This window comes from Magallana gigas, chromosome 10 (assembly GCF_963853765.1).
Source record: "Magallana gigas chromosome 10, xbMagGiga1.1, whole genome shotgun sequence".
Taxonomy (NCBI): Eukaryota; Metazoa; Mollusca; class Bivalvia; order Ostreida; family Ostreidae; genus Magallana; species Magallana gigas.
This window is the reverse complement of record NC_088862.1, coordinates 27,214,047-27,281,373: the sequence shown is the minus strand read 5'-3', so window position 1 is coordinate 27,281,373 and position 67,327 is coordinate 27,214,047. Positions and strand designations below refer to the sequence as shown.

Below are 67,327 nucleotides of genomic sequence, written 5' to 3'. Positions count from 1 at the left end.
GTGACGTGTCGTCGTCAGAACGAATATGTAACTGTTTATTTTCTTGATCAATGGTCACTAAGGGTGAAACGATATATTTTTTTTTTTACATAATTCTGATTTGTAAATAAGAGTTCAACTTGGTTTTACTCTTTCAATAGTTGAGAGGACATATTTGTCCAAGACATATCATCAGAAAGAGGATGTCCGGATTATAACTGTTTATTTTGGTGACTAATGGTCATTAAGGGTCGTGGGAGATTTTTTTCTGAAAACCAAATGATTACAAACTTTAGAAATCATAAGCTATGAAAGTCAACATCTTCTCGAGACAAATACTAGTTTAGGGAGAATGTTTTAACGGCCTACCAATAATGGAACTAACCAATGATTTAAACCTAAAATACGATTTCTGAAGAATTATGTCGTCAATCAACCAACAAATGCATATTTGATCATTGGAATTTTAATACATGTATCTCAATCCCCCCCCCCCCAGTCTAGAACCAGTGCATTTATCACACAGTATTATAAATAGTGTAAATTTTCAAACCTCACCCCTTTCAAGTCTTAGAAGCAACCCTTAAACGCCCTTAAACCCTTAAACGAATTAATTATGAGTGTACTGTACGCATTAGAGGCCAAAAACAAACTTAGGCAATTAGCGAAAGAGTTTGGTAGGAAGAAGAGAGTTGTTGTGAAATACAACATGGACTATAAATATGTCCATAACAGAAAAAGGGCGAAGTTCCAAGAGTTTAGAAATATCGTCGAGCTGATGGACACAGCAGACAGCTTTTTTTTGGCAAAGGTATTTATATATCTTTTCATTTTTTAAGTATATTTAAATTTTTTTTTCTTCAATTTCTCTACATTGAATTTTAAAATATTTCCAGTCTCTTCCTTCCAAAGTATTTAAGAAAATAGCAGGAGGGATGCAATAAGAGCAAATGACCGCTCTGACCCCAGACCCGCCTCAGGACGACATGCCTGCTGTACAAGTCGGAAAATGTAATTCAAATTAATATTTATCCCGACAGCGTGAGAAACAGCAGTGCGAGGAAAACTTACCCCGGGAGCGTGAGGAATGGCTACCCTGGAAGCGTGAGGAATGCCTACCCTGGAATCGTGAGGAATGGCTACCCTGGAAGCGTGAGGAATACTTACCCCGGAAGCGTGAGGAATACCTAACCCCGGGAGCGTCAGGAATGCCTACCCTGGGAGCATGAGGAATACCAATCGCAGGAGCGCAAGGACATCTACCCCGGGAGCGTGAGGAATGCCTACCCTGGGAGCGTAAGAAATGCTTACCCTGGGAGCATGAGGAATACCAATTCCAGGAGCGCGAGGATATCTACCCCGGGAGCATGAAGTATACCTACGCTGGGAGAGTGAGAAATACCTACCCCGGGAGCGTGAGGAATACCTACCCCGGGAGCGTGAGGAATACCAATCCCAGGAGTGTGAGGAACATCTACCCCAGGAGCGCGAAGGACAGGATCGTGAACGGGGACGTGTGGAGCACGGTGTGCCAGAATTTGAGCATGAAAGGACATTTTTAATGTAGATATTTTATTGATTTCTTAAAGACAGTTGGGGAGTTTAATTTATCAACTCCTGACATAGAGACACCTCAACCCCCTGCTACAACGGATGCTATTATGCCCACCGATCCATGCGCACTCCAAACCCCTTCTACGACTGATGCTCTTATACCCACCCCTTCAACACATATGCTTTTATATTTGCTTTATTATTTTTATTTTATCTTTAGTAGATATTGAAATGATACCATTGGTTATGTTATAAAATACTTCAAAAATATATCTTAATTGATTTTTCGATAGTGTTCTTAAATATACGTGACTTGTTGTTTCGGACTCGACGCTAAAATCAAGCAAAAATATTTCAAATACTCGTCATTCATTTTGGTTGAAAAACCTTAGTGATCTGTCTAGGTAAAATGTCAGTACGCAACCAATCCGCTTTATTTGAATGTGGGTTTAAATCTATTAGTAAATATCCGTAAGGTTTTGATGTTGCCTTTTCAAGAGCTTCCATGAAATATTTACTTTTCCTCGGAAATCGCTGCTTTCCAAACGTTTGAATTTGAAGGCGGTCTCTGTAACACGGGGTCAGGATAAAATCAAAGTACTGAAGTACTGAAAGCCGGGCTCTTTTGGTGTGTCTTTATGCATATTGTGTAGTTAGACTGAAAATCTCTCTCTCTCTCTCTCTCTCTCTCTCTCTCTCTCTCATGCTTTTAATGTCGGCAAAGCATCAGAGAGCAAATTTTGTAAGCGGCTATAAACAAAAAATATGTCTGTCTAGTAGAAGTTAAAAAGTTCAACAGTTGCTGCCTTGAATTTTGCAACAAGCATTATATATTCAATCCCCATTTCTTCATCGCGCAGCAAAGTAGTTCATGGAAATTCATGCGCATTGTATGTGTCCAAAAAGCATAGTAATGTTTTAAAAACACATTGTTAATAAGAAAACTCAAACAGATAGACAATTCATTCGAAATTTAAAAAAAAGAAACAAAATGCCAACACTTTTTACAAAACGTGGCTCTTTGTGTAACTATTTGGTATAGCGGAAGCTTTACCATGACGCTGTTTGGTTTTTTGTTTACTTGTGCTATTTATAGTAACATTGGCGATTTGCCTGCCTATAGCCAGGACTCTGCTTTCAGCAGAGCCCGGCTAAAAATGGCAATTTAGAGACGCAGTGCGCAAAGCCTTACCTTTATAAAACAAGTTTTGTTCCTCACTAACCTACATGTAAGTGGCGAGTTGGAGGAAGAGATCACATTCTGAGTGGTTTCAAATAAAAACATTATAAAAGAAAATAAAGGAGCAGATTGATGATCTGATTTTAAACAGATTGATACCCTCGGTGATAAGATTTGACTTTAAGAGCTAGAAAGTATGTGGAAGTCAGAGGGAAAAGTCTACTACTATACTATAATACAGCTCAAAAGGAGGGCCTCTTATGACTGGTTATAACAAAGATAAAATGTGAAGAAATGCTGACAAAATATTGTATTATTCCATTTATCATTATTGTCAATTCAGCCATTTTATAGATGACAATTATAATTTCGGTTGAGATCAAGTCATACAGTTATTATGCTAAAAAGAGGAACTAGCAATGGTGTATTAAATGGATTTTAATTGCATCAATGTTTTGCCCTAGTTCAAAATTTGAAGATTGTCATAATAGATGTTTTACTCGGTCTTCATAAACAAAGTTCGTAGCCTTCACATTATAAAGCACAATCACATTAAAAGCACCATCATATAAAAGAGCACCATCACTTAATCAAAGTACTTAAAGTACTGGAAAGCGCTAAGCCGGGAAGAAAGTGTTAAATCATAGACAGTCTCTTCTGCGGTATATTTTAGGGTATATCATTAAATTTAATGAAGTCTTTAGCTCACATCTTATCTTACGTAAAAAGTAGCGTGTTCCAACATAATTTTATTTAAAGGGTGTTGTCATGGACGCCGATTCAAATGCCACAACAGTATTTCATCTTAGGTCACGTCAAAACAGGGCTGAGGAAAAATGATTACCGATTTTTCCTTCGAATTTGGGCCATTTCCACCTGCGACAAGGGATAATCTTTTATGTAATGAAAAAGCATGTGTAAGGTGTCTGACGATCCAAGTTTTGTAATAATGTAAGATCATTTGAATTTTTTATGCATGTTTTTTTTTAAGGGGAAGAAGGTTGAACAGTTCTTGACTTATGGTCTTGTGCTTTTTAAGCTCACGTGTCACTTCGACGTAACAAACTCTCACGCCTTAATGGGTGCACATGTGTTTTTGCTAAATTATTCCACAATTCACAAATAAATGCATTTTTCCCCCAAAAATTATAATTGGAAAAAAATCATCATCATGAATGTGATATCTTTAGGAGCACCCATATCCGATATATAATAATAATATTCATTAATTGAATTTATTCCCAATTTAATACTGATAGAACAAATGTATCTGCATGCAGGATAACTTGAAGAAATGTTTTCCGTACTGCATAGTTATGAGTTCTCCCGAGTACGACTTCTCCAGGGTACGACTTCTCTAGCATCCGCCAGTAGGTGGCGGTATTTCGGAAATGCAAAATCGAAAGTGGAAGTAGGATCAGAAATCTGGCGACAAAAAAGCGCTGCAGCTATGCTTAGCGCTTTAAAAAAGGAGTTGATGGAAATTCATGAGCATTGTATGTGTCCAAAATGCATAGTAATGTTTTAAAAACACATTGTTAATAAGAAAACTCAAACAGATAGACAATTCATTCGAAATTTAAAAAAAAGAAACAAAATGCCAACACTTTTTACAAAACGTGGCTCTTTGTGTAACTATTTGGTATAGCGGAAGCTTTACCTTGACGCTGTTTGGTTTATATAAAAGAGCACCATAACATAAAAAACACCTTCAAATAAAAAAGCACCTTCACATTAAAAAAAGCATTTACATATAAAAAAAAAAGCACATTCACACAAAAAAGCACCAACATATAAAAAATCACCTTCTTCATATAAAATCACCTTCATGTAAAAAAGCAGCTTCACATTAACAGGCACCTTCATATAATTACAGTACTGAAGTACTGTCGGGAGTTGATTTTATTGATTATAATCAATTTTAAAATCAACGATATGTTATTTTGCCTGGCAAGTAGTTTCTAATCTGTATTTGAATTTTGCACATTTTTATAATATGAATTCTCGAACTTTTCCGGCAAGAATTTCGAGAAAACCCCTTATGAATCATGTTGTGTAATATTTAAAAATAAAATTAATTCCATCAAACTGTGTATCAGTAATCGAAATGTTTCTAAAAATTGTACCCGTCTGGATCCAAGCAATATTGAACTCTAGTCTCGTTCAACCAGACGCTCGGCTGTCTCCGTTAATGTCCGACAACCAAGAGAGACTCTCTGCTTGTCGGAGATTTACGGAGACAGCCGAGCGTCTGGTTGAACGAGACTATATTTAACTCTGGCATAAGAATACATGCAACTACAAAAAACAATTAAATTGTTCGTACTATATAAAATCTGACGATTTTCAAGGTATTTATAAATACGTTTCTTTTGAAAAACAATGGTACAGCATACAGTACACCAAATTTCTTGTCAGCGATGATGATTTGTGTTTAGGTCCAAACACTGTTTCACTTTCGGTCTGCCAGAGTAACTGCATTGGAGAGTTGATTAAAATCAACTCCCAAAAATCACATTCACATAAAAAAGCACTGCCATATAAAAGAGCACCATCTTAATATAAAATCACCTTCATATAAAAAGCAGCTTCACAGTAAAAAGCACCATCATATAAAAAGCAACTTCACACCAAAAAGCAAAATCATATAAAAAGCATCTTCACATAAAAAAGCACCATCTTCTTATAATAAAACACAACTTCCATATAATATGCATCATCTTAACACAAAAAAACACCATCTTCATGTAATAAAGCAACGTTTTCATATAAAAGAGCACAATCTTCATGTAAGAAAGCACCGTTTCCATATGAAATAACCACTGCATGATATAATAAAGCACCATTCTCTTATGAAATAGCCAGCTATGGCGTTCCATACCCTAACCTTGCTAAGTTGAGTGGATCGTTAACCCTTTCGAGGATGATAAATGACTGTTTACGAAACTGTGGTACATTATTTGAACGGTTTTGAGCGGGGTTAATTTTGGTCATCAGCCTATTTTACTAAATTATGTCTGTTTTAAATGACACGTAATCCGATTTCAAAGATGTTTACTACATACTCAGATATTTGAATTTGATACTGTAATGTTTAGTAAAAATACATGAAACGCAAAAAAAAAAAATACTTTATCGATAATGTATGACAATACGTTATAGAAGTAGAGTACTTCTGTACTTCTTGGAGGAGATATTTTACTTAAAAGTAAATTAGCATTTCAAGCATGTCTATCTTGTAGAAAAAACATAAATCTAAAGAAGAAAAATTCGACCCTTTAATGGATATAATTATGTTGTTAACGTCAGTAAACATACGAAGAACAAGAACCATACGTCCTACAGTCACGAATACTGTGGTTTCATCAATATTCGTTGAATACCAAATTTCGTGGATTTCGGTGTTTAGTTGATCCACGAAATTAAATGTTCATTGATGTGCAATTTTTATTAACATTTTGTATTGATAGGGTCATTGGCCACGAATTTACATATCTTTGAAACTGTGATTTTCACTTTATCCACAAAAATTGATGCCCTTGAATATTAATGAACCACAGTACACCCCATTTATTTCCTTCTGATTCAATGCAATTCACTCAATTCACTCAAGCCCAGTCCACTGGTATTTGAGGTTCAAAATAAGTATATACAAATGTAGACAAAAAACAGACAAAAGTCACATGTACAGTCACATGTAATAAAGGTAAAAAAAAAGTTGAGTTTACAATACAGTAGTTTTTAAAGTTTGTTTTTAGAAGAACAGCTTTGAGAATTTTCGTGCATGCATGGTTTTTGCTACCCATTTTATTCGACACTTAAACACGATTTTAAAGATATATTGAAAGAAACGTTTATACTTCTTTTTCCTTTTTTAAATGACTGATTTTTTAAATTAGATAATTGGAGACCAGCTTGATTCAACAGTCTCATCTAAGGTATCTTAACAATTATAAAGTTGATTAATCAGATTAAGAATTATTTCAAACAACATAACATTTATTAAATTTTAACTTCACCTCTACCCTTTCTATGTTATTTTTGTGTATCGATTTATGGATCAAAAAATATAGTTCATATAAAAATCTATCAACGTCTTGAATTATGGACCCATTGAAGCTTAGGACAGTCTTTGTGAAACTCTAACAAAAGATATCAATTTATCAAAGGTTAATTCAATGTCTAGTTGAAATACATGAAACAGAAAATATTTTTTAAGAGTGAATTTTGACAGCACATCAGAAGACATCTGTACTTTTGAAATAAATATCTTACGTAAAAACAAATTTGCATTTCAATCAGCATTATCTTGAAAAAAAAACCCATTTATTTCAAAAAAGCCTTAATAAAGTGGGTAAGATTAAGTAGTTTTGAATTTGAATACGTCAGAAAATACGCGATACTTGTATAGTAAACAATTAGGTATTTAAAGTGTTTGGTGTACCTGCACTGTTATTTATTGTACGATGTTTAGAATTCACCCCTCGTAAATCTTAAAATTTACAAAGCTAGATTTAAAAAACCCAATTCTCTAATATATTAGTTTAATAGCTAAACGTACAAATTGTAATTCAATGAAAGAATTTATTACATAGTTATTCTGTCACTTTCAGATGCCAAGCTTATTCTAATAAGTCTGTCAAACAGGAGAAAATGCAATTCAAAAGATCCATAATAATTATGGGGAAAATTTTACGGAGGGGATTACGGGAAAATCGTTTAACTCTATAGAAAATCTAAAAACTTGGTCATTATTCCACGTTTTCATGCCAGATTTGTTTAGGAAGAAAAAGTTCATTCAAAATATCAATAATAATTGCATGTATAATAGAAAAAGCATTGATTGAATGACATCGATATTTAAAGGTACTATATGCCGCTTAACTTAAAGTGGAATAAGACATTATCACAAAACGGCTGACATCTGATCGAAACATCATTTTGTTTGAATAAAAAGAACTTATCAACGACAACATGTAATTTGTTTGTCGCTTTTTTAGAAACTAGTATACATTTTTTATATCCCCGATTTGCAAATTGTTCGCTCATTTGACATATGTACAGTTTATTTTTCATTATATCTTTCATAATTAAATAATTTACTGTTCATTTGAGTGACTTTTCCGATGTGTTATTCCACATTAACTAACTGAAAATACCGGACTGTCGAGCATGTATGAATTCATTAAGCGGGTGCAAAAATGGCACCTTGGCACTGGCATAATTATCCGGCACATGTTATGTATTTGAAATTGGTGCTTTATTATATGAAGTTGGTGCTTTTTATGTGAAGATCGTGCTTTTATATGGGAGGATGATGCTTTATTATATGAAACTGGTGCTTTTTATATAAAGATGGTACTTTTTTAATGTGATGGGACTTTTTTATGTGAAGGTGCTTTTTTCTATATAAACTTACATCTACAAAATGACAACAATATAATGATGGAATATTACAAGAATTCAAGCCTATAGTCTGTCCCAAGATATTTTTGCCGCATATTTCTTAAAATTATTCGATATTTATATATACCTCTTGGTTCAGATGATGTTCTTTCAATAGTATGAGAAAATCCTAAGATTTCCCCTTTGAAACGCCCCCTCTAGCTTGTCGGGTATCAATACACGGCAAAAAATAAAAAGTCTACGGGGGTTTTCCATTGCCAAGAAGATGAAGACGCCCGGATGATAACGTTGAAAAATTGCGCGAGGTGTCCCGAGTACGTCCGAATGGAGAAAAGATGTCAGCATTCCCCATTATAAATCTCCGTAGGAAATCTGTTTTTGTTTCGTTTCGTGTGAAGTTTTACGAGGGAAAAATGATAACGTGTGAATGAAGTTATCTTTGGAATTTTCCCTTTCATCGATTTTAATTGCACTCTTGTCACAGGTTTTGTGTATTTTTATTAAAAATTGTTCAAATATGCAGCATAAATATCTTCGGACAGACTATAGTGACGTTATCCTGAACTCTGAAAAGCAGAAAATGTCATAGCAATCTGATTAAAATTAGATCTTTGATCTGCTCTAAGTTTTGTCATTGTCACCGCCCAGCCGATCCTCGTCATTGATGACCGTTCCTCACTAACCTACATGTAAGTGGCGAGTTGGAGGAACAGATCACATTCTGAGTGGTGTCAAATCAAAACATTATAAAAGAAAATAAAGGAGCAGATCAATGATCAGATTTTAAACAGATTGATGCCCTAGCTCAGATATAAGATTTGACTTGAAGAGCTAGAAAGTATGTGGAAGTCAGAGGGAAAAGTCTACTACTAAATGTATACTATAATACAGCTCAAAAGGAGGGCCTCTTATGAGTGGTTATAAGAAAGAAAAAATGTGAAGAAATGTTGACAAAATACTGTATTATTTCATTTATCGTATTTGTCAATTCAGCCATTTTATAGATGTCAATTATATTTTCGGTTGAAATCAAGTCGTACAGTTACTATGTTTAAAAAAGAGGAACTGGCGATGGTGTATTAAATGGATTTTAATTGCATCAATTTTTGCTCTAGTTTCAAAATTTCAAGATAATAAATGTTTAACTTTGTCTTCAAAAACAAAGTTCCGAGTGACCGCCTTTACATTAAAAAGCACCATCACATTAAAAAGCACCATCATATAAAAGAGATCATCACATAAAAAGCAGCTACATATAAAAATGCACCATCACATAAAAATCACATTCAAATAAAAAAGCACCTTCTCAATAAAAGCAATTTCATACTAAAAAGCACCTTGGCATAAAAGCATCATTTTCATATAAAATCATCTCATATAAAAAAGCAGCTTCACATTTAAAAGCACCTTAATAAAAAAAAGCAGCTTCACATTAAAAGCGCCTTCATATGAAAAACAGCTTCACATTAAAAAGTACCATTACATAAAAAGCATATAATAAAGCACAATTTTCACATAATGAAGCATCATTTTAACATAAAAAAAACACCATCTTCATGTGTTAAAGCAACGTTTTCGTTTAAAAAAGCACCATCATCACGTGTTAAAGCAACGTTTTCATATAAAAAAAAAACCCCACCATCTTCACGTGTTAAAGCAACGTTTTCATATAAAAAAAAATCTTCATGTGTTAAAGCAACGTTTTTGTATTAAAAAGCACCATCTTCACGTGTTAAAGCAACGTTTTCGTATTAAAAAGTACCATCTTCACGTGTTAAAGCAACGTTTTCATATTTAAAAAAACGCCATCTTCATGTGTTAAAGCAACATTTTCATTAAAAAATAACACCATCTTCACGTGTTAAAGCAACGTTTTCATAAAAAGCACATCTTCATGTGTTAAAAGCAACGTTTTCATATTTAAAAAAAGCACCATCTTCACGTGTTAAAGCAACGTTTTCGTATAAAAAAGCACCATCTTCATGTGTTAAGGCAACGTTTACGTATTAAAAAGCAACATCTTCACGTGTTAAAGCAACGTTTTCATATAAAAAAGAACATTCTTCATGTAATAAAGCAACGTTTTCATATAAAAAAAGCACCATCTTCACATGAAATAACCACTGCATAATATGATAAAGCACCATCTTCTTATGAAATAGCCAGCTATGGCGTTCCATACCCTTACCTTGCAAAGTTGAAGAGGAACAGAGTGGACCGTGAACCCTTTCGAAGATGATAAATTACTTTTTTAGAAACCGTGGTACATTATTTGAACGGTTTTGAGCGGGGTTTTTGTCACCAGCCTATTTTACTAAATGATGGCTTTTTTTAAATGACACGTAATCCGGCCAGCCAATTTCAAATATGTTTATTTATACTCTGAAAATTTCCAAGGTATTTGAATTTGATACTGTAATATTTAGGAGAAATACACGAAACGCAAAAAAAAACTTTATAGATAATGTATAACAATACATCATAGAAGACGAGTACTTCTGTACTTCTTGGAAGAGATATTTTACTTAAAAGTAAATTAGCATTTCAAGCATGTCTATCTTGTAGAAAAAACATTAATCTAAAGATTAAAAATTCGGCCCTTCAGTGGATATAATTATGTTGTTAACGTCAATAAACATACGAAGAACAAGAGCCATACGTCCTACAGATACTAGTACACCCTACTTATTTCCTTCTGATTCAATGTAATTCACTCAATTCACTCAAGCCCAGTTCACTGGTATTTGAGGTTTCAAAATAAGTATATACAAATGTAGACAAAAAACAGACAAAAGTCACATGTACAGTAGAAGTAATAAAGGTTAAAAAAAAAGTTGAATTTACAATACAGTAGTTTTTAAAGTTTGTTTTTAGAAGAACATACTTTGAAAACTTTCGTGCATGCATGGTTTTTGCTACCCATTTTATTCGACAATTAAACACGATTTTAAAGATATATTGAAAGAAACGCTTATGCCTCATTTTCCTTTTTTAAATGACTGATTTTTTAAATTAGATAATTGGAGACCAGCTTGATTCAACAGTCTCATCTAAGGTATCTTAACAATCATAAAGTTGTTTAATCAGATTCAGAATTATTTCAAACAACCTAACATTTGTTAAATTTTAACTTCAACTCTACCCTTTCTATGTTATGATTGTGTATGGTTTTATGGATAAAAAAGTATAGTTCATATAAAAATCTATCAACATCTTGAATTGTGGACCCATTGAAGCTTAGGACAGTCTTTGTGAAACTCTAACAAAAGATATCAATTTAACAAAGATTAATTCAAACAAACTTCGCCATGTCTAGTTGAAATACATGAAACAGAAAATATTTAATGAGTGATTTTTGTCAGCACATCAGAAGACATCTGTACTTTTGAAATAAATATCTTACGTAAAAACAAATTTGCATTTCAGTCAGCATTATCCTGAAGAAAAAAAAACCATTAATGAAAAAAAAAACCTTAATATTAAGTGGGAAAGATTAAGTAGTTTTGAATTAGTATACGTCAGAAAATACACGATACTTGTAGAGTAAACAGTGAGGTATTTAAAGTGTTTGGTGTACCTGCACTGTGTTTTATTGTACGATGTTTAGAATTCACCCCTCGTAAATTTTAAAATTTACAAAGCTAGTTTTTAAAAAAACCGAATTCTCTAATGAATTAGTTTAATAGCTAAACGGAATTCAATGGGAGAATTTATTACATAGTCATTCTGTCACTTTCAGATGCCAAGCTTATTCTAATAAGTCTGTCAATCAGGAGAAAATGCAATTCAAAAGATCCATAATAATTATGTGGAAAAATTTGACGGAGGGGTTTAAGAGAAAAACGTTTAACTCTATAGAAAATTTGATACCTCTGTCATTATTCCACTTTTACATGTCAACCCTGTTTAGAAGGAACAAGTTCAATTCAAAATATATCAATAATACTTGCATGTATCATAGAAAAACATCGATAGAATGACACCGATATTTGAAGGTATTCGATGTTCTTCATGGTATGGAGATAAAACAGATCAAATCAAAACCACGATTATTCATCACTCTTAAAAAAATACATACATGTAACAAAGTTAAAAGGATCACTTGGATATTAAGGCGTATGGTAAACTATAATGCATGTTCAAATCCTCAGTTGTGAAGACTTTGTATAAAGTAATGTTTCCACCATCCAGTTGTGTAAGTTCAATCAAAATGTTACTTTACATATATGTGGCATGAAAGGGGGATGCAAAGATATTTTTTTTTTTTAAATGAACTCTTCGAACTGATTGGATACTGTATAAGTATAAACAAACCTTTATTCGCGACGACTTTATTTCGCGAAATACTGTAGAATCATTAAATTTCGTGGGGGCCAATTTTCGTGGATTTATTAAATTTTACAGGTTCGTGGAGACGTAATTTCGTGTATTCTCTAAAACCTACAAAGGAAATATGATTTATTACCCTAATTTATTAATTCGTGAAGGATGTTAATTCGTGGATGAGAGGTACCCACGAATTCCACGAAAATTGAGCCACCACGAAATCTAATGATTCCACAGTACCGGAAATAAACTGGTTCATGCTATCACGTACGCTTTATCCACACTAAAATTAGTGTATAACAAAGCCTCATTCGCTGCGATGAATTTTCGCCACGTAGAACTAGGCTTGCGATTATGGCGAATATTTATCGGGCGCAAAAAAAAAGGTTTACATACAATAGCTTACAGATGACGGAGATTTCGATTTTACAAAAATTTGGGTTAGAGAGGTAATGAAATGCCCATAATTTTGAAAGCAATATGCTTACATTTTAATTCATTTGAACTGATTCACTTTATAAAAAATCATGAACATACATAAGCCTTTTCAAAAAAAAATTCAAATTCGGCCATCGTGCATTTACCAAATAACAAAAAAATACTTTATTAGATTTACTTTGGAATCTTTTTTACTTCATTTCATTTAATTTAGCTTAATACACAGTCAGATTTGAGTATACATGTACGCACTAGAAAAAAAATGTCATTTATATCATCAATGACGCTCTATTCTCTCTCTCGCAACGATATATTTTTTGCTTGTCTCTGCATGATCTCAATTGAAACTATAGAGTGTTTTTTTATGATAAGGAGGTCCTATTCAACCAAAAGCCACCCATTTGAATCACAGTTTAATAAACATCTAAATACCAAATCCATTTCATTTTAATATTTCAATACAAACAATGAAAGCGGCCACGTGATTTAACTATTCAGAGCTAGGTGTTTGTTAAACCAAATAATTTCAGGTTGTTAATTTATTGACAGAATTTAAAAACCCTTAAGATGGATAAACTGACATTCACGTTAGTGATTTATTTCATACTTTGCTTATGTGTACCACAAAGTTTAGGTAAGTATGTTGTATGTTAATATATTTTAAAAATTGACTTAGTATTTATTAATATGAATTCAAATTTATTTAACTGATTACACTTTGTATCTAGTAAAGATAAAATCCCGAATCTGTAAAAGAATCGATAATTGATAAAATGAAAAAAAATTAAGGCACAACTAAAACAGTTTCTGAATTTCACAATAATTTTTTTTGCACTTTTGTTTGTTTGTTTGGTTTTTTTTTTTTTATCAAATTAGATCATTATTTTTTAGTTACAGATGCAATAAGATTTCCACTAATTTACCTCATATCATATCCTTCAACTATTCATTAACTTAATCAAGAAGAAAATGTTAGAGAAGACCGTTATGATATTTGATGAGATATTTGATCATCTGAACAACCTCCATTTACATCCCCATAAAATTTTGAAAATAATTTAGATGACATCTAAGATAACATGGTTTTATCAGTATTCGTAGGGTTCGGTTTTTATGGATTTTATAAAAATAAAAAATCACGAAAATTGTAGTCCAAGGAATTGTGAAGGAACGCCTATAGCATGAAATATGCTCTACTTATTCACTAAAAAGGGAAACTTCATGTTGACTGATTTTGTTAGCAAAAGTATTGAACCTTGACTACAGGTGCTTAAGGACAAGACTCAGTCCCCCCCTTCCACCCCCATCCCCTGCAGGTTGGGGTTGTTTAAAATAAATCTTTTATTTTCAATAAAGTTCTCAAATATTTTATACGGGACATGTTATGTACATGGCTTTAAAGGAATTTCTATCAAAAAAGCGCCAACTACCCCGGTGGTCTAAATCTGATTTGGATTGGGGGGGGGGGGGGGTCCTGACCTGAAGCACCTTTGACCTAACTTAATGAAATATTACTAGATTTGATAGGTTTTTTTTTTTTAATTTTGATATGGCATGAGACATACAATGTAGGCTCATGAAAGATTTTAACAATGCCTTTTCTAATGCTTGGGGGTTGAGTTTGAGGTCACCAGGAAAATCCAATTAATAAAAATTGAAACAAAAAAAAAAATTCTTTATGGAGGCTGGGTGGTAAGAAAAAATCTACATAAATGTACCTTAAATTTTTGATAAGATTTTTTAATACTATAAACTATCATCTAGAAAAGGAAACTTCTAAAATAATGTGTCTTTAGAATTTGATAATTGTTCTTTATCTTTATACAATGCCTTTTTTTATAGTGGAGAAATAAAGAAATGACCAGAATTTATAAAAATCGTCAAATCCAGTAAGCTGAATTGTTATAGGTTCAGTTCATCCAATTATCGATATTTAAAATTGGATTGATTAAAAATCAATCAATTAATTAATCAATAAATATTTCAAACATTTCAAACAAGTATTTCAGCTTCAACATTTGGGCTGATGTTTTAGAATCATGGTTGTATGTACTGTCATCATATATTGGTAACTTGCAAAATTCATATAAGGTTACTTCATCTCCTGTATGGTACAATTCTAAGATAACGGTTGGTAAGAAAAGTTTGTTTATAAAATACTGGTATGAAAAGGGTGTAAAAACTGTTAATGATTTCTTAGATGATAATGGAACTCTTCTACCAAAAGAGATGTTTGAAAACAAATTTAACATTAGTCATGTATGTACAATGCAATACAATAGCATTATAAGTGCCATTGCAAAGTTTTTAAGACTTTTTAGTTTCACCAAAGAAATGTATTGTTATACTATTGGTCCAGTTATACCATTGTATTATGAGCCATTGTTCTTTTATAAAAAATGTACCAATATCATCTATAAAAATATTAACACTAAAGACAAAACTCCAGCTTCTGTTGTCAGAAGGAACTCTGAAATGTCACTTAATGGTTATTTAGAAAAAACCACCAAAGATGTATTCAAACTATGTTTTAATGTGACCAAAGATTCTGCTGCTCAGTGGTTCCAGTATAGGATTTTACTCAGAATTCTCCCAGTTAAAAATTATCTGAAGAAGATAAAAGCTACTGATAACGATGATTGCACATTCTGTGGGAATTCTACTGAAACTATTGAGCATATTTTTGTTAGTTGTTCCCATTTATTAGCTATGTGGAATCAGTTTACTATTTACATTTCTAATACTACTTCATATGTTACTTAAAAGTGAAATATGAAATTGAAAAATTTATATCTTGTAAAAATTCTGAAATGAAAATATTTGACAAAAGATGGACTTTGTGGAGAAATATATTTCAAGAGTAGACTGGTATACTTTCTTTTCTGTACGTTGTATCAACAATATTCCTCAAGCTATTTATTGTATATTCTTGTTGAGATTGTATGAGTGTGTGTATGAATGTCTATGTGAATTTTTTTTTATAAATTGCAAATAAAAAAAAAGTATTTCAGTCCATAAATCAGAAATAAAATCAATCAATAAAAAATACAACCAATTTAACACCCAATACTCGTAATATGATCTGTCAAGATCTTAATCAATCAACTAATTATTTGTTCCATCGATCGATCGATTAATCGACCAATCAACCAATCGATCAACCAATCGATCGATCGATCGATCGATCAATCAATCAATTAATCAATCAATCAATCAATCAATCAATCAATCAATCAATCAATCAATCACATTTTTCTACTTTATTATAGGACAGAATTGTCCCGGTAATAGGAAAATAGGAGAATCAAATCCAGCGTCGAAAAAAGACAAAATTGATGCATTTGGTACAGGTAGGACTTATTAATCCATTTCTAAAGGGTAAACTTGGGTATTTTGTAGAAAATGAACTTCTTATAAAGATAATTTTTGATCAGTCATTGTCCATTCACATGGTCTGGTCAGTTGGTTATACTATCCTATCGCAGATTTCAGTAACCCCCTTCTTTTTGTATTGTTATTGTTTGCATGTTTAAGTAGGGCAATTCGAGTAAAGTGTGTACAACATTTTGGAAATATTAAGCTCCGACCTTCGGTATTGAATTAATTCTTAATTCAGCAAGGATTACATGTACATATTGTTTTATTAGTTTATTAAGGCGGCTGGATGGTAAACAGACAAACATTTAGATCTACCTCTGATTTTAGATTTTTATTTTTTTAAGAGACTAACTTTAATCTGATAAGGAAAAAATACATATATATTTTTTAAAACTATGAAAGTTTATTATATGTATATACAGAACTCTTCTTCTCAAGGAGATAAAAATGCCTTAAAATAGTCGCAACCATCCAGCCCTCTTAATGTAGGAGGTGTTTGATTATTAATTACATTAGCTTACGGGCAATGTTGAGAATATATTAATATGTTCACGTTTGTGGGCAGAGGTTTGAATATTAAATGAGGTATTAATTTTTTCATAAAATTTTTAATTAATTTCAGCTTGTCAAGTATAATACTGGTTTTTAAACGCTTGGATACCGTAGTAAAGTTTCTTTTGATTTCAATACATGCATGTATTACAGTGCTCGCAATGAAAAGAAAACATATTTAAGGAGATAACACTTTATATCAGGATAGAGGCATACACATGTAATTGTTTGTCAAAATAGAACGTTTAAACATTGAATGATGTGGGCATTGCGGCTTTCTATAAAAATCAATCCTTCCTATTCGAGAAATTTGAATTTAATGGAGGATGCCTAATGATTCTAAACGACATTAAATATGTTATTCATGGCTTGTATAATTGAACATACTCGTCGCCCCAAAGCTATATATTCCAGTTCGTTTCTACATGCATATAACAATCTCAGAAGTGACCTTCATCAAAGTGTTCATTTTCCAAATGATTTTTATTTAACTTAAGACAACCGATTTTAAACGTTCATGTGTAATTTTACACCAAGATAATATGCAAATTTTATACATTCTGCATTCAGATTAAGGCAAAGTAAATGATCGCACATGAAAAAAAATTATTAATCAGTGTTAACAGTGACGGGCAGAATGTTCGAGTTATGTAATTGTATACTACTCAATTGTTTAAGATACACAGGTCATTATAATAAATGATTTACTTACATACTTATACTTATCTGCGTGAAGAGGATGACTGGGAAAGTGGGGGTGGGGGTGATGGAGTTTTCTACTATAAACAACCTTCTAATATTGTTTTATATCAAAACTGTTTACATGTATATAGCTAAAGAAAAGTGGAGTAAAATGTCGATTTACAAAATGATTATAAGGGAAAGGGGAAAGGTTGTGAATGAGGAATGAAGCCCCCTCCTTCTATTCGCCTGTTTAATATAAAATTAATAATATCACTTATTTCATTATATGAATGCTATTATATACATTTGTAAAAAGAAAAAACAATGCAAACTTCAATGGGTAATATTTCAAATAAATCTACATGAATTTTAAATTCTTTAGAATTTTCCAGCGTGATTGTTTTTCAGTGTGTTTACAAATTGATTGAATGATCAAGCTTTCTTCTAAATATCAAGCTTTAAAAAAAAAAGAAAAAAAAGAAGTATAAATTGATAAGAAGTTTTGTTCTATATGTCACACTGCTTTTTTAAAGAAAAAGTCATGAACCTTATTCACGCATTAGGCACCCTTGAGCACTTGCCAAAATGCCAAATTTTTTTTGGCAAGCGCCTGCTCTTTTGAAGTAGCCTTTGGTTAGCTACAATTATCAGGATTATACATGTATGTCATTGTGGACAAGATGAGCGACATGGCCGGTGAGCATCTCATTTTATTTTACAGGACTGGGGATTCTCCTAGACGCTACAGATGATGAATACAAGATCAACTGCTGTGGAGTGGTTGAGTCCTGGGAGTTCTACGTCAAAACCAATCCGGGTACTGTCCAGCTCCAAATATGGCGGCCAGACGGTGCAGTGGGACAATTCAAACTGGTCGGCCAAAACAGCTACACTGTTGATGGTATGTGTGTTTATGAATCCATTTAATCAATTAATATATTTCTATCAGTTATTCCAAACGCATTTCACATTTAGAATAGTCTTAAGAACTAAAATATACCTGTCTGCAGGTTTAAATTGACATGAGCGTTAAGCATCGTTTTTTTAACAGAAGGGGCTGCTTTATACCCTTTTTCTAAACATGTATAAGAATGTATGAGAAAGGTCTGGTTTTTTGTTTGTTTTGCACACCTGGGCTGATCACGTCTGTTAATCCGTATTTTTTTTTTTTTTTATTTTTTTTTTTACATTTTTGACTTTCTCTCAAGAACCACTTGGCCAAAGCAATTTCAATGAAACTTATCTCAAAGCATCATTGAGTGGAGGGAATTTAAATTTGTTCAACTGAAGGGCTATGTCCTCTTTCAAAGGGAGATAATTAAGATAAATTGAACATGTGTTAGTATTTTTCAAATTTTTTTTTCTCAAAAACCATTTGACAAGAAAATTAAATTTGTTTGAAAGGATTAGCGTATGCGTATAACATCCTTCAAACCGTGCCATTTTTCAGAACTCCAAAGTCTTTTCTTTTAAAGAATGGACCTGTTCCTCATATTTTGGTCAGAGCCTAAATAAGGAAACAACGCGATTTGAATAAAAAAGGGCAGATCTAAAGATGATCCAATATTCATTAAATATAATTATCATTTTGATCATTTTGTATCCCAGCAATGAAACATTTTAGAAAATTTATGCAAGTATGTTTAAGCTACGCACTATATTTTAACTGAAAGGTACATTTGTTAGAGCAAAAGACATTAAGTAGTTTTATATAACTAGGCTTTATAAGTTGTGGGTTCGAAAACCAAAACGTAAGGCAATACATATTAATTTTATTCTTACCATTTGTTAAAAAAATAAATCAAAACCGAATATAGTTTAAAATTGTGCTTTTGCAAATTTTTATTATACCATTATTTAATAGTAGATTTATCTAATTGTTTTTTAATTTTAATTATTTTTAATGGCCATTTGCGGGTGATCTTTACCTCCCATATTCTATGGAAATCTTTTTTTTATACAGGATCTTTTCTAAAACATTGGCCAGATATTTTGTACATGTATATGATTTCTTAAATTTTGGCCCCTTGTTAATAAAAAGTGAAGTGCCCATCCAAAAACTAAAACAAGTGTTCTTGTTTATATTGTGATAATTTGTATGATAATGGTACAGGTATATATAACAATTTTTTGGAGCCTTAAATATGTAAACTAATTATATGAGAAAGTTGCGAATTCGAAAATAATGATAATGGGGCTACGTAATGCTTGAAATCTTGAAAAAAGGGTTAGTGGGGCTTTACCTAAACACTTTTATGAAACGTAAAGTTTCTGTAGATTTTTGAAATTCCTATTAAGCTTCCACAATCAGGTGAGGTGATGGCAGCTTTCTAGATTTAATGCCTACAATTATTTAAATTCAAGAAGCTCGAAAAAAGGGATCAGGCCCGCTGCCCCTTCCCCCTATAGTCTGATGCTACCTGCCTGTTTAGAGTCGATGTCCTGTTTCTTATTCAGCCGGGAACGAAAACGATGAACTTCTGTACAGTGTTCCAGCCAGCCAAAGAATATCCATCCGCGCCGGGGACTACATTGGATTGTACGTACATTATAGACTTTATAGTATTTATATAATAGACTAAGTCTATTTATATGATTCTCTTTCTCTCTCTCACGGTTTGTCTGTCTCTCTGTCTCTCTCTCTCACGGTCTGTCTGTCTGTCTGTCTCTCTCTCTCAAGTTTGATTTTCGGGCCTTATAGAATATGATAACGTGACCAACACATCAAAAAAAAAAGAAAGAAGGAATTTCATTTTGTAAATGATTTTTAACAGCTACACGGCTGGAGACCCAATGATCTCACACAAGGCCGAGGGCGGCGCCTCTGATGGATATACCTACAGTACCAGTATAGGGGCCCTGACTGTGGGTAGTACCTTTGACTGGGGCTCCCAGACATCAGACACCAGGAAGGAATATGCCATACACGCTCGTGTCGACCCGGGTGAGTATCTGTTGTCATTTACAGAATGGTAGTGGCCATTCTTAATAGACTTTATCAATCTCCTTAAAGAGAAGAGCTCTGTACAAAAAAATAGGGAATGTTAACTTTTTACTGTAATCAGTGAATTTTGTATCAGACATCCAGGTAAAGTAGTTATTTGCACAAACAAAATTACATGTATTGCGCTTGTTTGTTTGAGTGACTCAGGTTACTATTGCAATAGGTCTTTATCCGTCGTCGCGCGTTAACAATTTTACAGTTTAAACTTCTTGAAAACAACAAGGCCAATGATTACCAATTTGGGTGTGAAGCATTTCTATGGTAACAGAAATATAAATTCATGGCCCTACCAGCACCGGGGCCTTACAGGCAAGGCCAAATATACAAAAGGTCCTAGCCACACATGTGGGGAAAAACTGACTGTATGGTTGAATGTAATATCCATGAATCCCTCTACATAAATTGTGAGTTTCAAGGCTCTCAGGACAAAGGTTCAGACTCTAGGACAGGGCCAATTTAGCAATATAATGTAAATGTATTAACTCCTAAAATATCTTCTCTACTCCCGTACATTTATTTGAAAAACTTAATGCATGATTCTTATGTCTACCTGAAATTTATCGTCCCTGTTACAAGGGTTCAGGCCCTAGAGCGGGGCTTTTATATATGGCAATATAGTAAAAACATATCAAAATCTTAAAAAATCTCCCTCTCTACTCTTATTAATATTTGAGAAAAAATTAAATGCATGGTGAGGATGTCCATGAAGCCCTCTAACTAAGTTGTAAAATCTATGGTCTCTGGATAAGGGGTTCAAGCCCTATTTGGGTCAAAATGGCTACATAGTAAAAATGTGGTTGTCTCATGGGAGAGAAACTCATGCATAGTTACTATGTTCATAATGTCCTGATGTTAAATTGTGCAATTCACTGCCCAGGGCATGGGACAGAAATGGAGACTTTTTATCGTGTATCGGCGAGGGGGTGATAAATACATGTATGACTTTGTTTGAACATCTATTTTTACTCAGGGAAATTGCTGTTTGTCATCCATAACAATTTTAACTTCATTTTGAAATAACACGGCAAATTGTCACTCAACAGTATTGAATTATTTGTTTTCAAACATCAAATAATAAAAATGGGGTAACAGGCAGGTGTCTCAGATTATGGTTTATACTTCAATATGAAGCTTAAAATGCAAATATAAGACTCTGAAATGTCAAACTAGGGGCTATAGTACTCAGCTAGGTGACCGTCAAGGCCTGCGGGCCTCTTGTTTACTGTGCACTGACAACCAAATGCAAACTTTTGAATTTTCTTCTTAGAGACAGAAAGGGGAACTAGGTAATTTAAAAAGCAAAATTTACATAAAATATCAAATTTCCTAGAGCGGGACTTATTATACAGTGTGGTGAATTTTCATCATTATTTTGATTGCTGGGACCGATAAATATATAATAAAAAATTAAAGTTAATTTGTTTATTGTTTTGTTTATTATGTTTATTTTCTTAGGTAATACACCGACTTTACCTAATTTGGACCAGACCGTAACTTTTCCGGATAGCACGGCCGCAAATACTCTGATGTATACCGTGACCTCTTCCGATAACGATCCACTGGACACCCTTACCGTTTCTATGACAACGACTACCTCATCGTTTTCCTTTGATGCGGTTTCCGGTAAAGTTTTGCTACTTACTTTTCCAACTGAACCAAGCTTATCAACAAATATAGCAACTAAAAGTTATATTCTAATAAAATAGTTTTATTCCTTCTTCCCACTACAAAAAAAAAAAGAAAACTCATAAAGATCTGGAGAAGAGGGACGATGTTTTGCAATAATTAGCTGTCTTTATAGTTTGTAGGAGTTATCAAAAGCTGCGAAACAAGCGGTCACACAATTATATTTGAGAGTATAGAGTTGAAAAAGTACAATGTACTAGTAGTCTGGCAAAACTGTTTCCAATTGTAGAAGGGCGAAAATGACACGGGGCGAAAATTTCCAGTTTACAGTATCCCAATAAGTGTACATTATCATATCAAGAGGAAAAAAATCAAACGATAATATTTTTGTATTCTTTCTAACAATTGCACAACTTGATATTTTCTAAATGGAAAGAATGATAACCTTGACCTGATCTTACTGCGAAAAAAGGTCAAATTTGATACCACTACTTTGTAATGTGGTCTCTTGACTGTGTAAATATTTCATGCAGTTCTGAATGTTAGGAACATGAGAAGACTCCTTAAAAAGGTAACTTGAAACCATTCTAAAGTGGAATTATTGATTGTTTGAGATATTTATTGTAGGAGAGGTTCGAAATACAGGAGCACTTCCGTACGGAAACAATGATCTGTCTTTCACTGTCACCGATGATTGTGGTAAAACAGACACCGGTACCCTCAGGATAACCGTAACCAATTCAGTATGTAACGCGCTTTCTGATTGGATGCTTCAGTTCAGTTTGTAATGCGAAATCTGACTGGGTGCTTGGATTCTCAAAATAAATGAAAGAAAATAGCTATTAAAATAAATTTCTTACCGAATGCTTAAATTCTTAAAATGAATAAATGAAAGTATCAGCTGCTGAATCTTGATAAAATTACATGTATTTTGCTGTATTAAAAATGCAGTATATACAGGCATCAATATGACTTGACCAAAAAACTACAGTGTTAAAGGTGGTATAAGACACCTCTATGTTGTGACGTATAGTTTATAAAATGAACAATGAAATGAGGTGTAATCATATAAGTAGTTTCTTTCTCAGTATTGTCACCTAACAGCGTAGCGCAGTAAGTTAGAGGGTTAACTACGGATGTGTAAGTCAGGAGTTGCAATCCCGCTAGGGGGTTTACATTTCTCACTTTTCCCAAAATTTTCAATTTTAATTAATAGCTATTTTTTTGGTTAAATAGTGTAAAATTTGAAAATTCTAAATCGATGGAAGTATTCTAATTTTAATGTACTTTAATCCACATTAATATCGACAGATGACCCATACAACCTTAATGCGTTTTGAATAATCCATATATCTAATATACATGTACTTATAGAGAATAGATTATTTTAATTTTTTAATTTTTTTCACATTGATACGCTTTTTTCAATTTTATGCAATTGGTAAACATTTGCTGCAAAGACAACAATCATATTAAATACATCATTTGTGCGAAAATCGAATATTGTTGTCCCATTTGAATAGCCATACCATTAGCTAATCTTATTCAAAGACATCCATTTGACATTTTTTCATCAAAAAAGGGAAAAAAGAAAAATAAAATAAAATCTGAAATTTTAGGTCCCTGTCATGAATAATCTACCAGCAACAGCGGATATTACGGAGGATCACATGACAGAACAGCTTCTCTACACTCTGGATGTTACGGATGCCTCCCTCGCAGACACTGTCAGCTGTACAATCGCTAATACGACCCCCTCCACAACGAATTTCTTCTCCCGAATAAACGCCGGAAGTACAAGTAATTACGTCGTTATTTTATATTAGTATACTTTCATGTTAAATACTGAAATCTGATTGGTTTAGACGAAGTTGATAATCCGTTCTATTACCCTCAGCGTTAGCAACACACTTAGCAACGGGTAACACAACGAATTGTTACATGCGCGTTAATTATGCGCATACGGTTCGCCGTGAAATTCACCTCACTTCTATATAAAATCAATCAAAAAAACTCTAAAATGAAGACATTCAGTATAATAAATTAAATAGTGCCTGTTTGGGAGGATAACAGTTGAAATTGACACCCCGAGGAAACCATTGTCAACCGACGCTTTCAACTGTTACCCCTACCAAACAGGCACTATTTATATAATGCTACTGCTGAAAACCGACTAAGTTTTTTTGTATGCAGGAAAAATTCATGAAGAGTTTTTATACATGTAGATATTCGTCCCGACGTTCTTAATGTCCTTTTAAAATATTCGGTGTCTCTGTTGTAATTTATAAAGACTTCTAACATAAGGTTCAATGCTTAAACGCTAAAATTATAATGCCTGCGAACCTATAAAACATTGATTGGTCGCAATGAAGTCGTTGCGAATAAAGGATTGTTAACAGTAAAAAAAAAATCAACCAACTGTTGCTGAGGAACTGGATGGTCAACAAAATAGCATTTAGATGGACCTAAAATGTTTGGATATGATTTAAGGAAACATTTTGATATAATCTATAGCCTAATAAAAGTGTTGATATTTTCCTATATTCTCTAACGAACTCTTCATCTTTAGGAGATCAAAATTGTCGCTGTTAAAAGTGTGGATATTTTCCTATTTTTGTGATCAGCTTCGGCCGATCACTATTGTGTTCATATGAGGCATCCGGCAAATGCTTCCACGTGCGCACACATTCCGCTTGCATAAGTAGTTCTTATAAATACTTGAAGTTTGGTATAGTATTTATATAACATTTTACTTAGTTTTATTTCAATTCATTTACCTTAAGAGATGCAAACATACATAAAACACAGTTCGACCTGTTAATTTCAGAATGCACATTTTGTCCCACGCGTAAGAATTTCGATCGAAAGGTTCATTCAGCAATGCAGTTGACCTCGATGAACTGACCTCAATCATAAGAAGATGCTCCATGAACTGACCTCGATGATACGATCTATTGATGTTGCATAATAGTAGCTAGGAAGACGGCTTGATTTATAAACAAGATTACGTTATAATGCAACCTCAATAGCAAGTTATGATGGCATTCAATGTTTTTCAGTCGCATTAAATTATTTTAATACAACTCTTTCTTTGTATACGTGTTAATGCTCTTTTAGAGCCCTACTCAGTATTCTGAAGAAGTAGATACATTAAAATTTAATAATTACGTTAAAAATATAAACTAGACAAGGAGTTTACGAACGGCTTTCCCCAAGTTTATTTCAAAATTAAATTTGTTGACGGTTTATAATGATGAAATTATGGTGTACAGATTCAAAATATTCTATATTTTTTTTAAAATACAGTACTTTTTAAAATATTTTACATCAAACTGATCATTTTGATTGCTTCTTGCTATCAATATATATGTATTATCATTGCCGATCATTCCTTTAAAAGGAATACTTGTTCTATATAGAACTATTTTTCTACAGGAGATCAATATGGTCTATGAAAGACAAAGGCCATCCAGTCATCTTTACGGCAATTAGTCAAGTGTAGTTAAAGATAATTTGAGACGACGAAATATGTTTCGATCATTAATATCTAGCCAAAGGGCCATACAACCTTGACAAACTTACTTTGAAACAAGTCTCATATTCACAAAAAGATCTTATTGTGGGAAAATGAGACCCAGATCAAAAGATCTTTTTAAGTTTTCGCTGTCAGTGTTGGATTTATGGCTGCTCTATTTTGGCTCCATTAAGACTATTTTTTTAAGATTATTTTTTTTAGTACTGTATTTCTTCTAATCACAATGAAAGACGCCTTCAAAGGGTGTAGTCAGTTTTGCGTTTCCTTTTGATTTGTACAATCTTTTGCTTCTTTATATTCATCGACATTTTTTTTTCAGAATTCTAGACAGAAGTAAACTGAAATAGAAAAGATACATGTAGACTTAATAGGCACCGAATCTATACGAAAATAGTCTGGGGTGCGGGGTTTGCTTACTTATATTTAAATATTTATTTGTACAATGGCTTAAAATTATATAAATATAAGTAATAAGGAAGTATGAGGTTATAATTTGGTCGGGCGTGATTCGAGCTTTATTGGATTTGATTATGCCCCCACCAAAATTATCAGCTCATAATACTCAAAGAATGATTCGTTATTAACTGATTCAAATTACCAACCAACATCTTTCATTAAAAGATCTATAAACTTTAGATGTATACCATTATATTATTATTACACGTATTAATTTACAATGGAATTATATAGCACATGTATAGTGTCGGTTTACTTTTTGGGGAGAGAAGCGCGGCGGGATCAGTTAATGAAATGCTGTAATCTCGAGGAAAAAGATATATATATTTTTTTGTTCAAGTAAGCAGTTACTTTTATTGCATAATTTTGACGGACGTCATAAGTTTGAATATCAAAGACAAGGAAATTAAAACAACGTGAATCTTTGTGAAAACATTACGCCATTTCATCCTGCCATATTAAGTCATTGTCATTACTAATATATTAAAGCATTAACGGATTCAGTTGCTGTGAAAAATGTATCAGCTGTCTGTTTATTTGTCTTTTAAAATTTTCACGATTTTTTATCAAGTGCAATAGTTTCAAGCTATAAGAGAGTTTATGATATTACTGGAATGTAAGTCTTTTAAAAATTGGGAGTTCATTTGAGTGTTGATAATTTTCTTTTTAATATGGGCACCAAGTGTCACCAGTCAGACAGTAATATGGGCACCAAGTGTCACCAGGCAGACAGTTGATATCTTAATTTGGTTTTAAACTAAATATCCTCTATACTCAGTTTACATTTACCGTGTTTGTTGCCAGTCTTTTAAGTCTTGGGTTTGAGAAGAGAGAGAGAGAGAGAGAGAGAGAGAGAGAGAGAGAGAGAGAGAGAGATGGTCTTTAAACTTCATTTAGATCTTAATTTTTTTAAAAATAATATCTTTATCATAACATGTCTATGGGTGGCGAAAATGGTTAAAAGGCATTAGTGCTAAACGCACAACTTATTTTTAAAAACATCCTCAAATACGAAACAGAATTTAAATCAACAATTTCTTTGGCAGAATCAAAAGCGATGCTTTAACGTCTTTTTTCGCCGCCGCTCATAATATTATCTAGTAAAGAAAATTCTGGTATTTAAGGTTTTAAATTGGAATGTTTGTTTTTTAATATCGTTATAGATAATTCTTTTTCCTAAGAATATTCAAATAGTCTGAAAATGAAACGACCATCGAACCCTCTTTAAGATAAAAACTACTTAGTTATTGTATAAAGTCAATTTTAATTTGAATATTCTAGCTCCCAAAAATCTCATGGAGGAAAAAAAAAGGCGGGACTGGCATTGCTAATTGAAAAGAACTTTGTTTGTAAATTACCATATATGTCAAATTGAATACAACTGAATGAAACAAATAGCTACAAGATGTATACGAGTATAAATTAAGTTGATACATTTCTTAGTCCGAGCTGTTTTGACGTCATCGCAGGGGTCTATGTGCCAGAATTAACTTTTTTTTTTTTTTTTTTTACAAGTGTTGACTTTTTAAATCTAAACCAATAGAAATAACTTATAACAAAGAGATATTAATGTGCATGTTTAATTTGTTTTTGTTTTTTTTCTATGGCATTTCACAGGTGTATATGGAATTTACATCAAGGCCCAGCCTAGCTTATCTTACGACACCGCGCGGCAGTATACACTGACCATTTCATGCACTGATACGAAGGACACAGCGCAGGGGTCATTCATTGTCTACGTCACGAGGAACAACCCGCCCACGTTCGACAATCTCCAAGGTAACGGGCTCCACCCACCGAGCTTGACGCCAATAGCTGCAAACGATTAAACGTTGAGCATCAAGTGTACCTATTCTATAGTATCAACCACCGATGCATGCATGATTGATAACATTTTGGAATTTTGATAAGACCTAAAAATCACGCTCATTCCCTTGAAAGATTATTAAAAAATCCCATAGCAAGACAAAACAAGAGGCCAGTGGGCAACATCGCTCATCTGAGTAACAATAGGCATGATAAAATCAGCTTAATGGAGTCATAATACAAAATATCGGGACAATGTGGTAAAATACATGTAGATCCTGTATGAATAAAAGTCCATTTCATCCTCCCCCGGATATTCTTATGTTTATAATTAAGTCCCTTTCTTAACAGGAGGATCTAAAAGTCATATCACATGTCGAGCATTGCAGTTCTCACAAAGATCCTTACCAACTGTTTATATTTATATTTGGAAATACATTTCCTATATGAACCTATAGAATACCTCGGGTGAGCTAAAAACGAAACAAACAAAAAAAAAGCAAACAAAGAAACAATAAAAAAAAGAAAACAAGAAAACAAACAAAACCATCCCCAGAAAAAAAAATAAACAAAAAATGGGAGATTAAAAAGGGAAAACAATATATCGTGTTGCGTACCTTTTAATTTCATGAAACGAGGTTGAATTGTCAATAAACACCCCTCAGGTCTGCCTTAAAATATTTGCGATGCTGTGTGTGGCCTTACACTTTTATAAATGAGTAAAAAAACAGCATTGAATCTAATCATTCTAGATTTAAATTGACTAATTATTTTATATTTATTATAATAATATATTATATTGAGTTCTTCGTCTAAAGCAGATCACTATGGTCTAAAAATTGACATCACCATAGAGCCTTCTAAATAAATGCATTTAGAAGAGAGTCTTTTTTATCCTATACTTTTTATCGAAGGATCAACACAAAGAATTTGGTATACTAGTTGTATTTATTCTATATTTCCTTCTTTGGTTTAAAAAACCAACGCCCCTGCAAATAATGATAAACCTCTGATTACCTCGAAATCATTGTTTAACGCAGACATATATGAAATTGACCCCATTTCATAAACTTTAAGATATGTCAAATCAGGACAATGTGTTAATAAAGCTCCGCCGGCAAGGCAAAACACATTGCGATTGATTAAAATCTAAATATTGCAGATAAAAATGACACCGAGACTAAGTAAAATTATGAGAAAAAAATCAGAACAAGTATAAGACATTTCATATCCAAGCCAAGATAAAATTGAAATCGGAAAAAAGTCTCGAGACATTTATCGTGATTTATATATCCAAAGCTTTTTTTAATATCAGCCCAAGTGTAATATTGGCATTGATTTTCTACTTATTTATCATCAAAATATTTAGCGATAACAAAAACTGAGAACGGTTTTTCATGATTCCCGTTTTTAGAATAAATCGACATAGGCCTCTGTATCTACCGTATGTCCAAGTATTGTCATATACTGTAATGTGCAATGCCTCATTGATTTGTGTTTGTTTATAATGTTATGTTTATAAATATATATTGATGATACGACCTGCATGCACTACAATAAGCCCATACCTATATTTTCTATAATTTGCCATAACTTGTAAAATACATATACATCTTATAATAACAATACTAATATATTAAGGTCAAGATCTAGTAAATGATTCCAGACTGTCTTTTTGGTGCTAGAGCCATTATGACGTCATAATTGATTTGATGAATCCTTTCCCGTATTTTACGGTTTTAAAGGGGTTATGTAGAAAATTAAACAATATCTTGACATTCTATATTTAGCCGTTTTTGGAGAGACTGTAGGCATTCTAGATATATTTCATTAGTCAAAAATGGACAACACTCCGACATTTGTTACTTTTATCCTTCATTTTTCATAGAAAATTGTTGTTTTAAACATGCCCCGTTACACCCTATGAAACAAAGATATTGTTATGAAGCATTATTAAAAGAATTCATATCTTGAATTTCATAAATCTGTAGCCACCTTTCATTTTTAAACTGACGTTTAATTTTCTATCCAGCATAAGAGATTATGTAGGGGAAAATGTCGAATACCAGAAGAGTATAATTGTGTAATATTATCAACGCAATACTAAGTACATATTAACAAGTTTTATCTTGTAATGTTAAGGAAATCTTTAATCGATTTCCTACTCCATCTTAAACCCTTAATTAATAGCGTAACTATATAAATGACTATGCAGAAAATGGTTAGTATTTTAAAAATTCTCTCAATTATTATCAAAATGGTCAATGTCATATCCCCCATAAAAAACTTGTAATTGTGAATTTTTTCCCCAATAAATAATAGTTTATTGTTAAAGAAATCAATTTTAAAAAATTGAGGGGGATCTAATGTAAAATTTGTTAACCGCCTAGTTTCCATAAAAATAAGTTCCAGGCGTGGCTGGTGTCCTTCATGTATCAAGTAATTTACACTTTTGCATGCATACCAAATTGTTCATGTGTTTTGATGTTTTGTTGTTGATAATTATATTGTACTCATCCGGTATTTGTCATTTCCCCCATAAGTAAATATTACGTAGTTTCACAATGGAATTGACATTGCTCGTGTACCATACAGTTTATGAACATGACAGTTTATAGAAAGTATAGATAAGGACTTATTGTACCACGTTTGTCGTTCATTTTGTTGATAAACAAAAATCAGGGGGGCGTCACAATTTATGATATCACTTTGACCCAGATACATTTGTCCATTTTTTTAAGACGGGAAGCATGAAAAATATCCTTCTTAGTCGTTGTTACTGTTAAATGATGTGACAATAAGTGAAAAGAAAATCAGTAATAATATTGCATGCGCAATTCATAAAAAAACTATTTATGGTTACTTCATGTTGTACAACATGACAGCCATGTTGTACATTTTTTATTTACTGCCACCCGGTAAATTCAAAATTTGCAACATGACATTACAATACCAACGGATGTACGATATTACAGATAGTGTTTATTTGATTTTTATGATGGTTAAATCCACCCAACATCCATTAAAAATCATAAAACTTTTGATAAAAGTAGAAAAACGACGTAATCGTGTGGGTTTTTTTATTTAATTTACTTCAATTATGTTTGAATTCACCCCTTCAAAATAAAAATCAAAACTTACAAACTATTTATAGTTTGAGTACACAATGACATGTTTCTGGCCCGAGGCCTGGCTACTGTGGAATCACCATTATTTTGAGGGGACCGATGTGCTTTCATGGTTTACTCTTGCCCACGAATTTACATCCCCGCGAACGTATAATTATTTTAGAGTACAATAATTTGTTTAAAATTTATCAAAATTATGCCGGTTGCACTACCAACGAAATTACGTCCCCACGAACCAGGAAGTTGTTGGCTAGACATGACCATTGACCCCCACGAATAAAAATGACTCCACAGTATTTGGTGTTACATAACTACGCGATTATAAAATTGAAGTTTAGAACCGCGCATATATGACCCCCTCGATCCAATCTCCCTTTATTCTTCAATTGCTTTGCAGCAACCACCAGTATCACAGCCAGTAGCACCACCACAGGAACCACTATCTATACTGTGAAGTCAACCGACACCGACTCAAGTCAGCTGTACTACAACATGACGTGTGTTCCTGCTAACTGTCCATTCACCATTCATAACTGTAAGAGACAACCCCCCCCCCCCAAAAAAAAAACAAAACAAAACAAAACAAAACAAAAACAAACAAAAAAAACAAAAAAATAAAAATCAAACCCCCCCCCCCAAAAAAAAAAACAAAACAAAACAAAAAAACAAACAAACAAACAGACAAACAAACAAACAACGAACAATCAAACAGTTGAAAACATATCAGTGTGAGACAACAACAACAACAAAAATATCAGTATCATACATAACATCATAATAGTAAGGCATAAGTCTGCAAGGGTGCTGAACAATTAGATCGGTAAATGATCAGATATCAATTTTAAGTCTGTAAGATTAATGAGAAAGCAGATAATTATACATTGATTTTTTTTTCAAAAAGCCAGAGTTGGACAACATGCAGAGAACATTTTTTCAGTAAAAAGGTTGTTAGGCTTAGATTCTAAGATTACTGATAAACTTAATCAGTTCGGATAGTATGTTAGAATAACAAATAAATAGACCATTGTATGTGTGTTTCTTAGCATCTAATTGCTTTTTTTTCTTAAGCTGGAGAAATACTTGCGACGGCCGACTTGTCGCAGCACACGGTCGCAGGATACGATCTTTACATCTACGTCACCGATGGCAAGACATTGGTAGGACCACGAACCTTAACCGTTATCCTGTTAGGTAAAACAATATCGGTATATTCTATCTACAATTAAATTAAATCGTAAGCTTAATCTAATATCTGACATCGAACGGTTCATTACAGCCTATATCAACTTTTTACATCATGCTAATATAAAAGAAAGCATTATATTCTATCTAAAGTTGGACGATTTATTGAAGCCTATGTAATATTTTTAATTTTAATATTTATGATAATAAAATGTTCAACTATAAATAGTATACTTCATAATAATTATTTGTTATAATAATGATATATAAATATATATATATATATATATATATATATATATATATATATATATATATATATATATATATATATATATATATATATGAAGATCTTTTAAAAACTCTCTCCTCATACTTTCGTTCAAAGACCCTGCAAAATGTTTAATTGTACTGTCCTTTACAAAAATTTAGATTATTGAGAATCAAAATTTGTACATGACAACTAACTAAATGTTGATTCTTAATAATCTAAATTTTTGTAAAGGACAGTACCCTAACATTTAAAAGAATGCAACTACTCTAGAAAATGCACATAATTGATATGTTGTTAATTTTTCTTTTCATGATTGAATTCGCAATTCGCTATGGGCTTCTATAGATCTATTTTGATTATCACACAGGCATTAACACGTCTCCGGTAATTACCAATCTACCTCTGGCTTCTCCGATTTCTATTCCGGAAAACTCCGCGCTGTCCGCTTCCGTATTTCAGGTGTCAGTGTCGGATGTCAACGCGGGGGATACTCACACCTATACCGCCTCTTACAATCCTGGGCTCGGCTCTACTCTCTTCTCCTTCAATGCGGCAAGTGAGTACATGTATAATTTTTCAAAAGGACTTAATGCTCGTAGCCATTTTAGAGTTTATTAAATGCATACTCTAGTGAAGAAACGTCCTGAAAAAATAAAGGAATATATTGAATTTTCAAAGCAAAAATATTTTGAGTATTTAATGAACTTTTCTTTTAAATTAGAGTCAATGAATAAAAATCGTTTCTAAATGTTCAAGTAAATCTAATGGATCATATGTTAGCCCAACCTCCTATTACTTCATATATAAAGATTCATGAACTGTATCACTACTGGGCTAAACAGAAATTAAGTACATAAAGTCATTTCATGCATATCTTTTAAAACATACACAATAGCATATCATAGCATTGGAATCTCATAGCATAGCATTGATATCTCATAATATAGGATTAAAATCTAAATCTCATCATATAGCTTTTCCAACTCCATTCACCATAGCATACCATAGCATAGAATTAAACATCGGGATAGGTTAAGGAAAAAGATCAAATAAACTAATAGTATGTAGCTTCAAAGGGTTTGAGTGCAATCGATCCAGTAAACTATCTACTTGCTTATAGACGTTAAAAAGGCTTGATGGTCGTTGCTTTTTCAGAGTATATATCCATTGTATTCGATAGATCAGTGTTCGAGATATCCAATTTCGACTGACTAGAAAATAATGTAAGTCTTGAATAATGATATCTAACATTTTTAACTAGATTTGATTACCACTTAGATGGCTCCATGGGGTTGTTTAAAGTAAGGAAATAATATGTACATAGCTTAATGATGGAATGTTGGGTAAAAGTATATCTTATACACACTTATTTTTTTTCGGAAGACCGTGAAGTCAGCACAGTTAGTTTTCATCAATATTAACAGTGGAAATAGTTCAGAGGAAAATTATTAAAATGCACTGTGAAAATAGATTACACCGTTGAAGATAAATTAAGTCATCTGCTAATGAAAAAGGTGTTATCTTTCAATATTTCATAAAGATGGAAACACATGAACCGAACTTGCACTCTAAAAGCGTTTGGTAGATGTGGCTATTATCTCTCTCTCTCTCTCTCTCTCTCTCTCTCTCTCTCTCTCTCTCTCTCTCTCTCATATTTACACTATATTTTATAGCTATAAAACTTATATTTTAAAGAGTAAGGTAGATATGATGTTTGATAGGTGATTTGTAAAACACTCAGCCCCCTTTATTTGTGATACGTACCCAAGATCTAAATCATTTCCCACCTAATGTAGATTATCATTCCTTCACAACACTATTCCCTCTGTCATATAAAAAATTTAATTTGATCGCAACCTCGATAATTTCATAATATTCAGTGTATTCTTTCAATAGCATTTTTACGAGAACCAAATTAAGGGAAATGAGAATCCGACTTCATCGAACGTAGTTTCGACTAAAATCAACATTTTAAAAAATTGTATAGAGGCCCAGTACTCACGGGAAATTTGTTACTTTTTTATTAGCGGGTGTTATATTCCATGGTAAATCACAATGGTACAGAGTTCGTACAATTATCACCAAAAACCAATTACAGTGTTCTCTCATTGCTTTGGCTAGTTTTCTGACCAAGTCAAAAACCTATTATTTGTTTGATCATTGTCGTAGTAAATATGCGAGCGTATAAAAAAAATCTCATTATGATTACTTTTAAACAATATTTTCGATGAAAGAATGCGTCTTGTTGCTATCTGTATGATATCAAAAAGGTTTTTGTTTAAAATGAATTTCACAAATTTTGCTTTTAAAAAATTGAATTACAATAATCATATATGACTCTATTTATTTAATTCTGGTTGTACTCTGCATATGATTGAATAGGAAAATTTAATAGATAAATTATATAACATGGTTTGTAGGTCACATGACACGTCACAATGCACCAACGTCAAAAACGTACTAACTGCTTGACGTTACACATGTACGTTTGAATTTTGAACAGATAAATCTCATTTCTAAAAGTAAAGCGCACTCAATTTGTGCAGTAAATTACTAAAAATTAAATTATAAGCAACGAACTCAATATCTACCCAAGTTATACGAGTATAACCCGGGTTGGAGCTGTTTACGCTTTTTCATTATCTGCTTCGCGGATTATTTAGCGTAAACTGCCCAAACCCAGGTTATACTCGTATTATTTGGGTAGATATTGAGTTCATTTCTTGAATATATATATTATTCTTTTAAAATTCGAAATAGAACTCCTACATACAATAGCGTACATGGATTTTTCTGTCATTATTACGTAGCTGGTTTATTGTCAACCTCGTCGTCACAGAATATTAACTACGAGTCCATAGTTTCAACCGCCACAACGTATGTTATAACAATCACGGCGACCGACGGCCAAGCAACGGCGACGCAAACCCTAAGTGTAGCCATTACAAATCAAAACGAGGCTCCAGTGTTTGGGAAGGACTCTTACGCTATTTCTGGGAACGAAGGTTTGGTAGGTTCTCTGTAGATTACGAAGGTTGTTGACCAAAGTACGTGTAATTTTAATATATAGATGTTGCAAATTTTAATGGCAAGTAAAACTGAAACCAATTACCATAACTATATATTTTGGATTTAACAAGAACCTGATGCAATTTCATTCAAAAGCTTGCATGAGAATAGTTACATGTAAATCTTTTTAGATATTTAGATTATCCTTTTAATTATATAACTTTACCAAACGTCATGAATCCACGGTGGAGACATTTCTAAATGCATTGTTTACATGCTGATTTTTAGTCGGGATCGACAGTTGGTAATCCTTCCTTTGACGTCACAGATCCTGACTCCGGTGCCACCCTGACATATGCCATCGATTGTCCAACATTTATTATTGATTCGAATAGCGGAGTTATTACATTCAGGTTTTTATTAATTAGCTATTATGGAAATTTTTCATTTCTACGTATATCATTTTCTACGTTTTCCCGGAAAATTGATAGGCTAAATATGTTTAACTTTTTCCTGTCCAAGCTGGCACCATGACCAGAACTCGAGAAAATTCCTAAAACGTAAAAAAGTTTCAATCAATAATAAAATGTTTACGGAAAAAAAATCATTAAATGAGTGAAGTTTCCTTTGTGGGTTTATATCGTTTTATATTAAACAAATAGCATTGACGTATTTAAAAAAATGTATCAAAAATGAAAAGATACTTTTTTATCCAAATTATATAATTGTTAACCAGGTTTTCAAAGCAAAAAATTCGATTATTGAAATGCTTAAAATGGTGGGCTGCGAAAAAGGTCCTCTTATGTACAAATAACTCCAAAAACAATTTTAAAGATAAATTAAGGAAGACATAGAATTATGTTTTGCAAATCATTTGTACATATATTAGAGATTTTCGAATTACTTTTTTTTTCATTTTGGATAATTTTATTTTTGCGAAAAATAACAGCTTTTCTGATAGTATTGCATAAAGGCTACCCCTCTTTTATAGATAGCTCCTCTTGCAGTTTTTAAGATAGGACATTTTTTTGTTTTTCAGATCTGTTGGTTATTTATCAGAGATATGAATACATGTACATGTACATTGTATTACTTTGATTTTGAATTTTTATAGATACACCTTTTCTATGTGGTTATGTAATGCTTATAAATTTAGGCTTCACAAATGGATTATGTATACTGTTTACACAAAAGAAAAACCGGTTTGGTGTCAAAATGACAGCTTTCCTCTTTTTCAGTTATAGTCTTCATGCTAAAAGGATAAAAAAAGTAATGAAAAGGAAAAAGCTAATTTTCAAAACAATTTGTTTTTATACAATTATTTGAATTATGTCACATGATTCACGTTAGATAATAATGCATTGATTAATGCTATTTTCGTTCGTTTCAAATGTTGAGATAAAATAGAAATTGCCTACCAAATTATATTATGTAAATCTGCTACTAATGATGTGTAACGACGTTGTGCTTTTCAAGATGAGAAATGTTTTTTATTCCTAATATAGTTTTCACTTGCTATTTCACTACTTTAAAAAAATAAAATATCATTATTAGAAACCAAAAAAATATTTTTAATAACAAAAAATTAAAAGAGAAGCAAATCAGGAATATAATATGTAATTATGAAAATGGGTCCCTTGAATCTTAAAGAAAATGGATGAATAATTACTTATACCTAAAAATAAATCTTTTATGTTCAAGAAAATAGAGTATTTTTTTTTTACAATTAAATACAGCGAATAAAAAGGAGCATGTTTTGTAGCCATGCCTACGACCTGGATGTAGCTGGAACCGCCAGTTCTGTCACGTGTACTGTTACCGTGAGTGACGGAGATTTAAAAGACACAGCATCATTGGTTGTCACCATAAATGACGTAAACGATAATACGCCTACTTTTGGAAGCTCCGCCTACACATTTTATGCAAGTCCAGCCACAAGTGTTGGAACAGTTCTAGGCTCTATCGCGGCCACCGACGCTGATATTGGGGCTTTTGGTTTGTTTTATAGCTTATAATATTATTACATTGAATTCATACATTGTTTTTATTATTTTGTTAATTTCTTTATTTTAAGATCAATATATGAAAAAGTTATAAAACTATGTACATTGTGATACAGTAAATATATGAAAAATATTAATAAAACTAGTATTTAGGTTTCAAATCAAGTGGCTTACAACTCACAGCAATTCCTTAACCCTAATACAAAAGGGGGATGGGAAAAAAAAACGAGCAAACAAACAAAAAAACTGCAAAAAGCAAACAAAAACGTAAATAAAAGCAAACACAACTCAAGACAAACCAAACACAGCCAAATATGACAGCCTATTGCATTGTATTTTTCCTAGGCACAGTTTCATACACAATAAACCAAATGGTGCTTGGGTATGAATACTTTGGAGTGCAAAGTAATGGGGATTTTTACGTCAAAAATGGCCTGACCACATTTTCATCCGGGAATACTTTAACGGTTTCTGCTACGGCCGCTGATACAGGCGGATTAACAGGTAGTCAAAAAAATTATTTTTGTTTCATTTTTTATTATCTTTTTAAAAACGTTAACGTTTATCAGTGAATGGTTTTTGTTAATTTTATTTTACCTTTTTTTAGAAAATTTACTACTCATAAACAGCTTTAATATTCTATTGCCATACGTTAACATCTTAATGACATGTTCATTTCATGAATTTAAAAGCAATCTGTGAAAAATAGTATTTATGGTGCATATCATATTAATAGGATTTTCGCTACATGTAAATATAAAATCTTGCGAATAAAAAAAAAAAATATCATAAATTCATTCACCCCGAACAGTAATCACCCCGAAGAGTAATGGTTAAAATCAACTTTTGTGCATAAAATATAAATTTGCGAAAAAAAAAAAAGAAAGAGAGCAAATCATTCTCTTGCCCAGAAAACCTTTCATACAAAACTTAAGCAAAGATAGTCCCTCACCCCCAATAAAAAAGAGAAAATATATTTACACATGCAACCATCTGCAAACTATTTCACATTCATGTCACCCTTTCTTGCAGATACCGCCACTGTCTCTGTCATTATCCCGGAATCTACCACAGCGGCGCCAACTTCCACCACAGATCGCCATGTTACCTTCTTAGAAGACTCGCGCAACATCGCGTGGTTGACGGTTGCTAGTATCATGTTGGCCGGTCTGCTTCTTTTCTGTGCATACTTGATAGTTCGATTTGGTAGCTTTCCTTGTAAAAACGGATCCTTCAAGCCTAACGCCCAGTATGTATTTTTTTAGATAAAGAATCTTTGTAGGATTTTGTACTATGTCACTTGTACATAACAAGTATTTGCGACTGTTTATCAAATGGCCGATTGTAACCAACACAATTTCATAGTTTTACGTTTCCCATAAGGGCTGAATAAATGTTTTAGAAATCTTTAGTTTTGGAAACGTTAAACTTCTCGAGCTTTTTTAGGATTTGATCACACCCCGACAAAAAATATAACCTCATAATACTCAAAGAATGATTCCTTATTCCCTCAATAAAGCATATAGAAATTGACTTTATTTGAACTTCACCTCCATCCCGTCCGCTGCTTGAACTCACGACTTATGGAACCCACTATTATAGCAGATTGCGCCCGGGGCGCTAACCACTCGGCCATCAAGGCAATACAAAAACATCTTGCTTTCGTTGACGAGTGTAACCTAATGCACTAGCCGCTCATTACACAGTCATTTGAGATACAGGTTGAAGACAGATAAAATGTAATTTGAGAGGATAAGAACCATACACATTGCATTGAAATGTACATAATTATAATAATAAGCACAAACATATCTAATATCGAATTGTTGACGCTTTTATTTTTTCTTTGTCATTTTTTCCGGGTGGATCGTCCTCTATTTCTGTTTTTTTTTAATTTATGCACAGAAAGGTGAACAGATGGCCAAGGACAGACAGAACAGAAAAAGTCAAATTAGCCAAAAGTGAGCTTCCATTATCGTATAGATTTCATACACCTATTTATTTAAATTTAAGTTACATGTACATGGAATATTGACAATGACAGCTTCAAATCGGATTACGATATTGATTGATCAGTTAGATAATAGTGAAAACAATCAGTCAGATTACGATTTTGAATTAACAGTTAGATTATAGTGAAAACTATCAGTCAGATAATAATATTGAATAATCTGTAGGCTATTTTTAGCACACTATCAGTTAGCTATTATGACGTACTTTTAGTAAGATACCGGTTATATTTAACAGCTATCAGTCAGGTTATGCTTTCAAAGATCGGTTAGGCTTATTCATAACTATGATTTTTCAAATGTCATTAAAATAAAAGTAACGATTAGTCAAATTGTATTAACATCTATCCGTCAAATTTATATGACGAACTATGACTCGGACTATACTTACAAACTACGAGTCAGAACGTACTAATGAATAACAGTTATATGATAATACACAAAAATCTGTTCTATAAAATTACCAGCTATCAGTTAGATTATAATGACAAAAGTAATTATAATGACAACTTCTGGTCAGATCTAATTGTAAACTAACTTGTATTCGCGTATGAGAAATGTTCGCCGGGTTCGCGATTATTAGTCGCCGCAAACCAGTTTATCGGAAGTAAAGCGCGAAATAAAATTGTCGCTTATCAAAAGTTAGTGTACAGTTTTAATAAGTATTAATCATAAAAAAAAGAAAGATATTCGTTAGAACGCAGCAATGCTAAGGTGTCCCGGAGCTGGAATACGGCTGGAAAACAAAATTATATAAAGTACCCCCCCCCCCCATCATGGATGACGTCACAGTGCTCTAGCGCTATATTTCCCGCGATAAATGTAGTGGTGGATCAAACATCTGTAATGGTGTACAAGCTATTTCAGTATAGACTGCGATACCTGCCTCATTGACATATGATTTGTTTTTATTTATTTTTTTAATTTAGAGATCATATAAATATATACTAGCAAGAGTCATACTTTATTGTGATATCGATCCGTTTTTAAGCTAATTGTGCATGCATGTACAGTAGGCAGGTAAGTATATGAGTAGGGAAATAAACAATAGGGCGTGTTGAACTAAATAAAAAAGAATAAAGAGAAAAAATAAACAGTTAAACAGTTTATGAAGATATTGCATATAGTCAAACCATTAAATTTAAAAGTGGGAAATTACACACCTTCAAACAGGGACCTTGCACTCTCTCTCTCTCTCTCTCTCTCTCTCTCTCTCTCTCTCTCTCTCTCTCTCTCTCTCTCTCTCTCGGGAGAGGGGTAGGGGGTTGCGCTGTATGTATCATAATGCATAACCATTAAAATCAGTACCTTTGGAATACTTATTGTAGAGCAATACTCTTAAAAAAATTCGATGCAAGGTATGTGTATTTCTTGCTGCGCTCGCCAGAACGGTAGCACCGTAAAACATATTATAACTGTGAATAGAATAAAAACTGTAAGTCAGGCCGTAATAAAAATATCAGTTACTAATAGGTATTATTACCTATTTTCGGTTACTGTGGTTTCATCAATATTCGTTGAATTATAATTTTCGGGTATTTCGTAGTTAAGTTAATCCTTGAAATAAAACGTTTATTGAAGTGCAATTTCTATTAACATTTAGTATTGATAGGGTAATTGGGTACGAACTTACCTATCCTTGAAACTGTGGTTTTTACTTTATTCACGAAAATTAATACCCTTGAATATTTATGAAACCACAGTAGACAACTTTCAAATACAGTACCCGCAACGTTATTTTTTACAATCCTATCCTATCGTATCGTGTATCAATCCTATCGTATCGTGCGTGTATACTGTTCTATCGTGCGTTATATCTATCCTATCGTGCGTGTATACTGTTCTATCGTGCGTTAATCCTATCCTATTGTGCGTGAATCCTATCAGGTTTATCGTTTAATTTCAACAATTCTTCCGTTTATCCCATCGTGTTAATCGTTTCGTGCCTTTTTATACGCAAGTAAATTTATTACTAAGTTGCAACTCGTTCGGTGCGCCGTATACGAATATTTATCGAACAAGAATTGTAAAATCCTATCCAACATTCCGTTAGGATACTAATTTTTAAAATTTTAGATCAAAATTAACCAATATTATATGTAAATCATATCTGTTAACATTGAAAATGAAAAAGGAAGTTCTTTGGAACAAGGTAACATATTTACCTGTATATCGAATATATTAAATCGTACGCAGAGTGTATACCTGCGTAAACATTAACTTTTATGCAATATAATTTTGTTGCATCATATTTTACAGAAACAAAACTATTTATGATATGATTTATATTTAATTAAAACCCGAGTTGTATTTCGAACCCGTTATTTACCGTGTGATATTTGATTTCAGGCTGAAATGTCCTCGGCAATCAGCTAGGTGTGTGGTAATGAAAACAATGTTAACAAATCGTACGCGGAATGTGTATCTGCGTAAATATTTATTTAAATTGTCTGTAATAATTCGTTTTTAATGCATCATTTTCTTATACAGAAAGAAATGTACTTATGATAGATTTTATATTTACTTTATACAAAAGTTGGATTTATATAATTAAACCCGCTATTTTCCGAGTGATTTAATCTCGGGCTGAAATGTTCGCGGCGATCGGCTAGGGTGTTCGGTAATGAAAACAATTTTAACAATACAGAAAATTTATTGATTATTAAAGCTCATAATTTTAGTTGAAAAAAATATTAACTTTTCATTTTCATACATTCTATCAATGATGCAGCGATGATTAACAACTCGGCAATTGTTACTGAAAAGAAATTCCACGTAAATCTTTATTTGTACGTGTTCTCTCTCAAATTCTGCCATTATCAGTTTGTTCGTAAATATCGTTTAAATCCATCATACGTTTATCATGAACATCGTTTATCCTTCCCTATCGTGTATCAATCCTATCATATCGTGCGTGTATACTGTTCTGTCGTGCGTTAATCCTATCATTTCGTGCGTGTATACTGTTCTATCGTGCGTTAATGCTATCCTATCGTGCGTGAATCCTATCCTATCGTTTATCTTGTAAAAAATAACGTTGCGGGTACTGTAATAATGACCAACAAAAAGTCAGAATACTGTAATCACCCCTTGTAACTTCTCGTTATCGGTTGGCTTTAGGATTGATAGAATTTCTGCCTTAAAATACCTCTCTTTCAGGTGAATATCTCGCAATAATTTTATCCTATGGATCATTATAAACTTACGAGTATCATTTCTGTAACATAAACCCGTTGTTTAAAAAAGAGTTTATGCTCCTAATGATTTCGGTTTTTTTACGTTTTGATGAGAAAGTGGAAAGTTTGTTTTGTATGCAAGTAATACGATGTACTGTTTAAGATTTGCAAATAACCGCATTTAATTAACACAACGCTGCATCATCATTTAATCCTTAAAATAATAAATTCGGGTCATATAACATAATATACGGGTCTGTCTCAAATTGCATGTGATGAATAGAACATCTATAATTGTGTAACTTTATATTTGCTTTATCCAACTCGTTGAAATAGTTATATTTGCTCGGCAAGCCTCGCAAATATATATACCATTTCAACTCGTAGGATTAAGCAAATATAAAATCACACAATATAAATATCTCATATAATATATATTACAAATTTTAATCAAACATCAATTAAGATTATCGCACTAAATTGCACTGAAATAATAAATTGTAAGAATTTGTGCCACAAAAAATATGTCGTACATTTTTTATTCGAAAAATAAGTTATTGAATGTTTCGATTATTTTACATTAGAAAAGCATGCAAAAAACCATTGGAGGTATGGATTGGAAAACGCGCGTGATAAGAAGTAAGAATATATTTTATAATTTTAATTAAGCTATATCAAATGATATGTATATTTTCAAAACATTTGTAATGTGCTGTATCGAAGCTCAACCATCAACGTTTACTAGTATTTAGTTATCAGATATAATTGTTATTCAAGCTATATAATAGAAAGCAACTATTTTTTTTCTATGACGAAAGTTAAGTCTTGAAAATGAGTACAAATTGGCAAACTGTATCATTTATCATGTATTGGTTGTGATATGCTAGAATTTGTTCTGTCACAGGTACGGACATTACATAGTTAACCATGTGTAACAACATCTTTCGATTGATGAATAAGAAGTTGTACCAATCTGGCGACTTACTCAATGCGAGTACTAACTTGTATACCAGTGTTCGAAAAAAATAACAGTTTTTGTATTTCAATTATTATTGTAAAAGAAATCTGTGGGAAAGGACCAAAACAAAACAACAAAGCAAAAATATTTATTTCTCTATAGTAGTACTTTGTAGTTTCATGATATCTTCAATAGTTAAAAAAAGGATTGTAGTCATTGAATTTCCTTTTAGACTGATGGAGGATGGGTGGACAACAAATTACCCATCATACCAATATTAAATTAAATTGCTTAAAAAAATCATTTAGTAAACAAAATGTATATCTAAAATTCTATATACTTTGCCTTTAAAGGGGCATGGTCATGATTTTGGTCAACAATTATTTTTCCGATTTTAATGTTTACAATCCTTCACTGAGGCATTCTTAATAGGCAACGTTAACCCAAATTTGAGTGTCATTTGTTGAGTTATAAGCGAGTTATAGAGCTTACAATTCTCTGCAATGTAGACAAAGCTTTTGTTTACATTTTAAATGTTGAGGTGAAAATTTTAATTTTAGACCTAAAATGAATGTGTTAAAGATGAAAAAATCAGCTTGAAAAAGGTTTCTATTGGTATGTAAACAAATGGTATGTTTTTGTTCTATGTAAACAAAAACAGGGCACGAGCCTTGTTTACATGACACAGATCTGTGAGCTCTGTATCTTGCGTAAAACGTTAAGACAAACTCTCAAATTTCATTTGATCATTAGATATGCATTTCTAAACCATTGTAAATAATAAAAACAGAAAAATAAAATTTGACCAAAATCGTGACCATGCCCCTTTAACATTTGAATAAAACTGATTTTATTCAGAGTTCTTCTTCTCTAGAGGATCAATAAAGTTTTAATACGACCAAAACTACTTAGCCTCCTTAAATTGTAAACTTTGTTTTGTGAAACCTTACACATGATATATAGTTCATTTTCAAGTTTTTTCAACACGTGCTACATGTGCTCTTATAGAATGTCTTTAAATTACTGAATTCTAGTACGTTGTGGTTTAATTCAATGTATTTGTATATAACGGTTTTCGTTGCAACCTTATGTGCGTGTAAATAAAAATAAAACAAATAGAAAATTTTAATACTGTGTTTTAGTGTTATTTTAATTGAATAAAAAGTGTACTTACATCGAATTCGATCATTATTTCCGAGAAGGCGTACACCAACATATGAGCCAAGGTAGGTAATATATGATATTCTAGTATGCCTACTGCCACAGGAAAGTATGACAAAGCACAGATCAGTAGGCAAAACGCTAGCGGCATCGATTGGCTGATTACCTTGCAGTCAAAAGTGGACTCTGTATATAAACAATTAGTTTGCAGGGACATGATTGTATCTCACTGCTTTACTTCAGTTAAACAGTCGAATGTGAATCGTAAACCAAATTTACTTACCGGCACACAGAGACAAGAGAAGCAATGAAGAACATTAGTGGGCTGGGAAATTTGACACTACCTTCAGTCGCAGACGAACAAGGTCTGGGGACATTCCAATATCTATTGGGTGTACCGATTTTCTTTATTAACTTTACAGCAATTATTTTGCTTTACAAAAGTAAGAAGCTTAATTTCAGCATTCGGATTCCAGCGTTACAAATGGCTATTTCAGATACGACTCTTGGTTTGGTGCTGTGCCTACCAAATACAATCATGCACAATTCAACCCTGTGCTTGTCCAAAAGATATTTCATAATGGTATTTTACCTTGTGGGAGCTCTAACTATCTCACTAATGAACGCAGACAGATTTTTCTCTCTGCAGTTTCCATTCTATTATTCGACATCGGTTACTAAGGGTCGAGTGATTGCAGTCTGTACAACATGGTGGATAATCGGGTTTCTTTTGCCAGCTTTCGAGAAATATTGCGATCAGGTAATTGTATTACAAGACAGAGAACCAATCCAGTGGTCATTTATCGTTTTCAGCGGTATTGTTTTCGTTAACATTTTAGAATATTGCTTCGTTATCAAATTTATGCAGAAGAGTTTCGTATCGACTAGATTAAAAGGAAACCGGAAGGGTGTAGTGAAAGTTACCTTGTTTACAGGTTGTTTCGTTCTATGCACATTTCCATCTCTGCTATTGAATGCCATCTTGTCTTTTACTTCTAAACCGGAACTCCAGTTCTTAGACGGACTGCGCTCGATTCTTAACATGATTGCTTTGATGAATTCCCTTCTCAATCCCATCTTATACTGTGCATTGTTCACCGAGTGCCGATTTCAGTTGATCAACTTACTGTGTTTCTGGAACGAATCATTGATGGGGAAAAACAAAGCAAAGAGAAATTTGTTTTATTGTTCGTATGACATGAGTGCATCTAAATGAAAGCACGATTTAATTGATTGTATTTTACATGTTTCTGTTCTGTGTTTTGTTTCTGGGTGATAAAAATATAGACTTTAAAAGTATATAAAGTTTAATTTGGTAAATAAAAAAAAAATTATAAAGCGCTTAATATTATTATTTTCTTGTATCTTAATATAAAGATTTTCTTCTTAAAGAGTTTTCAACACAGTTTAAAAATGTTTGCGACCATCCATACCTCTTCATAAACCTCAAAACGGTTCTGAATTTTGAATACATTTTATTTTATTAGGGTCTTCCGTCTTCAGCGGAAGACCCTTCTATTATTGTAATGTTTCTTTTTCACTTTTCTTATTCTTTTTTTGTCTTACAAATTTTGTGCAGGCGATTTCTCGGAGATGACTCGTTCGATTTCCTTCAAATTTGCAGGGCTGATGCATAGTCATATGAATTTTATACCCCCGGAACAATTTTTAAAAATTCACTTCCAGTCGGAAGTTATCGTCGTTTTACAATTTTTAAAAGTCAATTTTGTCGGCGATGTTTCTCAAAAACGAGTAAAGATAGAGAACTGAAATTTTCAGAGATGATAGATCTAGCAATATCCTTGTGTACCTCGGTCACGAGAATGTTGGCCGTCACTTCCGGTCGTCACCGGAAGCAAAATTAAAAAATGAAAATTTTCAACTTTTTATTTTTATATATTTTTTCCAATAAGATGATAGTGACCCTTTTACTGATTCAGAATATGTAATTTGTTTCAAAATCGATTAAGGCGTTCTCGAGAAATTAAGCGTCAAAGTCCTGAAGCGAGAGTCAGAGTAGCTCAGTCGATAGAGTCGTGGACATGGCCCGGGCGACCCGGGTTCAAGCCAAGAGTGCCGCAAATTTTTTTTCTCTTTTTTCTGCTTAGATCTACGATATTATCTTTGAATTGATAAGTTTAATCTAATCTATTAAAAAATCGGACGGAAGACCCACTCGTTGCTCGCAACGAGATCGAATCTAGTTTTTTTTATTATTCATTTTATGTCATAAATTCATTCAGGATACATTACAAAGCTATTTTTGGAATAAGAATAACTTGGATTGTCCTTATGATAGCAAGCAAATGCAATTGATATATTTTTTATATATATAATTCTTATGAATATAGCCACAGTATGTATTTTCCATTGAGAAGGGTTTGTAAAAAAATATCATTTTTGTAAAATTTGTTAATGGTATTTTGAGAAAAGATAGTTTCTTCATTGGCTTACATGATTTCAATTTGATACATAACATAATTGCAATGCTTGAATACAATGAGCTGATAGCAGCTAAACGAGAATGGCTAAATAATCAAAAGATGGTTCTTCTGTTAAACGTATGCACGCTTTATATCATTCAGAAAACATGTTCACTGCTAAATGCTAAATAATCGAGAAATCTTTACAAAATTCTTAGTCTGTTGAATCATTTTGCACAACTAGTTGGAAATGTCTTTTCAATTCACGTCATTGAAATCGTAGACCATTTTTGCTATCCCTCTCAAATCACCAAAAATACATGTATAACTTCAATGGAAATAACCTTTAATTAGAATGTAAGCAATTTGAACAAATTGCTCCAATAAAAAAAGGTAAATGCGTATGAAAGTTCTTTTCATAAAAAAGAAAATGGAAGCTGTTGAGCACACTTTCTGGGGATATGAATACTAGTATATACAATATATATTGAATGATTTTGCTACTAACTGTTTAAGAAATATTCATACTTATGTTGTTTTTGTAGAGAAAGAATTCTCATACTTGGACCTGATGAAAATTTAAATCAAATCAAATTTGTTATTTCCTTACAAATTAAGTATTACATAATTACTATGAGATCCTGCAGTAAGAATCCTCTAAATGGGTCGATATCCTCCATCAAGAATAGCTATGCCACAAATAGATATACTGCTTGTAAAAATAGTAGACAGGAACTACTTGAGGTCTGAAAAACTGGAAGAATTTCTCTCTCTCTCTCTCTCTCTCTCTCTCTCTCTCTCTCTCTCTCTCTTATATAGATAATCAAATTATTATGTGATATGATTTATGTTACATGAATTCCTGAATAATAAAAAGAATAATTTCCTTGAAAAATATATTCAAACAGGGAGTATTATACGAGATGATATATAATCACCACGTAAAGGATATAGAAAACTAATGGAAAATAATTGAAGACCGTAGGCAATTCATTTTTCAAATTGTAGTCTCACCATTTTCCACATTTTAAAAGAACGCGGTGGTCAAAAAATTAACCATCAGAACTTACCTTAATGTTTTGATATGATTAGTTCATTTATTTAGTGAAGGAAAATCTATATATTGTATAGTTAAATTCTGAATATTTTGCAACGTCTTTAAACAGGGCTCTTCTGTTTTTTTTCTTTTTAGGAGGTCAATATAGTCTAAAAATGGCGACGACCATCCAGTCATTTAAGTGTTCAGAGTCTTGCATGTAGTTTACTGTACCAGTTATTGTGCCCCTTTTTTAATTCCTCAAGGTCTTTTTTCAAACAAAATTAATCTCTTAATTATACATGTAACGGAAACATTTGACCTGTGTAAATAGGTGATTTTTTACGTCATGTTATATGTCACTTCACAAATACGTAATAACTATGTAATTATATGTTTGTTTGTTTATTATATTTTACTTGTTTTGCGTGCAATTTCTATATTGTTTATATGATCAGTGTTATTCAGAATAAAATCGACTCCAAAACCTATTCAATTTGTTGATTTTATTCGTGATTCTTTTTTTTTTCGAGACCAATATTTAAGGCCCTGCTTTCCTGGCTTCTAACCTAAAACTCTAGTTCTGCAGCTCAATAACATGACAGTATAGTGTAATATTATTAACAAATGTTAATGAAGTAAAAGCTTTTTTATTAACTTCTTGTTACCTGTAATCAAATTACGCTGTTATGTTTGACTGACTTAAAGCAATATGAGCTGCAGTTCCTTGTTGAATTTATATTTCACGAAAATGTAATTTCTACTTAAATGAAAAACAATATCATGGTATGTGAATTTCGGTTAGCCATATATTTGTGGAAAAGGCCGTTAAGAAGCCTTATTTGGAGCAAAATTGAATTATTGTCGTCCTGTACAAAAATTGATCTGATAAGTCTTCTTTGGAAAAGAAATCTTTCCTCTGACAAAAATCAATGATTTTTTTCAAATCTTATTTATCATAAAAGTTTGTAACATGCAGACTTATCATACTAGCAGGTTTTTGCAGCAAATTAAATTTTAGGGAAAAAAAAGTTCATATTGCTTTTAAGGTTCGATATTATTCAATTTTACCGATCATTTTTGAAAATACTTGACGGTTACCTATCATGTGAGTATTTATCTAACCATTGTCCACTATTTATTATTAAGACTGTAAGATTCGCAAATAAATTCCATTCAAGCGCTTGGAAAACAATATCTTCACAAGCATGCAGATCCAATGGTACATGAAAAATAGATCACGTCTAATAATTTTGTTACACATACAAGTACGTTCAAAGTAAGTTTGAATTTTACGAACTGTTCCGCCGAAAATGACATTAAACTGAAATTAGATTACGAGTAATCCAGGGGTTATATCAATTACTACAATAACTTACTAACTTAATTATATACTGACCACAACTGGAAGATAACTTTTCATTTAAATTAGTGAATAATTTAAGAATGATTTAAAAATTATCAATTTATCATACCGCGCTGATGCTAACGCGCGGTATTCAATTTGTCTGCACCGCATCCGTGTGTCATAGGACCGGCGACATCCAAAAATAAGCATTCAATGCTTAAATAATTCTTCTAAAAAGAGCAAAGAAAATCGAACCACTTCTATATCAATAATGATTTCATTTCGGGTCCAATCCATTTATATAAGCTCAATAAGTGTGTATACGCTTGTGCAGTTTGTTATAAGTTTATTATAATTATTCATCACTTTTCTAGAAGAAAATTAATTTTTTTAAACTGGTAATTTAAATGCCACGATAAACTCAGGTGAAATTTTTTAACATGACTTACCAGTTACATGATCAGCTCTGCTATTATAAGCAACATTTTTTTCTTCAGATAAAAATCTGTGATTCTGATATTCAATTTATTTAGTATGAAAAAATTAAAAGCTATTTTTTAAAATTTTGCCATTGTAGCTTAAAGGTTTTTGAAAATTAAGGGTGTAGTGAAGGGGGTCTTTTTACACTGTTTAAAAGTTAGTTGAAGCAGTCTATGGGAAATCATTCAAAATCTGATTAATATCTCCCATTTTGTCATCTGCCATTGCTCCCTTTGTTATTTAAGAGGGACTGATGGTCTTGGCCATTCGTAGATAATATTATTCTCCTTTTGAACAACTAATAACAATAAAGGAAACACCCAAGTATAAAAGAACAAAAAACATATGGATTTTTTCTTTACTTAATGCATGTAATACTGAATAGTTAAACAAATCATATCTTATAATCTTAGATAAATCTGACTTGTAATAGTTGACCATCCATCCTCCTTAATAACAAAACAATTTTTGATAGCTAACAAATTTTTGCATGTAAATACTAGATGTTTTTCTTTGATGATAGAAAACGATTTTTTAAAGCCATTAATAGGATATTCTTCAATAGTTTTTTGAACTGCAAAACAAATCCAATTTGCATGACAGTTGTATATATTAAGATTGAAAAATCATTTGCTTTGATCTGGTCTTTTTTTTATATTGAACCAATCTATTTCTTTCCTTCTGTCCAGTTTCGTTTCAAGGGTAAAAAGAATTAAATGAGAGTACAAGGGAATGTTTTCATCTGGGAATAAGGTTAATTTGTGTCGCAGGCTACACTCCTCATTGTCATGCGTGTGTCATTAAAGACAAAAATCATACAAACCCGATCTCATTCCATTTGCAAATAATTCTTTTTCGGAATTTGAGGTATAATGATTCATATGAGCCGTTGATCAGTTAATTAAAAAAAAAAAACCTTATTGTGGAGAACTTTCTCTATCAGAGGTAAAAATTTACTTTAACTTCACAAGAATCAATGACATACGTCTGTGCGATTTCCTTGCATGCATGTCTTTACTATTCAAGTGGCCTGTTCATAGAAAAAAAACTGCTGACCAATTAGCCATATCACTAATATAATGTCAAAACATCTAACTTTGAATTAAGTTGTCTACTTTTATGCTTTTCCGTATCAAATGTGTACATTTTCCCAGTCTTCTTAAAGGAAAAAAAAAACAAACAATCATTTTAAAATATCGGCGTTTAATTTGAACCCTTAATGTGATACTTTCAATATCATGAGAGAGAGAGAGAGAGAGAGAGAGAGAGAGAGAGAGAGAGAGAGAGAGAGTAACGATTTGACTGAACTTAGAGTGTTTCATGGAAAATCAATATATTTTGAATGATAGTTAATCTTATTGTATTGAATTAATTGTGTCTCACCAATTTAGGCGAGTCTGAGATTTTTAATGCTAGTCTGAAAAGATATATCTGTCAAATATATGTTACTTGATCCAATCATTAACAAGTTGGATTAAAAGAAGCAACCTTTCGCACGGAGGATTTTCATATTTAGACAGAATAGCAATAAGCAACATTAGAATAATATGTCAAAAAACACTAAATGGTCCTAAATCACTTACCGATTCACGAGAAATAAATGCTTGGAATCTATATGATTCAAGGAGGAATATCTATTTTTGAAAATTAAAAAGAATGATAGAGCATTTTTACAGTATGGTTCAGCGTTTAAAAGCTTTGTACGAGTAAATAGGAGTGATTTAATACTTTGACATTTTTTGACAAAAAAAAAGAAAGCTCAGTCAAGGAATAAAAATATAAAAATATACTGATGTAACCACTGCATGGTTTTGAGAGGATGTCTTTATTGTGTGATTTTATATTTGCTTTATCCAACGAGTTGAAATGGTGCATATATTCGCGAGGCTTACCGAGCGAATATAACCATTTCAACGAGTTGGATAAAGCAAATAATAAAATCTCATAATTATAGATGTTCTATTTATCTCATACAATTTGTTTTATATTATGAAGCTTTTGAGACAGTTCCTTAAATGACCCGAATTGGTTTTTTTTTCAAAGATTAAAACGATGATGCAACGTTGTGTTATGCGGTTATTGTGACCTTGCGCGATACAATTTAGTACGTCATTTCTGAGATAAATCTAACTGTTTTGAAGTAAATTAAGTTTCACTGAAATAAACCTTGAAATAATGTTTTAGCTCTAAACAATTTTTTAGAGCTTATTTACTTGACTAAATAGAAATACTGATCAGAAGACTCGAATAATCAAGTTTGTTGACATACACAAAGTTAGGAATGCTCGTTAGTTTGAATTGACTCGAACATTATTTCGGTAAGCTCTTGTGTATGAACACAACCTTCATCGCGTCGTCAAGATGAACTCCTTGACAGTTAACGTAATTTGCAGTTTTATAAACTACACAAAGCAAATTGAAAGTTGGAAGGGGACTAAACTTATAAATAAAATCTTTACAAACAAGAAAAATGGTCTTTTAGTGACGGTTATGTATAACTTTGCAAAAAAGTGTGCGGGAGGGTGCTAAGACCCCCATACCCTCCCCGGTTCCGACGCCTGTGCTACGCAGTTTTGTGTTTTCCTTCATATTTGTAATTTAAATCTTTGACAAAATCCATTTACTATCAATTTTTGTAGTAGATATAGTTATGTTTAAAGTACTAGCATCTTCGTAAATAGGTCACTGAAACATGCAATTAACTTACTTTTGATAATCTTTATGTTTAAAAATATATAGTAAATATGTCATTCTCACTTCAATTTGTATATAAATTGTGGTATGTAATTACATATTAACACTCTCTATAGGTTTTTCTATTTGTGGAATGTGTACACCAAGAGTCGACATAATTTACAATATATAAAATGCTGTATTGCCATCATTGCAATCATTGTTATCATCATCATCTATTTATTTATCAGTAGAAAATGCGATCAGCCTGTTAAAGACATCCTTATTATGGAAGGAAGTGTAATTAATAAGCATATTGTAGATTGATATGTTATTTCGTGTAAAACACTGGAATTATGAATTTTCTCTTGGGGATTAAATCCAATTCAAAAACTAACTTTGAATAATACCCCATAAGTAAGATTGCATCAGCAGGATCCGCAATCATTCAGCCGTTAAATATGTATATAAGAATTTATTACCAACCGATTACAAAGAGAAAGAAATAGAAATATGAAAGGGGAATTTTTCAATTATTTTGGCGGTTTTTTTTTTAAGTTTTAACCTTTTAATCTTGACAATTTCAATCGTCTTAATTTAATTTGATCACATTATCAAGCGGCCCTCCCCTCTTCGATCCAACGCCTATCATCTTAAAATCGCGAGTGACGAAGCCTCATTAGAAGGCCAGGGACCTTGTGTTGTTAGCTTGTTATTTGCATGTAAAGGTTGTGATCATGAGACAACTGCTGTGAAGAAAGCCATGGGTGATCTCTCAGAGTTGCATAATTCAGTGATTTCAGTTAATCAGATCTAGGGCCAGATAGTGTTAATTTCAGACGTTATGAAATAGTCTAGGGGCAGCTCTTAATGTCAGTTGATTAATGCCATCTTACACCATGCTGTTATTTGGTAATTATGTTCTATCTATTGAAAGTGATTCGTAAATAAGACAGACACCAAGAGTTTAGATTGTCCGCTTTACTTACACTATTCCTACTTCTCTAGTTTGGCTACAATTTAAAATTGTAAGCCCTGCAACCTATTACCTAACGCATCAATCTTCGATTTGAGATCGTTGTTCTACTGAGATAAACCAGAATTTGATGATCAGTCTCAAGAACAGAAGTTCTACCGTATTGATATGCTTAGAATTTTTTGACTGCCCATACTATAGCCAAACAATCTTTCTCGATGACTGAATAATCTCTTTCTCTTTCACTCAAAGTTGCGACATGCATACACAGCTGAAAACTTTTGCTCATGTTCTTGCAACAACACTGCATCGATACAATAATATGATGGTGTTCAACTCAAATAAATTTAAGTAATAATTTTAGCGATTTTTCATAAAAGGCCTGGAAATTCTCTCGTTTATAAACTGAACTTTGAAGAAATAAAGGGAAAGAACTGTAAAATAAAAAAAACCTATTTACAATGTAAAAGAAAAAAAAAAGAGATCGCGTTCGCGTGTGTCAGTTTTCCCACGTTGACGATGGGTCGTCTACACTTGTTCTGCATCCACAGATAAAACGGTCTTGTATGCCGATGAGCACCAAAGGCAGAGGCCTCAAAGTCCTTATAATTTTAACGAAGACGCACCTTCGAACACCGCGAAGCTTCTCATTGAAGGACACACCTTATTTCATCAAATTAACAGCTAACGACTAACTTACCATAGCACTCTATGCACTACGGAGCGCCGTTGCTCAATAAATTAAGAAAAACAATTTTTTTTGAAAATATATACAAAAATTGTGACAAAACGAAAAGTGGTTTTATTAGCATTACTTTCCATTCTCTTTTAAACACAACAAACTTATCATATTCTTTGTTTTTTGCGATCAAACAGCAAAATGTTATTCTAGCATTGTTTTGGTGTTTGGCGAGAAAGATCATTACGTATGACCTGGTCTGTACATTGTTTGATACAAAATGAGATTTAAGTATTCGGTTAGAATTGTTTCATTTAACAAAGATATATACATGAACAACTTTTGGTAAGCGAATCTGTGATTATGCCTCCAGTTCTGTATAAATGTACGCGTTTAAATGTTGGTATTACACCTCCACTCCTCCCTCCCCCCCCCCCCCCCGAAAAAAAAGAAAGAAGAAAAAATGTATCTACTGGTCCTTAACTGGTATTAAGATGGACAACAGAAGGGAAAAGGAGGAAACGCCGACTAAGAACAACGTGGATGCAAACTTTCGAAAACGAACTTAAGGACATGAACCTTACCTGGAGAAAAGAGGAAGGATAGCAAAAACAGAGAAGAATGAATTAAATCCCTAGTTCTTGCCCTATGTGCATCCGTTTGCAAAAAGGACTAGGTAGGTACAGTACCGATCAGACCCAACCTAACACCAGAGTAAACTCTAAGTACACCCCGGGTTTACTTTCTGGGTTTACTTTGGGTTTACTTTTTGAAAGTTTGGGTCCACTCAGGGTTTACATTGGGTTTACTCGGGGTTTACTTTGGGTTTACTCGAGAATTGCTTTTGGAGTCAACTATACGCACTGAAGTGTAAAGCAGACCTGTATTTTATCTTATCATCCTACTGCCTGTAATTCCTCTCCCTTGTATATTCCGAACACACATGTAGCGTCTGCTTTCAGGGTATACTTCTGATCGGGATTTACTCTCTGTGTCCACTCTGGGTTTACTTGGGGTTTACTCTGGGTTTACTCTGGGTCCACTCTGGGTCCACTCTGGTAAACCCAGAGTTAACCCAGAAAGTAAACTCGGGGTTTAGTTGGGGTTTACTTTCTGTTAGGTTGGGTCTGATCGGTACTGTAGGTATTGGTCCTTAAGTAATGTCAACCACCAAAACCAAGAAAGAAAAGAAAAATTGCATCATTCAAAGCTTTAGTTACTTTAACGTCCTCTTGACTTATTTTCTTTTTTTCACTGAAAGAGCCTTAAAAGCAAATGATTGTACTCTATAACTCCTTCAATGTAATCAAACGACACTGACGCCCCAATGTACCACGTGTTATATCTCCCTTGCATGTCTATGATATCCCAGAGAGCGGTGGCCACACCAGGGGGGTAGTTCGGAAAATAAAAGTTCCATTTGACTTGCTCAACGATACGTGGGTTGACTTTGTTAAAATCACGAAGGTGCTGAAATATTTGGTTCTGTATGTATTCATCCACTTGTTTGTCCCAGGGGTTCGCTTTACCAGTATGCGAGTAGAGAACGGATTCATACATCCACCCATCTGGGTCCGTGTTTTCTCTTCTTCCTTGTTGATAATCAATTCCTGTAACGTTATTTTCAACTTGATGCGAGTTGTAACTCCGAAACACCGTATATTCCGCCTGTTCAAGTTTATAAGGAAATAAATCAATGGGAGCAAGAGACCGTTTTCCCGGCGCCATTGAATTAATAAGTGATTTCACATAAAATGAATGTCTCAATTGAGTGAATATTCTTAGTTCATGGACATTAAAATCTACAACGTCAAATAGTGAATTCATAGATGGCGAGAGAATAAGGAAATCGAAATTGTCGGTAAGCAATTCGTTCGAAATTCGGTTTTTATAATCTATTCGAACATTTTTTCTCCTGACAATGCGCAATATGTCAACGTTTAGGCGAATATCTACGTTAATCCTCCTGGCCATTTCCCGACAAAGATTTTGCCAACCACCTTCGAGTCGAAATAATCCCTTTTCTGGTTTGAATAAGGAGAGAACGGTAGCTGGCGTCAGGAACAGTAAGCCGTATATTGCAGATGTTTCGTTCAATAAACCATAGGCGTTAAAAGAAAGGGCATTATAAAATATTGGCCTAGCGTCTGTTAGGTTAAATCTTTCCAGAAAATCGTCCACCGTACCTCGAATCTGCAGTAAAAAAAAGTTATGTCAGTAAAATCTGGCATATAAAAAACTAGTAAGTAAAAACTTGTAAATGCAAAACATGTATATTCAACTGAAACATACGTAACAATATATTCACAATTGTCAATTAAGGTACACGTTTGTACTAAAATAATTCTAATTATACTTTCGGCACACTGCTCGCATGCATCGTATTCTTATATGGAGTAGTTTGGGTTTTTTTTAACTGTTTCTCTTCAATACTTGTATGGTGTGTAGGGCAGATCATCAGTACTTCATTCGCAATGTATAACAACTGTATGTTAAATCTCGTGGAAAAGAATTTTCACATGCTTCTTGTGGGACAGAATTCATACTATAGATTTGGAGCAACCAATCGTTCAACGGATTATTCTTCAAACATGTAGATTACAAGTATTGGCGCCCATGTACTGTCTAAATCCCCCGCTCCTCTCCTTGCACGTCTGCACACCATTGTGTTGCTAAATTAATTCACGAAATTAAATGTTTATTGAATTGCAATTTCGGATAACATAATGTATTGATAGGATCGATGCCCACATACTTGAAACTGTCATTTTTACTAAATCCACCAAAATGGATGCCAACGAATATTGATGGAACCACAGAATTTATATCAGACCTTGACTGACCTTGTACAGGACGTCTTTGGACGGTCGAGGCATCAACTCTCCCTCGTATTCGTCAAAAAAACATCTATGTAGAGCTATGTACCGCTCTAAAGCCTCACGAAGTCTTGGGAGGGGCACGGGACTGGCTTGGATGGTGGGTACAAAATCTGAAGATTAACGTATATCCTGTTTAAGTGAGTAATGTAGATCTTAAGAAAGTGGTTAAATAAGTTAATTGCTAACAACTGAATGTTGACCACTGAATGCAAAAAAAATTATAAAAATAATAACCTACGAATTGAAGCGCTACACCATCCTTTTTGTTGCGCTTTTGATACAATCTTTACTTATAAAATAAAATGTATTAGGTAGCTAAAGGCTTATTAAAATTAAGAAAAAAACCTACAAAAACAACATCTATATGTATTTTTAGAATAAATTGTTTTTATATTTTTAATAAGCTTTAATTTAATAACTGTTTTCTTGTTTGGTTTTTAGCTTGTATATTACATTTATTGTTTAATGTTTTCCAATTTGCCATCGTTACAAAGAATATTATTATACTTTCATGTTAACGACTGAAATCTGATTGGTTGAAACGCAGTTGGTAATCCGTTCTATTACCCTCAGCGTTAGCAAAACACTTGGTAACGGGTAACACAACGAATTGTTACATGCGCGTAAATTATGTGCGTACGGTTCGCTATTACTATATATACTGTTGAAATTGACACCCCGAGATAACCATTGTCAACCTCCACAAAGCGGAGGTTGACAATGGTTATATTGGGATGTCAATTTCAACAGTTACCTTCCCAAAGAGGCACTACATGTATTTATATAATGTACGTGTGGCTCTTTTGCATGTCGCAAGGTTACACTTTCATACGTAACTTTAAATGTGATCCAGATCGTCCGTTAATCTGCCACGTTTCTGATTCGAAGTTTGAAAAATATACTGTAGAATCATTAGAATTCGTGGTGGCTCAATTTTTGTAGTATTTGTGAGTAGTCCTCACCCACGAATTTACATCCTCAACGAAAACAAATTATAGAAGATTTTGTTTTCCTTCTGAAACTAAATTCCAACGCATCAACGAAATTACATCTCCTCGAATAAGCAAAACTCCTAACATCAACGACAATTGGTTCCCACGATATTAAATGATTCCACAGTATTCAAGACATGTTTGAAAGTCAAGGACATAATTATTTCAATCACGCATTTTGGGGAAAATACTATCAGAAATGTATTATATTTATAACACAGTTGTATCAATGGTAGCCATGTTAAAAGAGTGTAATTAGCGATGAACGTATTGGCCTACAATTTTCAATCCAGGCAGCTAGGTAAGGGTATCCAACGTATACGTAGAGACCTAATTTTAAACGCAGCTGAAATACCTACTGTTGTTGTTTAACCATGTACTGCTTTCACCCTGGGGTAGAACTTCGAACCCGACGTTAAATGTTTCCATCAGCTTGACAGTCCTATCGTAAGTTTCACCAATTACGGCCGCTCCGAAATTTTCCCACACGTTTCTATAGAAACGAGAATAGGTTTTTCCGCCTACTTCGCCTCGTTTTTCAAAAACAACAATGTTGCTGTATCCTCTTTTCTGCGATAAAAAAAAATGCATTTAGGTACGACGAAGAATTTACATGTTAGGTGTGAAAAGTCAACGCTTAGTTGATGATGATGTTAAAATGTACCGGTAGTAACTTCCCATTAAAAAGAATTTCTATTATTTTCCCGGTAATTTTAAAAATTAAAATATTGATTCAGTGAATTTCAAATAAACATGTAGTTATACAGAAATTCTTATTGAAAAATACATGTAAGAAGAAAAAATGGGTGTTTTACACTTCCAAATAAACATTCATTGACCTTCATTTACTTTATTTATTTTTTATTCATAATCAAGAAAAATCGCAACCAGGCAGATAATCAATTGGTTTAAAAGTTTTAGATTTTGACTGGTGTAAATGGATAGATTAATGGATAGAAATGAAATTGTATTTTTCAGAAAATAGTACTAGTACAGCTAACATAGTAAAATGAGAACATTCCGTTGTTATATTGATGTTTTCACTTTGCATTGCATGTTCATTGCTGTTGGTAAGCTGTCGGGTTAGACTAGCTATCAGCTTAAGATGGCTGGATAGTTGTGGCCATTTTTAGACTGTATTGATCTCCTTTGTAAGAAGAGCTCTATTTCAAAAATAAAGGAAAATGCCAAAATTTGAAATATAGAATATATAGATTTTTTTTCTTTACTAAATAATAGTTTTTTAGCTTAACTAATCATATCTTAAAATTTTAGCAGATCTGATGGTTAGTTTGTTGACCATCCAGCCTCCTTAACCGACAGTTATTTAAACATTGTCTTGAGTTCTTTATGCTATGTAATAGTATCGTTAAATGAAGTATTACTTACAATGCACTTAATATATTACGCAATCATCTTAAATACTCATCTTACATTTTATGTATAATGTACAATTACCTCACGGTCTTTGAGTTTATTAAAATTTTACTAAACTTGAGTTCTGTAAAGTATTACTTCCATTGTGCTGTACGGAAAATAATTATACTCAAGCTGAGTTATGAATTACCCCATGAGGCGCCTTCTTATAAATGAAATATTTTTGTCGTCGAGTTAATTACATATCAATTACTTGAATACTCGGATTCGTTTAATTATAATAGCTATGATAAATATGGAGCATTACACGCATTGCTTTCTCTCTCATGTGACCCACCTTGAGTTCATAGGCCATGTGTAGACCGGAGGGCCCGGCGCCGACAATTGCAATTCGATCATCTAGGGATCGAGGGCCCTTAATCCGTGGGTGACCTTGAATAAATTTCTGTTAAAAAATAAATGAATACTACATGAATTACACGATAACTTTGTGTTTAAATTTATATTAAACAGTCTTGCTGTTTAAGCTTACAGCCTTGTATAATAATTACTCAAGGCATTCAATCTAACTCAAACGTATGAGATGATGTTCTCCGCTCTCGCCCTTGTGGAATTGAATGACCACATATAAACCATATAAATTAAACTACAAACCATGTAATTCAAATTGTTTTTCATCTGAATAAATTTTTTCACTTTCATTGGTTTTAACATGACACGTGATTTTCGGTGTATTTCTTTGTCCGTCTGATGAGAATAATACCGAGGCTTCTCCTATTCATCTCGACATTTCTTAATGTTTAATACAGAAACCGCGTTCCTTAAGTTCTTAAAATATTTGGAGTAGTAACCCGTTGCAATTGATTTAAAATATGTGAAGCTGCCCTTTGAAATGACATCACACTGATGTGACGAGAATAATTCAATGATAGCGTCGAAATATGATCAAAATTTTGATTTCTGATTATTTAAGGAAAAAATACCAGCCTTTGAACTTAGTCATTTTTTGGCTAAATATTGCATAAAGGGTACCTCATTTCACTTGATACGGTAGGTAGTGTTTATCAATTCAGGGGTTGACATGGATTATGTATACAGTTCACATAAAAGAAAACCCGGTTTGCTGTCACATTGACAGCTTTTCACTTGTTTCTTTATATTTTAAAGTATATGTATGTTTTGTCCACAAACACCAGCGATATCCGTCTCATGAATTTCTTGATACAACAACTTCAAGCAGTGAGATATCTCAAACATTGTTTGCTACATACACAATAGTTTTGATTAAAAACCATTTTAACAAGAGCTTAGACTTTGGGTAGTTGTGTTAAGCAGCAACATGACGTAGGCCTGTCTATTTCATTCCTGGCCGCTCAGCGTTTTTACAACGTGTAAGACAGTACGGGAAAAAATGTTGTAAATTAAGTACAGCTATACTGAAAACAGTAACTTCTTCAATGGTATTTTATAGAATATGTAAGGGTTTCAACATAAACCCTCTTTTAAAATTCTAAACAAATAAATCCCTTCATTATAAAAGAAAAACTTACTTTGCCAAACATTAGATTATTATAAACTTTAAAATAAACAGAAGGTGTAGAATTTGTTTTCTCGCACTGATGTTCTAAAAGGTTATTTTGTTTTTGATAAACATAACTAATGTATACTTTTTCACATCATGTTTGTTCATAAGCACATACAGATAAATCCGGTTGAAAGATGTTGTACGTTATCTCCCTTATCAATAAATAAATTAAATCATTTTCGTTTCTGGCATAACCCAATGTACCAGAGAAGAAATAAATTTGCTGCATGCATAAGAAAGGACACTTGCTTAGCGATGCAGTTTATGTTATACATGTATTTTGATAATTAAGATCTCCCGAGTTGTTCTTTATGTGTAAACTGTCAGACTACATAAGCTTCCGATTAAAGAAAAAAAAATCGAGAAACAGTTTATCAAGTTAGCTGAGAATGCATTTGGGTTCTTTTTTAAATATCTCTTTATAAGCTTGGAAAAGTTAAAATAATTATTTGTTAGATAGATAAAAGTATCAATTATTTGGAACAAACCCAAACAATTTTTTTTCAAAGTGCGTTTAAACCGACGATATCAACGCACTTATTAAAAAAATCATTTTTTTTTTCAAAGTGCGTTCACTTGGTTCCAAAGTTGAAGATTGAGCAGTCAACAAATCACCCAGCAGCTCCAGCTGAAAATTTTAGAGATTTTTGCTAGAACTATGCACTATTATTTAATTTATTGAAAAACGCATGCACTAAAATCTTGTATATAACTTCAATCTTTTTTTTTCATTTCTTTATACAGAGCTATTCATCTAATGAGATAAATATACTAGTAGTCATTAAAATACCACAGCCACCCAGGCCTCTTAAAATGTGATGGAAGTATTTAGAACATAGCATAATGGTCGATGTTTCATTAAGTAAAATAGAATAGTGAATACTGTTAATATCCTTTTCTGATAATGAAAAATACGATAATTATCTACTTACTCTATTTGTACAAGTATTCGGTCCATTGTTTAAGTCCACTGCTGACGAATACCCAGTATAGATTAATGAAACCTGGAGAAATAGGCAAAATCCAGCAAGCAAAAACTCTGACATTGTACATGTAGCAAAGTCGACAAAAACACACAGGCAGAAGTGACACCTCGTTTACAGCCCCAAAGGGCTACATATACTTTCATGATGTGACGGTAACCATGCAGATATATTAATTTGTTAAAGAAATGTCAAGAATGACAACCATGACTTTCTAATGCGGTTATCGATGCATGAAACTGCATCGTAAAGCATATTAAGAAGTCAGAATTCGCATTTAGTAAATTCCTGCTTTGTAACAACCGTTAATAATACAACGCAATTGCAACGCTAGATGAAATTCATCTTATCAAGCGTTGCAATTGCGAAGCCTAATGCTATAATATATTTAACAGCTCAGTTTCTCGGGCCATTCCGGCAGAGCTCTAAAAAACACCTTGAATGTAGTTCCTAAGCGTCCATGACTACGCGGGCATGTTTTAAAAGGCTTCCCGATGGATTTTACAGCGATATGTAGAAAGTCACTTGTCTGTACTTCATACGATATGACGTCATAATTAACTTTGACGTCCCGATCTGCATTCCTGTCGATGGTTTTCAGGGAATGTATCTTAACGTTAAAAGTTAATTATATCAAACCAGAAGAATACTGCATGTTTCTTTTACATAGACGCTGCCGTTAATGCTAGACGTATAGAATTCATTCATTAATATGTTTTACGGTGCGACCGTTGGGGCGAGCGCAGCAGGTGATCAAAAATGAATTATGATAAATCAATAAAAATAAAAGTAGTGACGTAAAGTACACGTAAATGAAGAATGCAAAATAAAATAAATATACCAATTTTCCGGTAAATTGTTATTATTCATAATTCATAAGATTTTTTATTTATTTATATACCAATCTGATTAAAATCAGATCTTAATAACGCTCCGAAATTCTGATAGACGCTGAACAAAGTTTAGCGACATCAGAATTTGTCGGAGCGGATCAAAAATCTGATTTTGATCAGATTGTTTTATATACTGGTCGCAGGCCAGTATAGAATTTATCCAATATAAAATGTTGTTGAATAACAAAGATTTTAACATAATGTTTTAACATAATATTTTTCTTAAACAAATAAAAATTGACTTATCACAGAATCCCCCCTCCCCCGTTGAAAAAGAAATCTTTACGTATAAAAAAATTTGTTGATCACATAAGGAAAATGGATCCCCCGGTAGCATGTAATACCGTAATAGTAGTGCAAATAAAGACACTTTTGAGCAGCTAAAGAGCTAAAGGCATACCACGCACTCCCCATTCCTCACCCCGATTAGAATTTTCCTGATTTTGAGAATTTTATTTTTCTTTTTGCTTGTGAAGATTTTTTGAATGATGTTGCCACGCCCCATTTAAAAAAACGTTCCTGGAAATTACCGTAAATACAGTGAATAAAATAAATGTGAGCATTCATCCAAATGAGAGCAAGTTACAGCTGTTTCCTATCTCTGAAGAAATGTCTCGATTCGTTAGCTCTGCAAGATTTTGAGAAGATTTTGGTATTTATATTTCAGCAGATTTACAATAACTACTTAGAGTTGTTTCCCCTTATTGTGACGTCAAAGTTCACGTCGGTCAAGTGTAGTCTGTCTCTTTGAAAACACACTAGAAAAAACTACGCGAAAAATATTGATTGTTTACTTAAAAAGCATGATGTTCTGGAAATTACACAATTTTTCTGTTTCTCAAAAGTTTTACTTTGATTCTCGCGAGATGGTATCCAGTCTAGTGAGATCGGCCGACATTGAGGAATTGCATTGTGGGTCGAAATTTACTGACTCCGAAAAATTCTGTCGGATCAATGTGCAAGAAATCCATTGTGACGTCACTCGAAAGGACGATAACTCCGTTAGTCTTAAAAGTAATGGAAATTGGCGTTGTGTTATTTACAATGCATGTACATAGTCTTTTATCTTGTTCTCGTGAGAGTGTGAAACGGGAAACCATAATTACAGGGAACTACTGGGACGATTAAAACAAGGCATTACTGGTCCGATTTACTGACGCCAAAAAAATCCGTTGAATGAATGTGCAAATAGTCCGAATTTTCTATTCACACACGCCTTGCCGGTAGAGCTCGCTTTGCGCCGGCGCTGCCGGCGAGCTGCGCTCGCTATAAAAACCAGTATCAAATAATCGGCAGTTTTAAAGCTTCATTTTAGGTAAAAGACTCTTTATAAACTAGTGGTTTGGAGACTCTCCCTGCTACGTGTAAACAACTGAATGAAGCAATTTTAATGCATGTAAAACCAGCTCGGCGCAGGTGAAAGATCAACACAATTTTATAATATTTTACGTAAAATTGGTAGTCTAAGAGAATATAAGTAGCAATGTGAATCGTGCTTGGGAAACCTACGGATTTATCCCAATTTTTTGTAAATCGCTTTTAATTAGTAAAAATGTGCATTATTTTGACGATTTTGTGGAATGTTTCAACAATATCTTCCACAAACGAAATATCTATTTCTTTCCCCAGCAAGAACTTCAAAGTATATGACTTAACAAAGAATATTTCTTAAAAATATGTATGATTTAATGTCATTAATCACCTGCGCCGATGCGATTTAAAGCTATACACGCTATAATTTGCGTCAATTTTGAATAAAGGGGAAAATGTTTGTGTTTGATTACTAATAAAAGTTACCTTTATTCTGTAAATTATAATGCTCATTTCGATCACGTAACAAATATATCAAATATTAAACAATAAAAAATATTTATTTTCCTGCCAGGAAAGTAATGCCTCCTCGTGAATATCAATCTATCACGTGATAGCGACAGCTAAATTTAGCCTATCATACCAAAACTGGTGAAGGGTCAACATCTTCATAATTGTGATAGTTTCACAAAGGAAAGGATATTTTCAGTAAAGCATAAATTTGTCCGATATACGAGTGCAAACAAAAGAAAAAAAATACAAGCCTGTGAGTAGATAAAAATACTTCCTTTAAAAAAATGACGTAGACCTGTGTTTTTCCCCTGTGTGCTATTTATAGATCCTATAAGTGTTAATGCAGAATTAAGGGTATCGTGAATGACAAACGTATTTTACTCATTATACATGTATGTATTTCAAATTAACAACTGTTAAGCATATTAAAAATCAAGTTGGATATTTAATTAGGCAAACAATAACGACCACCTAGTTCTCCGCGGACATGCGCAATGAGGTCGGTTTGCTCTTCCTTCATCAATATTCATAAAAAGGTATATTTTCCTGGCAGGAAAATAAACAATTAAAAATCTATATCTTTGTAACGAGATGGAATTCACCCTTGTAATTTACAGATTAAGGATAACTTTTATAAGTAGACAAACACATGCGTTTTCACTGTCATTCAAAATTGACGTAAATTATAGCGTGTATAGCTTTAAATAGATCATTTGCATTATTAGGATTCGCTCATCACGTGATTACAAAGCACATAAGACGTCACAAAAATTCATCAAATATAAGGTTTAACATCGGTGTCAATAAATGTAACATAGATCTTAAGTAATACTCCCGGTCAAAGTATTTTTGCGATGATTCAAATAATATCGTTTTCCAGCCGTATTTTAGCATCGGGGCGCCTTAACATTGCTGCGTTACCCCTTTTTATAAAACTTAACTAGGTGTACAACACATTTTACGATCTGTTGAAATGTGAGCTAGACTTAATATTCAATGATGTACCTTAAAATATCACTCAGGAGCGAGGCACAAGGCTGTATAGCAAATATTCATTTAATGGGCATCTTAAAGCATATAAAATTGCCGATTTATCATCATACAGTTTGTCAATTTTGATTTTTGAAGCCACAGCATAAATGAAAAAAAATATTTAACAGCGTTTTCACTGGACAAATTTCCGCCAATAATGTCAGCACAAAAATGAATTAAATATCAATGTTTAATATTTTTTCTTCAAACTTGTAACAGATGACGTATGACTATGGGGTAGTTTCATTATAATTCATTGCATAGCGACACTTCAGACGTCCGAAAACAGGAAACTCGATGCGATTCAAAATACCTCAAAATAACTGTATCTCATTCAAGATTACTCCTAGTATTCAGCTAAGCTTGACATTATCCTGTATAAAGTGTCCTTCCAATTTTAAATAATCACTATTTTTTTATTTTTTGCATCAAGTATTAAGGTGACTATATTTTGAGTATAAATAACATTTAGTATACAACAGTGTCACATTCTGCAAACTCATCACTTACACTGGGTGGTTCATCATGGCTAATGCTTTGCTTGCTGTTACTTTCCTGACCAACAAGCTTGGCGGTTTGTACATTGAATGCAACGGTTATCAATACATACAGTACCGATCAGACCCAACCTAACACCAGAGTAAACCCCAACTAAACCCTAGGTTTACTTTTGGGGTTTACTTTGGGTTTACGCTGGGTTTACTTTTTGAAAATTTGGGTCCACTCAGGGTTTACTTTTGGTTTACTCGGGGTTTACTTTCGGTTTACTTGGAAATTGCTTTTTTGGTCAACAGTACACACTAAAGTTTTAAACAGACCCGTATTTTATCTTACAATCCTATTGCCTGTAATTCCAGCCCCTGTGTACTCCGAATTCACAGTTAGCGTCTGTTTTCAGGGGTGTACTTCTGATCGGGGTTTACTCTCTGTGTCCACTGTTGGTTTACTTTGGATTTACTCTGGGTTTACTCTGGGTCCATTCTAGTAAACCCGAAGTAAACCCAGAGTAAACCCAGAACAAGTAATCCCAGGGTTTCGTTGGGGTTTACTTTCTGTTAGGTTGGGTCTAATTGGTACTGTAGTAATTCCTAAGATAATATGACCAATGTGTGATCCTAAGATATGATTTAGGATAAAGGTTAGGGAAATCCTAAGATAAACCTGGGACATGTCTTAAGATGTAGCTCGACGGGTACTTATAAACATCTTAAGTAATGGTCTCCTAACCTACTAAAATCATTCGACTTATTTTTTACATTAATTCATGCAGATAGAATTAGAGAGAATGGAGCAGGGATAAATCAAAAAATATTTTGCCAAAAA

General features: G+C 32.9%; 2 protein-coding genes across 2 annotated transcripts; one reads left to right on the top strand and one right to left on the bottom strand.

Annotated features, from left to right (window-relative positions):
- The first annotated feature begins 13,435 nt into the window (after positions 1 to 13,435).
- LOC105327910 (protocadherin Fat 4) lies at positions 13,436 to 44,179 on the top strand. Its single transcript, XM_066073855.1, has 20 exons — positions 13,436 to 13,517; positions 16,153 to 16,233; positions 18,219 to 18,398; positions 19,955 to 20,036; positions 20,272 to 20,441; positions 21,957 to 22,124; positions 22,755 to 22,870; positions 23,747 to 23,927; positions 27,736 to 27,897; positions 31,450 to 31,587; positions 32,121 to 32,243; positions 32,876 to 33,064; positions 35,319 to 35,518; positions 35,806 to 35,930; positions 37,280 to 37,512; positions 37,866 to 38,024; positions 38,553 to 38,769; positions 39,426 to 39,481; positions 43,290 to 43,344; positions 43,610 to 44,179. The coding sequence occupies exons 1-20, from the start codon at positions 13,451 to 13,453 to the stop codon at positions 43,638 to 43,640; spliced, it is 2,733 nt and encodes a 910-aa protein (XP_065929927.1). The 5' UTR covers positions 13,436 to 13,450; the 3' UTR covers positions 43,641 to 44,179.
- An 11,463-nt stretch (positions 44,180 to 55,642) lies between these two features.
- LOC105327898 (uncharacterized) lies at positions 55,643 to 62,405 on the bottom strand. The gene is made up of 5 exons (XM_066073955.1): positions 62,205 to 62,405; positions 60,025 to 60,132; positions 58,670 to 58,880; positions 57,283 to 57,428; positions 55,643 to 56,632 (listed from the first exon to the last, which is right to left on the bottom strand). The coding sequence occupies exons 1-5, from the start codon at positions 62,316 to 62,318 to the stop codon at positions 55,691 to 55,693; spliced, it is 1,521 nt and encodes a 506-aa protein (XP_065930027.1). The 5' UTR covers positions 62,319 to 62,405; the 3' UTR covers positions 55,643 to 55,690.
- Positions 62,406 to 67,327: the final 4,922 nt, after the last annotated feature.

Coding starts and splice junctions, on each gene's coding strand:
- LOC105327898 (XM_066073955.1), bottom strand. CDS start 62,318: ATGTCAGAGTTTTTGCTTGCTGGATTTTGCCTATTTCTCCAGGTTTCA. Junction 57,429..58,669: donor TACATGGTTAAACAACAACA/GTAGGTATTTCA, acceptor GTTAATCTTCAG/ATTTTGTACCCACCATCCAA. Junction 56,633..57,282: donor CCAAAGACGTCCTGTACAAG/GTCAGTCAAGGT, acceptor TTTTTACTGCAG/ATTCGAGGTACGGTGGACGA.
- LOC105327910 (XM_066073855.1), top strand. CDS start 13,451: ATGGATAAACTGACATTCACGTTAGTGATTTATTTCATACTTTGCTTA. Junction 35,519..35,805: donor TTTCTGGGAACGAAGGTTTG/GTAGGTTCTCTG, acceptor GCTGATTTTTAG/TCGGGATCGACAGTTGGTAA. Junction 38,025..38,552: donor TGATACAGGCGGATTAACAG/GTAGTCAAAAAA, acceptor CCTTTCTTGCAG/ATACCGCCACTGTCTCTGTC.